A 71,198-nucleotide genomic window follows, 5' to 3' on the forward strand; every position below is an offset into this window, starting at 1 on the left:
ATGGATTGTCGGAGCATTACGGTTACGTAGTCAGGAGCCTCGCGGAGTGATACGTACTGCGCTTCAACATAATATTACTGTATTGTGTGTGGATAAGGACCCCAAAATGGCACCTGTTAAGAGACATGCTTACGAAGCGGATTTCAAACTCAAGGCTGTCAGTCACGCAGTAGAACATGAGAATAGAGCAGCTGCGAGAGATTTCAACATTAATGAATCAATGGTACGGAAGTAGAGGAAGCAAGAAGAAAGAGTTGAGTAAAGTTAGACTTATCTGACTGTTTTGTTTCGCTTAATGCGTTTTATAGTCCAGTGCGGCTCATGTATGAAACCAGACCTGTTCATCGACAGTGCGCCTTATGGTCCGAAAAATACGGTGTGCTAAATCTGATTGAACTATAATCCCTTGTCTTCTGCACAGGATGGTGAAGTCAATTCTGTGGATGTCCAGGTGAAGGATAATAGCAACAGCACATACACCTGCGCCTGCACCCCACGTAAGCCTGTGAAGCACACTGTGATGGTCTCCTGGGGAGACGTTAACATCCCTGAGAGTCCATTCAGGGTGAGTATGCACTCACTCTCACTTTCACTCTGGCATGCAAGGTTTGCCTTTTCTTCTCACTGAAAAGTCTCTTGAGTTTTGGTGTTTGTGCCCACAGATGAATATCGGAGCAGGCTGTCATCCAAACAAGGTGAAGGTCTCTGACCCTGGAGTGGCAAAGACGGGCCTCAAAGCCTTCCAGCCAACATACTTCACTGAAGGTGGGCTCGGCTGCAGATATTCCACTGGACATAGGAGAGCGTGACCTCAGCCAGCTGACAGCCCCTCTTACAACACTCTCAGGCCCAGAGGAGCCCTGCCTGCTGAAGATGCTGCGTAACGCTCACATTGGTGAGTGTCCGTCTGATAAGTGAGAAGTTTGCTAAACAATGAGACTCATCAGAATCCAAATACTTTATTAACCCCTAAGTAAAAGACAGAGGGGGAAAGTAATAAAAGTTAAAGTGTGGAGAAAGAAGCAGGAGCAGCTGAAACGGGCTGCATGCATACACAAGACTAAGCGTTGTTAACATCTGTTTTGTCTGTCTGTCTTAGGAATCTCGTTTGTTTCCAAGGAGATTGGTGAGCACCTTGTTAACGTCAAGAAGAACGGCCGTCATGTTCCCAGCAGCCCAATTGCTGTTATGATCAAGCAGTCAGGGATTGGTGATGTGAGCCGTGTGCGTGTGAGTGGACCGTGGCTGACCAAGGCCAGGACTTTTCAGCCTGCAGAGTTCATCATTGATGCAGGTATATGCTCAGTGAAAGCATAGATACTGTGATATTTTTCTTTTTAAACATTCAAATAGAACATTTGTCAGTCTCATCTTGTTATATTTGGCTTCATCTGCTTGAGCCTTTCCACTGAAGGACCCAGTTAAGTGGGCATTAACACTGAGGACCAGGAGGATGGCTGGTGACACGATGTGTTGCTTTTTGAGGTCTTTTAGCCTGTTTCACTTTGTCAGACAGGTTCTATTTAACTTGATTCACAAGTCTGCAATTAATCAGGCCTGAGTGTGTCTAGTAACACTGAACTGAGGTTTCCAAAATTGGTTAATCACAGTTAACTCATGATTTAACAAGAGGGGCAATTTGTTTTTACACAGGACCAGGGAGGTTTGGATAATCTTTCTCCCTAATCTATGAAATCATCATTTAAAAACTGCATTTTGTATTAACTTGTCTTATCTGTGTCTAATATTAAAATTAGTTTGATGATGTGAAACATGTAAGTGTAATAAATATGCAAAACACTAGGAAATCAGGAAGGGGGCAAACACCTTTTCACATCACTGTAGACGTGATTACAGAATACCTTTTACATCCTGGATTACAATAGGATATCCATCAACGGCAGATACTGGTCTCCATGACACACAGATACTGGAGTGGTCTGACCTGACCACACTCGCACTGCTTACCCACAAAGTGTCTAGAGAAACAGAAAAAAGCCAGAAAACAAACAAAAAACACAAAGCCAAAGAATGTCATCTACACACTAGCATGGACAATAAACGCAGACACAGTGCACCCAGTAATTTTTGAACTTCCAACCAAGTATCAAGAGCAGTACTGCCATTGTACCGGTACTGGCTGCTGTCTCATTGTTCAGAGAGCCCATCATTATGCAGAGAAAGGAATCTGTGTCTCTGGACCAAAATGACTGTACGTGTAGTGCTGTAGAAACAATACTGCCCAAAAACCTTGATGTTTCTATATGTGGAAACCTTCAAGTATGCATATCCTCCTGTAAGGGTAAAGTAATGGGACATTTGCACTTTTTGCATGTAAGCCTGTCGGTCTTAACTGGAAGTTGCACTTGAGCTGTCTTGGCATCTTTCCCTTGTTTGACTCACCAGTTTTGCCCTGAGCTGAACCGCTGCCTCCTTCTCTGTTGTGGTCCTCAGCGGTGACCAAGATGCTGTAACGTGCATCTGGCTGCAGTGACTCCAGCATCACCTGCTTCTCTCCACCAGGGACTAGCACCTGCAGACAACAAACAACACTATCATCCCAACACAGTCAGAACTCATTTAAAGTTTTGGGACTTATGGAATTTCTGGAATTCTGACACATGACAGCCGGCTGAAGGCCAGAAGAGGTGAAGATGTAATGACTATGACCCACTCACAGTGTGATCCTGGCTATCAGCTCCAGTCAATGCTGTGTAGGACACGCGATACTGGAGGACATGAGCATTGGGAGGTACCCAACTGATCACCATGCTGACGGCAGTCTCATCAGAAACCGTGAGGCTGGTTGGGCCTCCACCAGAGCCTGCAGCAACATCATAGAAGAGATAAAGTACCACAGCTAACGACACTTAACCCTCACTTTGTTCCTTTATAGGAGGAAATTATTTTGGCAGCAGAGCAAAGTGTTTTTTTATACAATAAATGTAAAGTATAACAGAGAATTTGATACTTTGATTTGATACTTTAACCTCACTACATTTATTTCATAGCTCAGAGTTCTAGTTATTCAAAGATGAGAATTTAGATGTGAAATTTAACCTTTAAGTGACTAGTACTTTGAGAACTGCCATCAATTACACAATGAAGTTCATTTACGTACAGGTTATTGTATTAGTAATGCTATATTGTACATAGAGACAGAATATGACATGAAGGGCTGCTCACCACAGAAAAGTAAAAGGTAACTGGGCCTATAGACTAACGGGAGAGAAACAAGCTTTCTGTGATTCTATTTGTGTTTTTGTGGTAATCTTGGATATCTTAGGTTGTCTCATTACTGTCATATATGTCCTATCATTAAAACACTGGCTTCTAACAACTAACAGTGTCTCGAAAATAATTTAATAAATAAACAAATAATATGGATGCATGACTCAAATGCATGACTTCTAACTTGTGTGTTTTTTAGGCTGAACACTGCTGCTAATGTGACTTAGGTAAATGGTTTCAGGCTCTCCCCTCCTGAGTTTGAGAAACGTTCAGGATCAGAAAATGTGTGACTCACAGGTGCTGTAGCGTATGGCCACAGCTTCACTCTGAGCTCCATCTCCATAGAGTGCAGACAGTGATATCTGATACTCCTTAAGACACAGGACAACAGTTTATTGAGATATTGTATTTTTTACTTCATAATATGTACTCCAACAATCCAATAGTTCTTCCCCACCTGTCTCAGGTCGCCTCCACTTAGTGAGGTAAGAAACATCATCATCAGCTGCAGCTTCCCAGCGCACCGTGATGTCACTGTCTGAGAAATTAGTTACCCTAAGGTCAGAAGGAGGAGGCACCTTCACTAGAAGAAAAGAATAATATGTATGAGAATTTTTTAAAAATGAGAAAGCTACATTTTGACATCTTTCATTATTAATAACGTTTACAGTACTGTGCAAAAGTCGTGAGCCACACGCTGAAGTATTTCTTTGGACATTATCTGGTTTTTCCACTCCTTTTTAGTCCAGTTCTTGTACCTGACCATTTTCTGAGTAATGTTTTTTGTTTGTTTGTTTTTGGTTTGTGTAAACACTTTCCACTGACCATTATTGGAGAATTAAAAAGCACCTAAGTCAAGGAATGTGTGTGCACATAACAGAAAACTTTAGTGTTTTTTTTTAATCTTGTGAATAAAATGTATACAAATGTGTGTGATTAATCACAATGTGTTAGTGTGTAATCACACTGAGACATGCATGCCTCTCTGCTAGCGTCAGATCTAAAGCCATTTCTGATTTGGAGGTGCAGGCTGCAGATTCTGTCCTGATTATCCAAGCTCTCGTCACTAAACATCCAGTCTTCACTTATCAAATATGTAAAATTCAAGGCTGGTCCTTAAAAGCTCCCAACAACCATAGCCACACAAGTCCCAGCGTTTCCCACAGCAGCAGCAGCTGTGAAAAGAAAGTGGAGAAAGGATGAATGAGCGTGTGCTTATCGGCTCTCCGCTCTCCCCCAAGCTGGCGTTGTTCTTGGTAGCCATGACAACGGAGATAGTCCCAGCTTTATAAATAAAGGCCCAAACACCCTAAAAAAGAAAAGAAAAAGCAAAAACACATCGGGATTCCCTGCGCAGACCAGGAATCCCCCTAGCAGACCGAAGCTACAGAGATGATTTTGATTGAGTGAGACTCGAACCATCGACTGTCTGTGCTTCAACCTGCCAGGAGCCGGCAAGTGCTCTGCGCCACCTGCCGGCCGTGGAATTTGTGCAAATTTGATATATTTGACTTCTCTGAATTTTGAAAATTTTTGAAAAGGAAAAATAATAATTTTAATGTGAGGCAAAACATGTATGGTGCTCGGTAAAGATGACACGCCGACTCACTTCTTCTTTTTTTGTTTTTGTTTTTTTGTTTGAGAAAGTTTGTTTTCATATTAAACCAGTGTCAGTGACGTCATTCTACTCGACTACCACAGGTAAGGAAAAGCCTGAATCTGTAGATCTTTTTCTTTTATTTTTGTTGTCTAAAACACACAAATCCCAAAACAGTCAGCTCACAAAGTTGCAGGTTGGTGGGAATTTGGCAGAAGAGCCAATGACTTAAAGCATTTAGGTGCATATATCTTGCCACAAGACATGTGCGCTAAGCTAGCTAAATTAGTTTCTGTTAGCGAATCAAGTTCAAGCTCCTCACATATCATCATCCAGGGTACAGTCATATGCTCATGAGGAGATCCCATGCAGGCAACATTAAGGCAGTGTAACAAGTTAAATATGCACTAATTTTAAGCTATTTCCTAATATCTAACCATTATGATAAATGTTTGCCTGCAACTGACACAGCCAACACAAATGTCATTGAAAAAAACAAAACCCTGTGATAACATGTTTTTGTTTTTCTAGAATAGAAGAACCAGATTTTAAAAAGCCAGTAGGAATAAATCTTTGTTGTTACTGCATGATTAGAATGAAGTAACAACAAGTCTGGCTGGAATAAGAAGTGGTAATCTGTGTACTGTGCTAATGATCTGCATAATTCACCTTAGATGGTCATCTGTTTGGATGGCGACACAGCTAATTTCATCAGGCTGCTAATGAAACATCTAAAATGATAGATGGTTAACTACACAACAGAAGCAACAGCATTACAATCACTTGATTTAATTAAAAATTTTCCCCAAAACTTTTGATCCAAATTAACAAAGTACTGCAACCATCTGAACCTTCTAGGTGTTACATGTTACAGTGTTGCACTCTGGCCAGCTCTAAAAATGGAAAACTCTTTGTGTGGTTTACTCGGTTCTGTAAATGAGGCTCCTTTCATTTGTGAGACTGTTGTTCTTCTCTTCCCTTTTGTCCACCCTTACAAGGTGAAGGTGCTGCACACCCATGATCCCAGCAAGATGCGTGCAAGTGGATCCGGCCTTAAAACCACTGGAGTGCCCACCTCTCTGCCAGTGAAGTTCAACATTGATGCCAAAGATGCAGGTGAGGGACTGCTGGCAGTGCAGATCACTGTGAGTGCATGAGCGTGGACCACACAATAATGTAACCAAAGTGTTGATATTTAGGTAACAGTTTTTGTTTTCTCCTGAAGGACCCAGACGGGAAGCCCAAGAAGCAAATATCTGTGACAACCATGATGGGACCTACCTGGTGTCTTATGTGCCAGACATAACTGACAGATACACCACACTCATTAAGTACGGAGGAGACGAGATCCCTTATTGACCCTACTGAATCAGGGCTCTGCCCACCCGAGATGCCAGCAAGTGCACTGTCACTGAATGTTGTCCAGTGGCCAGGTAGGACTCGCTGCCTTGGTTGCTTATACACTTTTAGTTTTCTTTGAAAACGGCCCTTTAAGTCACTTGATCCATGACTTGAGTAAGCACTGTCCTGTTGAGTTTGTGGGCTCAGATGACAGTTATTGTAGAAACGATGTGAAATCATGTTTTAGTTTTTTGTAAATTATAGTCAAACATACAATGAACTTCTCTTTGGTTAACAGAGCAATGCGATAATAAAAGTAGACAAAGCACATCGAGTTGCCACAAATATCTTAGTATATCACACAGTTTACATAGTCGAAAAGGAGTATAAAGAAGTTTACACTCACAGTGGGGCAAAAAATGAGGTGACCAAATACTTATTTTCCACCATAATTTGCAAATCAATTCTTTAAAACTCAGACAAGTTAGAGGTAAACCTATGATGAAAATTACAGGCCTCTCTCATCTTTTTAAGTGGGAGAACTTGCACAATTGGTGGCTGACTAAATACTTTTTTGCCCCACTGTATTTGATCCTGTCTCCCTCAATACTATTTAATATCTAAATGCTTGATTCATCATATTATAACAAATGTGCTGTTGTAGCTACTCACAGTGAGTTTGATTCCATTTTTTCCATCTACCAAAGAGAAATAATATCTCTTAGTGGCAGGTGGATCACACACTGATTGTAACACTTTGCATATGAGTGCGTAGGATGAGCATTTTATAACAGCATGTGTTGTTTTTGTTCATGTAAGGAAATACATCAGTTTCCCTTGTATTTTAAATTTCAGTGAAGATCCTAAATTGGCCCCCACTCTTGACTTTGAGAAAGGCTGATCTGTGCTGTCCCCACATGAGCACAGTCAGATATAATACAGGCTTTCAGGAGCAGGAAGGCTAAAGGCTGTTTAATGTCTGATGTAACTGTGTCAGACATTTGCGTTCTCACGTGCATGGATAATATCTTGAAAACTTCAGAGCTGCAGTGCATGTGTAAAAGTGGCTAAAAAGCAGTGCATTAACATGTGTTTTGTCTCTTTGCGTAGCTGCTCAGTCCATCCAGACTCCTCTCCATATGCAACAGTGATGCCGGCTCTCTCCAAGTGATTCCTTCATCATCAACATCGGCATCCACAATCCACCAGCTCAACAGCAACATCTGTCAGCTGTGCATCCAACTCGAGGCCTTCGCCTGCTGTGCTCAGGCTCTGGGCCACGATTTCCGTCCCGTGTTAACGACCTCGCTGTATCCTGTGCTGGAGAAAGCTGGTGAGGAGACGCCGCTGGTCAGCCAGGCGGCACTGAGCTCCATGTGGGACATCAGTAAGGTTTGTGGATACGCTTCCCTCAAGGAACTGATCAATGAGAACTCTGACTACCTGCTTAATGACATATCACTCAACCTTCAGAGACTCAGCCAGCATCCACAGGTAGTTATGACGTGTTTTTGTTTTTAACCCAAAATGGACACAGAAATAACTGTTGGAGGGTTTACCCGATTTCCTCCTTGATCTGCTTAAGCCTGTGCTGCCCTGAGCTTGTACTGTATTTCATTATAATCCTGTCTTGTTGGCCAGGCTCCAACGGTGTTGACAGTTCTGTTGACTCACTCTGACTGCAGCCTGCTGGTCGGGGACATCATTCAGGATCTGGATGTCAGCTACGAGCGCACAGCTGCTCTTTTCTGCACGCGCTCATGAAGGCACTGGGTAAGATTTCAACAGTGATGTCAGCTTGAGTCTCACGTATACTGGGAGTCAAAGAGGACAAGGAAGAAAATGTGACTCATTGCATGCTCTGCCACATTTTTTTATGTTGCTTAACTTTGTTTTCTGCAGTGCCTTTCAAAGTTTCTATCAGGGAGTACACTTCAGGATGTATAATTTGCTCGTTATGAAATTATCAGTATCTTTGGAAACATTTAATACATCGTGATGGTTTAATTGCTGATTAATATTCATAATAATATTCATACAGAAGTTTTACAAACCCTCACAGTAAAAATGTATGAATTAAATGTTACTGATGGGCTCTTTTCAAAAACATCAGCGTCTGTGTCACACTGATTTTGATCAACTGACTTATTTTATTGTAACCAAACCTATGCTCATATTGTTGTCTTGTTTTTCCTTTAGTGAGGTGGTTTCTTTCCACTTGTAGCAGGACCAGTACATCTGCCAGCTCCAATCAAAGCTCCAGTGACCAGGAAGACCTCAGCATTCGCCAATTCCTGCTGAATTACCGCAAACAGAAAGAACTGGCAGAGGGCATTGGAATAGAGGATGATGACACTGAAGACCGAGGTAATAGGTCTGTCTAAGGGCCAGTGGAATATAAGCTATAGGTTGTAGTGGTGGTTATATTAGATTCAGAGTGTAGAGGAGATGGATCATTGTAATTAAGAGTCATAGAAATCTGAACCTCACTGCTAAACTGGCGGTCTAACTGTACATGTGCTGCCATTGCAGAAGTCCCTCCCACTGAGTGTGAGGATGTGGAAGATATTGGTCGTCCTGATGTGAAAGCAGAGCTTCCCTCCCACCTCAGCATCACTAAGGATGTTAAGGAGCGCTGCATTCATCTGCTGTCTGATCCCAGCCTCAGGCTCCGACTCAAGGTACTGTATCAGTAGTTTTATGTAGAGTCAACTGTAGGGATGAGTATTGATACGATTTTCACGATTTCGATTCCATTTTCGATTCTGTTTAATGATTCGATTCTTTATCGATTCTTTTTAAAAAAGGAGAACACTAAGGTCGAATAGCTTAGAACTTTGTTTTATATCTTCTCTTTGAACAAGATAGAAATTTAGGAGTAACATGGCCTTACAAACCCAACAGTGAGATCTTAAGAGATCCAGCCTATGGCTTTTCAATGGGGTGTCACAGGGTCCCCAGGAAAAAAAAATTGTAAATGTAAAATAATAAAATAAATATTCTTCTGTAGCAATAACAAAGTATAACATAAATTATTCTGTAGCAATTACACAAGAATATCCAGTAATGTCCCTGCCTACAATTAAACACATTCACTTACCGAAAATCGGGGGCATCTGCTGTGGCAAATGGGTGCAAGCCTTTTACCACAAACTTAGTCACTGCTCAGTGACATTCGTCTATCCTGGCCTGAAAGGAGACGCTACCGGTAGACTGCAGCGAGAACTGCCAGCATCTGAGCCAGCCAGACTCTGTCTGTCTCTCTCATCATGGTCACCTAAATGCACAGTAATGGCAGGTTTTGTAATAAGGCAGATCGCGCTAACATAATATGCACTGTTAGTTGATTATTTACCCACCGCATTAACGGGAGAGGACGTGCAAACGTTACCGCTGCTGCTGGGTTGAGATTCACGAGTCCGGAGCGGAATTAAAAACATGACATTCATTTAAGGTTATCGTGTGTTTTGTGAGCAAATGCTTTTGCATATTCGTAGTGTTTCCTCCCTTAAATTAAATATCTACTTTGCAAGTATGTCCAAAACACTAAATCATTGGTTAATGAGAGATATCACAATTTTTGGACGCAATCTATTATCCAAATCAGAGGGCGTCTCAAAGATGGTTTATCCAGCTTACTCATTATACATTACCCCAAAAAGTATTAAAAAGATTAACTCCATAATCTATCAATTCATTTGGTGCAATAAAACACATTACATTAAAAAAATCACAACTCGTCAAAGATTACACCAAAGGTGGTATAAAGACAATTGATTTTCAATCAATGGTTGGAGTATTTAAAATTATCTGGATAAAAGCCTTCCTCTTGAAACCTGACTCCATATGGTTCCATATCCCTAAAAATATTTTCAAAAAGGTGGGAGGGTTGGATTTTCTCCTGAAATGTGATTTTGATATATTGAAGTTGCCTGTGAAACTGTCAGAATATCATAAGCAGGTCTTGTCTTATTGGAAGATGGTTTTTGCCCATAACTTCACGCCACATTGCTCCACCTTGTGGAATAACAGGACCATTACAAGTAATAGGAAGTCATTGTTCATTAAAGAGTGGTATGAAAAAAACATCATCTTTATAACAGATTTACTTGATTACAAATTAGTTTACCTTCTTTACAGCTAAATCAGATTCCTTTAACTAATAAAAAGTGTAATAATAAAATCATAAACAATATATTTAAAAATGAATTATTTCACGATTTTAACAGTAACACAAAATTAAAAGGGAGTAACGTTAAAATAACGAACAAATATTCACACTTTTTAAAATGGCCTATCCCCCCCAAAGTCAAAGAAATGCAATTTAAAATAATTAATGAATATTGCCCAGCAGCTGAAATGCTTAAAAAAAGGTTTGGGTTTGAGGTGGAGTCATGTGGATTTTGTTTACAAAATGAAGAAAGTATTGATCATTTGTTTTTTTTCCTGCTCAGTAACGACTGACTTCTGGCAGGATTTGGTAGACTAGTTGAGTGTAAGAATAGATGGGATGACCCCACTGACTCTAACACAGGTTTTATACAATAATGGCGATCCGTCTAAGGAACTTGCCATGCTCCACAATATGGTAATAATTATGGGCAAATACCACATTCACAAGTGTAAATGGCAAAACCAAAGACCTTCCCTAAGTGCATTGAAGATTGAACTGAAGTCTTTTTTGTCATCTTTAGAATTAGTGAAGGATTCATGTAAAGATGCTGCTTTGATATGTGAAAATGGGACCCAGTTTCTATCCTTTTAATGAATATGTTTCGTTTGGTGTACCAAGTAAGCCGCATGTATGTTAAAGTGTTCACGGAAAGGATATTGTTAAATGTCATAAGAATGGCCTTCACACATATTTATATTGTTTTTTGTTTTTCTGTTAGTCTTCTCCTATTTCTTTTGTTTTCTTACTCAACGTTTCAAGATGTTGTTGCACCAATGTTGTCTCCCAATGAGAGATTGTAACAGTGTTGCCAACTCCTCAGTAAGGAAAATCGCTATTGGCTGTCCTAAAAGTCGCTAGAAGTCGCCAAATGACGTCATCGCCTAATTTGCATAATTAGTCATGCTAATGTAATTGTAACCTACGTTGTTGGGGAGAGAAATAACATCGTGGAAGAGACATAAAGTGAGTAAAAAACGTCCTAAATGCAGTTAGAATTTATTTAGAACTACAAATTAAATTTCTTTTAGCAATTATTGTTTTTTTAATGTCACAATTCCAACCCTGCTCCTTTATCCAGGCCTGGACCGGCAAAAGTGACCCGAAACTGGCACTCTGGTGGAGTTACTTTGTGTGTGAGAGTGCATGTTTATAAGTAGTTTTAAACCTTGTGATCCACAAAACAGCATAACAGTAAAGGAAGAACTGACTGCGTTACAGTCAGTGCGGGAGCAGCGGCTTCGCTCATGCGCGATTCATTTGCCGTATGGACGCACAGGTGTGAACGTCTCCTGCCCTGATAGCAGCGGGGGGAGGACTATCCTCCGCCTGGGAGCGCTTTGGCACGGGTGAGGTGCCCACCGCAGCACCGCTGCTTGTTGAGAGTAAGAGCCATACGCGTTTTCACGTCAAAAAGTCGTCATAAATAAGTCTCCAATAATACCAGAAAAAGTCGCCAGATTTGTCGCTAGTCGCTTTTTAGAAAAAAAGTCGCTAAGGGGGTCTGAAAACTCGCTAAATATAGCGACAAAGTCGCTAAGTTGGCAACACTGGATTGTAAATGTGTGCAAAATATAAATAAATTAAAAAAAACAAAACAAAACCAAATGACGGCTCACGGAGGGGGGGGCAAGATGGCGGAATAAGCGGCTGTACAATCTGCAGGTCTGATTAGGAAACGTGATTTTGATGTCCTGAAAAGTACTTTACCGACAAACAGTTACTCCAAAAGGAAGTAGAAGGCAAGCGAAACCCCCCTGGAAGTTACTTTGAAAGACCCTCAAAAAAACAAACAAACAAAAAAAAAAAAGACGGGTCACGTGACCCGCTGTCCACTTCCTTATCTGATCATGTGATTAACAGAGCTAGCGAACGGATCAGCCGGACAGACTATTCTTCACTATTTCAGCTAGAAGGTAATGGCAGCTTTATTAGTCCTTTTCTCAATATGAACGCGTTGAGACGGCTACCAAAGGCACCGTTAGTCCTTTTTACATGGCTGACAGCACGGAAATGGTTTTCTGTTGTTTTTGCAACACAGGGAAAAAGAAATTAGAAATCCTGGGTGAAATTAATAGTTTTTAAACCAAACAGTATACCTTGCTAGTATAGTTAATATTGCTTATTTTGCATGAGCTAGTTTAAATGTAAGATGACAGTGTTATTGTTGGCTATTGTGGCATAAAGTTATCTCTCTAATAGCCTTTGGTCATCTAATAATAAGTAAGTGGTGTTATTATGGGAAAACTAAAGCCCCTATGGAGAGAGGTTAAATTCAAAAACCTCACAAATGTATGTGATATAAACTATGGTAATAAGTTATGATTCACATCAGACAAAGGAATGCTCTAATTTACACAAAAATATACACCGATTTCAACAAAAAAGTCCCTCTTTACACACAATTTTTAATGTGTAACTTTACAAATGTGATCATTTTTACTTTCAAAAAGCTTCCTCTGAGTGTAAATGTCTACAGATATTTGACATGATGATGTCACATGTGTGAGGTTTCGAGACACTTTTTGCCTGTGGACTATGTTCTCTATGCTTATCTTCAGCTAGATTAACAAATGTACATCATGGTAAAAAAAAATTGTCTTAAAAATATTTTTCAGACTCACCGATTCTTCACGGATTTAATGGACGCTGCATTTATTTTTTTGAACCAAGCTCAATTTTTCCGATGTTTTGCATCCAAATAAACAGATTTGACCAATTAGATCGCTGCCTTTGGCAACAAGCACGCTCATAGCTCAAATCGGCCACCCCCAGCTGCCTCCTCTGGCGACTGGGGCAGATGTTGAGACCTGGCTGTCCTCACCCTGGGCGGCAACCCCCTCCTCTCCTGCTCACCCTGGCCTTACTGATAAAACTGTAGTTAGGAGGGGTCGTCTCGATGAGAACAGCTCCACTGTTACTTTGGTCCAACCAAGTTTCAGTTAAAAACATAAAATCAAGGCTGTGCTCAGTGATTAAATCATTAATTAAAAATGTTTTCCCAGCTAAAGATCTAACGTTTAATAAAGCCAACTTAAGTGTTTTAGAGGTATTATTTGCCCCCTCGTGTTTGGGAGCAGTCTGTGGCACACAAGGTATGTTTAATATATTTAAAGATCTTTTAGGGTGCAGCTCTCTGTGTTTTGACCAGGCCACATGTCTCCTTCTGCCACCTAAAAGTACAGAAATTTTAAAACCTTCTAGTAAACAGGGTCCCAGCTTCTACTGGGAAAAGTCACCACTGCCATAATCCTCGCAGCCCGGACCCTCCACACATCAGACTGCGGAGACAGAGCATGAAGGTGGTAAGGAGGAACTAAGGGGGGGGATTGCTCTGTTGAGGGCGGGGCTCGATGGCGAACCTTTGGTTGCTCTGGTGGGGGGTTTATGGGGGACAAAAAGGGATTGGGGCGGGGGGTAGATCTGAGCCCAGCATTGACCCGCTCCATCATCTCCTCAGTGAATTTCAGGTGTGGGGAGGAGGGAGAAAGGGAGGGGGAGGAGGGTGATGGCGTGTCAGGGGTTTGGGGAACTGGGGAAGGTCATGGTCCCTGGTCCTGGTCGTTGGTGTTGTTGAGAGAGTTGGAGGCAAATAGGGACCCCTCTTCTTGCCTCTGATGTCTCTCCTTTCTGAAGCTCTTCGGGGGTGGGGGCAGATGAGGCTCCTCTTCAAGGTTTCTGCTGGGCTTTGTCTGTTCTTGGAGTACTGTTTGTTCCTCTATATGACATAACTCCTGCTATAGGCTAATTGCTAACTACAACAACAATACGTCGTTCAAGTGGAACAGCGAAGCGCAAGTACGAAAGCCAAGGGGGTTGTCACATGATTCGGAAGGCATTGTGGGCTCAGCCAATCAGAGCCAGCGGATTTCATTACGCGGGCATTTTGCCGTAACACGGGCAGAAATATTGCCGTTAAGTGCCTTCGTAACTTGAATTTTTCGTTAAATGGGGTATTCGTAAGTCGGGGTTCCACTGTAATTTCCCACTGCACATCTGCTGATCTCTCACAGCACACCCAGTGGTTTTCAACATCTGATCTAGACAATAATCAATAATCAAGTGCACCCAAAGGAACTTTGTGTCAGGGGTGATACGCTCAGTACGGACAGTTGGCATTCCTAATGGAGTGGTTGCAAAAGTAATGCAGTTTCTTGTGATTGAGTCATGCAGTAATGAACCTGTAAGTGTTAGTTCTTTTGTCTGGTTAAGTAGCATGATGGTAAATGGACTGGTTCTTGTATAGCACTTTTCTACTCTGCGCACTCAAAACACTTCACACAACTTGTCTCAGTCACACAAGTTCTTTCTGTGCTTACTATCTACCATCCACACACATTCATACTCCAAGGATATTTGATGTGCAGACTGAAGCAGCCAGGCATTAAATCACCAACCCTCTGATTAGTAGATGAGCTGAACTACATCCACCCGTGATGTTATGCTGGTATATTGGTAAGATTATGTTTGGGCATTAGTTTAATAGCAGCGACCAACCTCCAAACCGTTTTCAGTCAGGTTGGTTCAAGCAAAAAGAATTCCATTTGGAGAACAGAGTTACCTGCCAAAGCATGAATCTGGTGCAGTGGTTGTAAAGCAGACAGTTTCACTTACAAAGGATATAACTTTCTTTACACTTTTTACTTAAATATGTGGAAGCTGCAACAATTTCTTTTCTCTCTGAAAAATCACTGAGCAGTAAACCCCATGAGAGAATCATGTTTGTTTTTTATAGGTGAATATTCTGTATTTGTTTCCAGCTTTGTCTCTTACATACAGAGATTTCTCTGGACTGTGTGTGTTTCAAAGACACTGACTTCCTCCAATGTTATTCTCAAAAATGTTATTTCAAGTTTCTTGAACGGTTGGTCCATGCGGTCTTTCACAACAGTCATGAGCCCTTCCCCATTTTTGTCCCAAGTCAGCCTCTCAGTGGTACACTTTTTACACCCAGTCATGTACTAAATAATCAGATTTATTTAGGATTTTCCACCTCTTTGTTTTTAAATTGCACCACTTTTACAAGCTTGTGTTGCCCTTGTTTCACTTTTCTGTTATCCCACCTAAAACCTATTCAGACTTCTAAAAAATGTCAATTACAGTCATATTATTACAGTCACAATATTTTTGCAGATTTAAATACAGACATATTTGCATAATTCTACAGTTTCAGTACCACCTTTACACTTTAAACATATAACTATAAATCAAGAATCCATTAATTTTTTTCATAAACTAATTTTAATGTTCTTTTTGAACAGGAACAATGTCAGTGGTGACGCTTGAAAAGTGTCGAGAGAACATTCGAAAACAGTTGGACAATGTAGTGGACTTCTGGCTCAAATACTCTCTTGACAGAGTACATGGGTACTGCCTTTACACTGGAATATGTTTGTACTGCTATATTGTCCAAATCCTTGTAATGAGTTCTTTTGCTTTCTATTTTAGAGGCTTCTTCACCTGTATTGGAAAGGATGGGAAGATCTATGATGAGCTGAAATATGTCTGGCTGCAGGGTAGACAGGTGAACCTCGACAGTGATTGTAATAATCTGCTGTGACATTAGGTTGTTCAGTGTGAAGATTTTGCTATATATGTGTCTCACAGGTGTGGATGTATTGTCGCTTGTACCGAACCATGGATCGCTTCCACAAGCCTGAAATCCTTGAAGCAGCAACAGTTGGTGAGTGTGAATGTAATGCTTGACTATACAGCTCATACTTCCGGTATGATGGCGCCTGTGGCGCCTGTGTTTGGCTTTGCCGCTGCCGGGTGCAGTTTGTCACCCTCTTTCGTCGTGCTGTTTTTCTCTGCTCTGCTGTTTTTTATTTGTATCAATGATGTACTGGCTGCCTTGGTTTATGATCATTTGACGCTGCTATCCATCCGATCTTCAATGATGGCTCAAGATGTCTCATCCTCCTCCTCCTTTGGCACTTTCCATCCTCCGCACTTTCCTCCGCACTCCTTTGGCACTTTCCATCCTCCGCCAGTGGCTGGATCCTCGGCCAGCATCCTCAGCGTTCCCCGCAGACCACGGAGAAGGAGAGGAAGAAGAGCAGGTATCCAGGTGAAGCTTAGGCTTTTCTGGCGGCGGGGGCTGACTGGAAAGCGATGTCGAGCGTGCTTTGTTACCTATGCTCAGAACAGCTCCATGGAGAGGAATTTGTGTTCCATGTCCCTGCTTGGATATGCAGGGCCCGGCTCTCCGAGACCGTGCTGCCTCAGAAGGGTTCATCCAGACTCTCCTGCTGACTGGCTTTTCATCCCCTCGGTGAGTGGAATCTACGAGCGTGAAGGCTCAAACCCCGAGTATTTACGTCCTTTAACTCGAGCCTCTGCCAAAAATGATGCTTTCACCCCGCTGAACATGGCGCTTTTTAATGCCCGATCATTGACTAATAAATCGTTCGTGCTTAACGATTTTATATCTTCTAAAAAACTGGACTTCTTATTTCTTACCGTGACCTGGCAGCGGGACTTGGACTATTCGTCTCTCATTGAAATGTGCCCGAACGGCTATTCCGTCATCAGCCAGCCTCGGGGATCTGGTCGTGGAGGAGGTCTCGCGGTGGCATTTCAGGGCCGTTTCAACTGCCGTTCAGTGAAAGTTGGACACTTTCTTTCCTTTGAATTACAGCTTATTAAAATCGGAAGTAAGGATCCTTTCTATTGTGCTGTGGTGTATCGTCCACCCGGCCCAAATAGCTTGTTTTTATCGGAGTTTAGCGACTTCCTGTCCTCTACTATGAGGTTGTCCAGACTGCTTTTAGTTGGGGATTTTAACATACATGTTGATGATGACTCCGACCTCTTTGCCAGAGGTTTTATCAACATTATGGATTCTTTTCATTTTACCCAGCATGTGTCCGGCCCCACACACAACAAAGGACACACACTGGACCTTGTTTTTACTTTGGGTTTGAATATTGATTCTATTTGTTCTGAGGACATCTTTATCTCTGATCATCACTGTATTCTTTTTAACATGTCTTTTCATGAGCCTTTGTCTCCTGTTCACCGGACAATTATCTTGCGCATCATAAATTCCTCCACAGCGGAGAATTTCTCGGATGCTTTTAATTTAACACTATCCCCGCAGAACGGCGTTGATTTCTTAACAGATCTATTTAATAACCATTGTTTTTCGATTTTAGATGAAATCTGTCCGGTTAAAATGAGACCCGTTTCTGTTTCCAAGTCCTTACCTTGGCTAAATGACAACATCCGCTCCATAAAACGTGATTGTCGTAAAGCTGAGCGCTTATGGAGGAAAACTCATTTAAATGTTCATCTCCTTTACTTAAAGGATCTTTTAGCCTCTTTTAACAATGCAATTAGAGATGCGAGGGCTGCTTATTTTTCTCATCTGGTTGCAAAGAGCAGAGGTAATCCTAAGGTATTATTTGACACTATTACTGATATTATTACTCCTGCTCCACCTGCTGCCATTATTTCTTCTAATGAAGACTGCGAAACATTTCTTTCTTTTTTTCTAGAAAAAATTAGTAATGTAAGGAAAAAATTGTCCCCATCAGCATCTGCATTGTCAGTTCCTACGCCAGCTCGGCCTGTCGTTTTAGAAAGCTTTTTACCCGTCTCACTATCAGAGCTGGAAAAAATAATTAATGCAACAAAAGCATCCTCCTGTTCACTCGACATTTTACCCGCATCGTTATTCAAAAATGTCTTCCACTCTATTGGTCCCTGTGTGCTCACCATAATTAACACCTCACTGGGATCTGGTAAAGTCCCTGCTTATTTTAAAACTGCTGCTATACACCCCCTGTTAAAAAAGCCTATGCTGGACCCATCTCTCACTAGCAATTACAGACCAATCTCAAAAATACCGTTAATTGCTAAGATATTAGAGAAGGTTGTGGCTAAGCAGCTTACAACAGTTTTAGACAAACATAATATCTTTGACAAATTTCAGTCTGGCTTTCGTAGAGCTCATTCTACTGAAACAGCCCTTCTTAGAGTTTCCAATGACATTCTGATGCAAAACGATGCAGGAAAGTGTTCTGTACTCCTAATGTTGGACCTTACGTCAGCCTTTGAAACCGTTGACCATTATATTTTGCTTGAAAGGCTGAAATACTGGGTTGGTGTATCTGGGTCTGCCTTAGAGTGGTTCTCCTCGCATCTCTATGAACTAGGGCTGCCACAAACGATTATTTTGATAGTCGACTAGTCACCGATTATGTTTGCGATTAGTCGACTAATCAGATCATCATCCATTGGACGTAAAACGTACAGCTTATTGCACCAGCAGCATCTGCTCTTATATAACTATCATTAGCTTACAGCTTTAAGTGTTTACAGTATGTGCTAACTAAAAATAAAGACAAGATGATAGTTTATTAAATTTTAATGAAATTTGTAGATTGTTTCGGTGAAGTTTAATAAACTCCTTGCTATCTAAAATATAACAGGACACTGGAGTATATTCTCGAGTATATCTCACACTTCTGATAATCAGCTGTCTTCTTGACGTTTATTCAGCTGTGTAAAAACTATAACTTTAATCTCAGCCAAACCGATTTACTCAGGAACAAATAAAATACTAAAAAAAAAAAGCCGAACAATAACATTTTGAGTTTATCTAAGTGACTTATATATATTTAACCTGAGTAGCGAAAGACGGCGGTGGGTTTGAAAACGATTTGTCGGGAGTCCGGTGTTCTCACGGCTCTAGCTATCGAGCTAGTGGGTAACAGACGTCTCCGAAAAGCGCTTTTGAAAATATGTGGTGTCTTGATAAACTGAGCAGATATTTGAGGTTTACACAGCTACATTCTCGCCTGAAAATATGTTAAACGTTTATTTTGTGACCCAGAAAGAATAATAAGAGTAATATTAAAACTAACTAGCTGCCGCCATTGTTGGAAACTGAGCTGGGCTGCGCTATGAATTCTGGGACACCGCTTCTTCTTCTTCTTCGGGGTTTAACGGCAGCTGGCATCCTTGTACATGCAGTGCTGCCATCTTCTGTTTCAGTCCGTTATTACACTCTTAAATCCTACTACTTATTCCCGCGTCTTTTGGGATCTTACAAAGCTTCAAACGATGCGTCGACTATTAAATCAGTCGTCGACGATTTTGATAGTCGATGTAATCGTGACTAGTCGACTAATCGTGGCAGCCCTACTATGAACGATACTTTTCTGTGGCGGTTTCTAAGTACAGGTCATCTTCCACGTCCCTGTCCTATGGTGTGCCACAAGGTTCTGTGCTGGGGCCCTTATTGTTTTTAATATATCTACTTCCTCTCCAGCATATCTTGAGCCCCTTTGAGGACATTTGCTACCACTGCTACGCAGACGACATCCAGCTATATATATCTTTTAAACCTGAGGATGTTTCTAAGCTGCAGATTCTGATTGTGTGCTTAGAAACCATCAAAGGTTGGATGGCTGACAACTTCCTCCAACTTAATGAAGAAAAGACTGAAGTCCTTCTATGTGCTCCAGACAGACATGTACCTAACATAATGAATGCTCTTGGTCCTCTTTCAACATTTGTGAAATCGTCTATCAGGAACCTAGGGGTAACCTTTGATTCTGCTCTTACCCTGGATGTCCACGTCAAATCTCTGGTTCGGTCCTGTTTCTATCATTTAAGAAACATTTCTAAATTGAGCCCCATAGTATCTCATACTGAACTGGAGATTGTTATTCATGCATTCATTTCATCACGATTGGACTACTGTAATTCACTGTTTACATGTCTAAACAAAAACTCCTTGGAGCGTCTGCAGATTGTCCAAAATGCCGCAGCAAGGCTTCTGACAAAAACATCGAAATACTCTCATGTAACACCATTGCTTATACAGCTGCACTGGCTCCCCATTGAATTCAGAGTCCACTTTAAGATTCTGGTTCTGACATTTAAGGCTCTTCAAGAACAAGCACCAGCGTACATCATTGAACTTTTACAGCCCTATGCCCCTAGTAGGTCCCTGAGGTCTTGTGATCAGGGCCTGCTTGTTATTCACTATACAAGACTGAAAACCAAGGGTGATAGAGCTTTTACTACTGTGGCCGCCAGACTGTGGAATTCTCTTCCTCAGAACTTAAGATCTGCAGACTCAGTGATTACTTTTAAAAAACAGCTAAAAACACATCTTTTTAAAATTGCATTTTGTTAACTTTTGACTGTTTTTGTTTTATACTTTGTGAAGCACTTTGTGATCTTTTATCTAGAAATGTGCTATATAAATAAAATTTTACTTACTTACTTACTTACTTACTTACTTACTTACAGCTCTGTATCATGAGCATTGTGTTTTTCTCAGAAGTGACAGCGTCCAGTCGCTCTTACCGAGAGCAGCACATAATAAAGGTTTCTTGCATCTTTTTTAATATGCATTTACTGTGTATTTATATCACAAACGATAAATGTTAATCATTGACTTGACTGACTTGAAAGGTCTCATATCTTAACAATCAATTTATTTCTGCTTTTATGAGTTTGTTTTTTTAACATTCTAGGCCAGCAGTCCCCAACCTTTTTTGCGCCACGGACCGGTTTATGCCCGACAATATTTTCACGGACCGGCCTTTAAGGTGTCACGGATAAATACAACAAAATAAAACTAGTACCGGTACAGAAAAAAAGATTTATTCATAACACACGTGAAAAGACCCAGGAAAACCGAGTTAACGATAAAAACGATAACAAAATAACGCTGAAAACCGATAAAAACCCTGAAAACCATACATTTCACACCTGAGCCTCTACTCTCGCGGCCCGGTACCAAACGACTCACGGACCGGTACCGGTCCAAGGCCCAGGGGTTGGGGACCGCTGTTATAGGCAACAAGGTATAAAGTATGACCTGTGATTAGTGGATGTTACTTCTAACACTGAAGCACCAAGGCCTCTGTTGAACAAAGGGGGGCGTGTCCAAACGAAGCCCATGTTGCAGCCCAAAGATAAGCAAGACCTCGTTTCTCTGAAATGATGCGACTGCCCTGTTATGTGATTGGAGCTGTTTTGTGAACTGGATCTGAGGATCATCACAAGCTTGCAGGGAGATTGTAAGCACATTAAAAAGGTGAAAAATATCGGCAGTTAGGGAGCATTCTGACATGATAGCTCCCAATAATAACAAATTATTATCTTCTCAAATCAGTTTAGCGATATCTATATAAAGGGTAGCACGGTGGTGTGGTGGTTAGTCCTGGTCCTGAGTTCGACTTCACCACCTTGCTGGGCCCTTTCTGTGCAGAGATTGCACACTGGGCACCCACTCACCAGCTCTGTAACCTTTAAGGGAGATAAACTTGGCTTTTGGAGGCAGAAACTCTTTCCCCAGCCCAAAGACTTTTTCCATCTTGAACAAACTTATTTCCCTTTTGTTGGGCTTACCCCCACCAGAGCTGCTTCCAAGCTCGCACTTCATACTACTCCTCTTCAATCCTTTTGTTGGTGGAGTGGTGGCCTGAGGATCAGGACCCTGTAACTGCTGCACTCCCCATTCCTTTATCCAGGAAGAAGTGGGGCTCCTGTTTCGGGCACTCAGCCTGTACCTGCCGACGTTGGCACCAGCCAGAGCCTGCAGCTCCATCCGCTTTCCTTGCTACACACATCCTTTAGGTCACTTGCTGGGCCTCCCGGGGAGTTCCATCTCTGTAAAATCTTAGGTTGAGGTGACTGCTGCTGAGCCAGCCAACTCTGAAACTGAGTTTTACATCGCTAAAGGGGCGATCGTGGCTCAAGAGTTGGCAGTTCGTCTTGTAATCGGAAGGTTGCCGGTTTGAGCCCCAGCTCGGACAGTCTCGGTCATTGTGTCCTTGGGCAAGACACTTCACCTACCGCCTACTGGTAATGGCCAGAGGGGCCGATGGTGTGATATGGCTGCCTCGCTTCTGTCAGTCTGCCCCAGGGCAGCTGTGGCTACAACTGTAGCTTGCCTCCACCAGTGTGTGAATGTGAGAGTGAATGAATAGTGGAATTGTAAAGTTCTTTGAGGGTCTCGAAAAGCGCTATATAAATGCAATCCATTATTATTATTATTAAAGCATCTCAATCAGAAATTGAATTTTAGAGGCTGTTGCACCACCTAGGACCTCACCAAAGATCGTGTGTCTGATAAGGACTGAGCATCTGCTCATGGCTACTAACATCCTTTGTACTTGGACTGGCCAGCTTCATGCCTGCAGTGTGGTCTGAGCTAGGAGCTTCTGGAGTCCCAGTTGCCAGGAGAGACTACTAGGGTTGGGTATCGTTTAGGTTTTATCCGATACCAGTACCAAACCGGTACTTTTGAAACGGTGCCGGTGCTTAAACGGTGCTCGAACCGGTGCTTAAATAATGGAGAACACAAAATTGGTCCAAAAACCTCTCATGTTCAGCTGTTTTTTTTGTAAAAAGATAACAATGTTAGCCTTTTCTGCAGCTATAGGGCATTTATGGTATCACTCTTGGCTGGAAGCAGTGCTTAATCAATGGAAAAAACACCAACTTTGTCCAAAAACCTCTCATGTTTAGCTGTTTTCCACTTTTTGTTTGGTCGTTTTAGCCTTTTTTTGGCCAGGGTGAAGGGAGTATCTGCCATCAAACAAGAAGACAGATGCATGTAACTACAATGGTGTTTGCTAGTTCACCTTACATGCATTAATTTAATAACGTGGTTAGCCTACTCAACGTAAATTACACACGAACAACATTAAGCTACTCACGCAGAGAAGAACGGCTGCTGCTGCCATCATCATCCGTCATCATTTCTGCTACACTGGCAGGGCTAGGGGCTAGGACTCTCCTCTTCGGGTTTTTGGGGGATGTTGCTAACTCCGGGTCCGATAACAGGCAACCCACCCGCAGTAGATGTGCATGGTGTGAGGTCTCGCAACAAGTTATCAAATACGGCGCATTTCTCAGCTTTTAACAAAATGCTATATGTCGCCAGGTGTTTCATCAGATTCGAGGAGTTACCTCCTTTGCACAGTATCACCTTAAAGCACTTGTTGCAGGCTGCTGAGTTTGCATCTTTTGCTGTGAAGTACAGCCATAATTTTGACCACTTCCCCTTGGGCATTTTTAATCTGTAGCTCTGCTCTAAAAGAACCTACGTATCAGGGCCCGCCTACTATCCTCGGAAAGGTAAAATGATTGGCTAGGTGCCATAATGGCACCGGATACCGGTACCCATCCCTAGAGACTACACAGCCTGCGGTGCCACAGTCTTCAGCCTCAATTGAGGGCCTTCCACAGACCCAGCATCCAGTGTTGGCTGAGCATCCTGTGTTGCCCTAGGCTCTAGAGTCAGCTATGGGTCCTGCACAGCCTCACCCAGCCTTCAAAGTACTTTGTGAGCCTTGCACAGCCTAAGCTTTATGATATCCTGCATATCCTGAGAATCCTGAACTTCCTGCATCTTCTTAGAGTCCTGAGATTTTAGTGAACCCCAAGTCTAGGCCAGCCAAACATTCTACGCTGCCACGGATCCCCAACACTTCAAAGTCTCGAGTGCATGAGGGTCTCAGTCTTCACAGGGAGTCACTTGCTGGGCCTCCTGAGGAGATCCATCTCCTCCATCATCACTAGCCCCCAGACAAATAACTAGCGGTATCCTGTCGCCTACGCCTCTCCCAGCCTTTAGAGAGTTTCCTTCATTACTGGCCTCCAGAGGGTTTCCATGGCCTTTGTTGTTGACATTCAGCAAAGCCACCTGCGGTATACCATGGCCTTTGTCACTGGCCTCCAGCAAAGGCACCAGAGGTACTCTGTACTCTCTGTCGCCACCAGCCTCCAAAAGGTTTTCTTCACCTCAGGTGCTGCTGACCTCCAGCCAAACCTCCTGAGGTGCTCCTCCATTGTCACTGGCTGCCTCCTTGGACACCAGAGTGATTTCATCACTGGTCTCTTGGACATTCAATTCAGTTCAGTTCAATTCAATTTTATTTATAAAGCGCAAAATCACCGCAACAACAACGCCTCAAGATGTTTAATATTGTAAGGTGAGGACCCTACAATAGTACAGAGAAACCCCTTATGAGCAAGCAATTAGGCAGAAGTGGGAAAGGAAAAACTCCCTTTTGGGAGCAGAACCGGGCTCAGGAAGGGGCAGTCTTCTGCTGTAACCGGTTGGGGGTGAAGGGAGGAAAACAAGACATAAGACATGCTGTGGAAGAGAGCCAAAGATTAATAATAACTCGTAATTAAATGCAGAGGGGGTGTATAAACAAATGGTGAATAAAAAGGAGTGAGAGAAGGAGAAATTCCCAGTGCATCATGACAAGCCCCCTGCAGCCCAAGTCTATTGCAGAATAAGTAAGGGAGGATTCAGGGTCACCTGATCCAGCCCTAACTATAAGCTTTGTCAAAAAGGAACGCTTTAAGCCTAATCTTAAAAGTAGTGAGGGTATCTGTCTCCCAAATCCAAGCTTGGAGCCTGTTCAACAGATGAGGGGCCTGAAAGCTGAAGGCTCTGCCTCCCATTGTACTTTTTAATATCCTGGGAACCACAAGCAGCCTAGCAGTGTGAGAGCGAAGTGCTCTATTTGGGGTGATATGATACCATGAGGGTGTAAGTCTGTCTGAGTGATTTCCTTTCTTTTATCTTTTGCTGCTTGTTCTGGGATAAAGCTTTCATTTCTTTATACAAGTTAGTGATGTTGCCACAGTAGAGAATTTCAAAGGAAAAAACTGTCTATAAATTGTCAAATTAGTCCAGAATAATGTTCCTCAACGTAAAATGGCAAAAAATATCTCATTATCTATAGTTCATTATCAACAAAAAAGTCAGCTAATGTTGAGAAATCTCTGTTCCCGAGTTGAATGTCTGTGATATTTGGACGCTCAGGTGGCACTGCAGTAAAACTAGGCATGATTCTGTCACGGAAATCACTACATAGGATTGGGAACCCTTCCTGACTAAAGTTAAAGATTAAAGTTTAAAGCTCTATAACACAAAGAGGAAGCTACCTTCTTCTCTTGGCCAAAGATTATTTGAAATGGACTGAGGAAACGTGGAAAACTGTTCATTTCAGATCCGTTGAAATTCTTTTTGGAAAACACATCCCCTGACCTGATGAAGTGAGAGACCATCTGGCTTGTTATTGTCACTATTTGCAGGCTAAGGACTCGAATGCTGACTCAGGAGACAAGCTGTTTAATGAGTTGTAAAAATCCATAAAAGTAAATACAAAGTCTAAAGCGCAAAGCAACACAAAATACACAGGGACACAGAGAGATTCACAAAGGACTAGAAAACTGAGTAAACAGAGCTACAACCCAGATCTAATTCACTAAAATACAGAACCCAAGAGGAGTCAAAATAGAAACTAGAATTAAAGAATATAAAACAAGCTAAACACACTTTATGAAATTCTACAAGAAAATCCACAGATCCCGGGATCATGACAGTGTAGTGTAGCAGATGTATGATGATGCCACTGTTTAGGACTTTGTGAAAGGACAAAATTAAACTGATTCAGCACACTAGCATGAGCATAAATGCACTACAGGTATGTTGGTAAATAAAGGTATGTTGCACATATAGTGCGTGACAGGCAGAAATTTCTCTGTGACTCTACTGATCGTGTGCTTAGAGCTTGTTCCTGTGATGCCATGATTGTCAAGCCATTGGTAGTATATTGATATCAGCCAATTCTTCTGCCAGTGGTACATGCCTTCTAGGGGCTGTCTTTACATGATGGTTTCTCTTTTTGCTCCTCTTCTTTCTTGGATTTCAGCTGTCTGAGATATTCACTAAGCACATGGTCAGTTGGGGGTCTTTGTGATATACTCTTGGATCTTTGTTGTTACAGTCTGAATAGCAGGCTCAGGGTGCTGGACTTAAAAACCTTCCATGCATGGAAAGGAGTTTTCTTGTCTTGATGTCAGTGTCTTCTGTCTCTTCCCTTGGCCAGCTGATGATCCCAACAGGGTATCTGATGACCGTTACTGCGTAGTTGTTGATAACCCGGATCTTGTTCTTCCTGTTCTTCCTGTTCAGCTGACTCCTCAGAACACCTTACTCTCTGCATGTATTTGGTGGTTGTGGCTTTCCTAGCGGCTTCTTCATGGGTCCCATTTGCCTGTGGGATTCCAAGGTAGCTATCTTCGATGTCTGCAGTGTTGCCTTCTGGTAGTACAATCCCCCCAGTTCTTTGTTACCATCCAACTACACATTTCCAATCCTAATAACATTGTGATGTCATTGCTGTAGATCACATGTGTCAAAGTCAAGGCCTGCGGGCCACATCCGGCCCGGCGTACATTTATATCCGGCCCGCGAGATAATTTTATATAGATTTATTATTATTGTTATGCATGGCCCGGCGATATGAGGCGCTAATAATATACAAACAACAGATCCCATAATGCAGCGCTGCAGCCTCCTTGCTGAACGCTAGGCTAACTGGGAACATTCCCGCGTCAATCAAGTCAAACTTCTGTTATTGCGAAGCTAGCCGCTCACAATGGTGGAGAGAAAAGTTGATTCTGAAAGCAGAGCCTTTCAGCGCCAGTGGGTGACTGAATATAGGTTAAACAGACATTGCTGGTAAACCCGTGTGTCTTATTAGTGGAGCTAATGTGGCTGTAATTAAGGAATTTAATTTAAGACGGCACTACGAGACAAAACATCAGGATTAGCTGAAAAACCTAAATGCATAAACTACAGAAGGTAGAAGAGCTAAAGAAGAATCTAACATTTCAGCAGACGTTTTTCACCAGAGCAAAATCACAAAGTGAAGCTGTTGTGAAAGCAAGTTTTATTGTAGCAGAGGAGAAAGCCAAATCAGCCCGGTGTCATGCCAAAGTAGGTATCCCCGACAGAATTTGTTTCCCCTGCGTTGGGAGCAAACGCTGGGCTCTCCAAATCACGGACAAACAGTATCCCACATTCTTGATTTTTAGTTCACAAACACTTCTTGTAATGATTAACTACTCCTGACATTTTGGAGATGTTAGCTCTTTATACAGTAAAGTTACAGTGGGATACAAATAATATCAAGCTAACCCTGCCGTAATTTGTTCCCCCTGTCTATCACGGACAAACAGTATCCAACAGTTGTTTATGTTTTTAAACCCATTTTGCACAGAGAGGCATTTTTTAAAAAAATGTATTGATAGAAATGTTGAATATTATTACACAGGAAAAAAACAACTACATGTAAAATAACATTTTTCTTGTAAAACAAAGGGGGGGCCCAGCAAAAAAAGTTTGGGAACCACTGGTCTAACCGATGGTGATGTGCTGCCACCTGCTGCCAGCTTCAGGTGGCACATAGCCCCATTGATGGCTGATCTGGTGACTAACACCTCCGGTGGCTGAATGGTCCGCGACTCATATCGCTGATTTTCTGCACAATTTCACTCTTGTTGTTTTTGAAGTCTGAGAATAGATGTTCTGAAATCTTAATGAATGATTCTTTTATATTTTCTCTATCAGTGAACAGCTTCCTGTGGGTTCATACCAATGTTCTGTTGTTCTGTCTGAATCATAGGAGGAGCATTCCTGAGAAAGTTTGCTCGTGTGTCCAGTAGCAGCGGTCAGTGGAAATGTGCCTTCTGCCTGACGAGAGATGGTAAAGCGCTCAAAGTTCAGAGAACCATATTCAGTGAGTGTTTCTACATCATGGCTATGGATGAACTGAGCAGGCTAACTGGTGACAAGGATATGCAGGTATATGTAACTGTTAGTGTAATCTTCTTTAGTTATACCATATGTTTGCCACCTCTCTTTGTTGTCTTATCTTAAGCCTATTGGCATTTCTGTCTGAGTTCCTAGTTATTATTGATCAGTGCAGTGGAAAGAAGTCTTCCAAAAATTCTATACGGAAAACAACATTTATTTAATTACACTAGTATTTGGCATTTTTTTCATGGGTGCCTTTACTTGTGTTAAAGAAATACAGTAAAGGTTCAAGTAAAAAGTCAAAAAGATCAGGCTCTGAAACATAAGAACCTAAAAAGTAGCTCTTTGAAGGACAATTCTGCTACAAGCTACTATGCAAAGTGAACTCAACCCATGTTGTTGTGATAATAAAACACTATTAGTACATGACAATACAAATGTTATTCAAATCTAAATACAACTTCTAATAAATGTAGTTAGTTTTAATCAGTGGAAGAGAATTTTCCTAAACAACTGTTCTGTTGCCTACATTATAGAGGGTGACATTAACTCCACACACTGATTACCCAAATTTCCTTCTGGGTCAACCTTCGGGATCAATAAAGTTTTATTGAATTGAACTGAATTGAATCTAAACAGGAAAACCAGTGCAGTCAGGGCTTAAAGTGGGATTCAGAGGAATCTCAAAATCAATTGTAGTAGCTCAGTGTAGGAAAAAGAATCACAACTCACCTTGAGGCGACTTATGTTGTGATTTGGCGCTATATAAATAAAATTGAATTGAATTGAATTGAATTTTGTTTTTGAGCTCCAGTAGTTTCTTTGTGTGATCAGCTGACCTGATGCTCTTTGTCAGAATTTTACAGAATTGAATTCAGCAGACTGTAAGCAGATGTTTCACGAGCTATCTTTGATCTTTATACCTGACCATATACAGCTGCTGTAAAGGTGGAATTTATTGAATTAATTAAGGGGAAATAAACCGACTTTCCGGCAGTATAAGATTTAATGCCAACAAACATTGTTACAACAAAGAAATAATCTGCCAAACACTAATTTTTTTGTGATTGTTAAGTTTAGTTTTCTTCTGACATTCATTCTGATCATACAATTGGCATAAAAAACATGCCCACCTCAGAAGCAGGGTGTTTGAGTTTGGGTTATAGCTGTGTTACCATTTCTACAACATTATCTCTCACCCCTCTTATGTGTTTCAGCTGGAAGCTGAGCAGATGATGGAACAGCTAATTTACTGGGTTCAGGTAGACCCTTCAGGCCTGGGCCGGCCCCAACTTCCCGGGGAGGTTCCCATCAACAGTTTGTCAGTTCCCATGATGCTCATGTGCCTGGTGCAACAGTTAACCGAAGGCCGTGGGCAGGAAGTTGCTCAGAAGTACAAAGAACTGGGAAACTGGTGTGTAGAGCAGATCCTACAGCACATCCAGGTTTGGACACAGACAACACTCTGCTGCTTTTTCTGTCACAGTTGTATATTTTATCAAGTACCTTCTATTCATAAATACAGTTATTTTTCCTTCTCATCTTCTGCATCTTTTAATGCAGAGAGCTGGCACAGCTATCTTAGAGAACGTGTCAGTGGATGGATCTGAACTGCCGGGTTGCCACGGCCGACTGCAGAATCCAGGTAAATGCTCCACAGCCTGCTGACCCAGATGGCTATGAGCAAAGTCCGTCCCTGTGGAAGCAGATATTACACTCTTGTCCTCTCCTTAGTTGCTCACTTCATCATTTTCCATGTTTTTTTGTCCTTCCCACTAATAACTGGTGCTGACTCAGGCCATGCCTTGGAAGCAGGCTGGTTCTTGATGCTGTACGGTGCACAGTCCGGGGACAAGGAAATACACAGAACTGCCATCAGAAACTTTGTGGAGCTCCCTTATCAGTATGGCTGGGACAAAGAACACGGTGGCCTCTTCTACTTCCTGGATGTGGATGGTCACTGCCCCACACAGGTTAACCTGTCATCTCTACACATGATTATGTTTTTATTAGACACAAAATTCTGTTTCAATTTGCATTCAATAGTAGTTTGCATTTATCATTTTATGATCAGCCATGTTGCTTTTGTGTCTGAGCAGCTAGAGTGGAGCATGAAGCTGTGGTGGCCACACTGTGAGGCTCTCGTCGCGTTCCTCATGGCCTACAGTCACACCAGGAAGCCTGAGCTGCTGGAGATATTCTCAGAAGTTTACCAGTACACTTTTAGCCACGTGAGTTGATACGGCACTGGCCACACGGCATAGCAAGAGTACTGTGTGCTTTTGTCATTAAATATTTTGAGTATTTAAAATTTTTGAGAAATAAGTAATTTCCTATTGATATGAAATATCAACGACTACCTGATGTTACAGAGATTAGTTTAAAGACTGGAAGCAGGCAGGAAACAGCAGCTTCCTCTTTTTACCTTTAAGTCTCTACGATTTTTTTGTTGAGTAAAGTTTTAATGGAACAAAACCTAAAAACACACAAAAAGCCATATAGTCCAAACGAAACAGTAAACAGTCTGGGTGGTTGGGCTGACCTAAATGGTGGAGTTGTAGCAGTTCAGGCCATGGAACAAGGCAGTTAAGAGTTATTTTTTTCTGGCTCAGGGTGAGCATGAAGAAAATTCTTTTTTACTCACCCTTGAGGTGGTTGCAAAGACCTGGGGTTTGGTTGATCTCAGCAGGGCTGCAGGCTTAGATGAAGATCAGGGTCAGGCGGAGGCCCTACACAGGCTTGAAAGCAGCCTCTGGTAGTAGTGAGGAGTGCCGCCAATTGGAGACCCGCTTCCTTCTCACAAAGGGGCAGAAGTGGTACAAGTGTTGGCAGGCTCCTCTTCTGCTTCAGCTCACAATTCTGACACCATGGAGGTAAGTGAGATGCAGACTGGCTGTGGTGGTAAAGAGGAGATTTGCTGCTGCATTTAAGTAGCAGCCGGGCCGGAGAGGAGTAGCTGCAAGAAGTAACAATCGCTGAACCAATGTGAGCAAATAAACCTGAAAGTGAGATTCCTGAGCCGTGTCGGGTCCTTTAGTGTTACAGTCAGCAAATGGATATGTCTTTATAGTCTTTGACAAGAAGAAGTCTTCTGCTTAGATCAAGGCCATACCTCAGAGGAGTCCAGTAAGGTCAAATAGTTTGAAGGGTCATCCAAAAAAGAGCGAGGTACGTATGTGAAGACCAGGGAGCACTGGAGCAGAACTCTACAGCACTGACCCAACTCTCCCACGAACAGTTTCAGAGACAGGAGGTGCCATTATGGAACACCACTGTAGTGGAAGTAATGAAATGAATTCAGGGAATAAGCAAAGGATTCTAAATCATTACCAATCGAGGTACTATGACAATCAGCAGTGTTGGGAAGGTTACTTTTAAAATGTATTCCACTACAGATTACAGAATACATGCCCCAAAATGTATTTTGTAATGTATTCCGTTACGTTACTCAATGAGAGTAACGTATTCTGAATACTTTGGATTACTAATACATTATCAATTTTTTTACAACTACATGAATGTCCTATTGCTGTGTGATTTATTACTTTTACTGAAGGTTACTCTCCATACCAATACCAACTAGATTTTTAAATCTTAATATAAAATGAGTAACAGTAGGGTGGACATTAGGTAAGGCTGCACTTTTTGCAGCGATCTCGTATAGAAAACTATTCCACATGTATATAAAACAGGTCCGCGGCTCCGAACCGTAAAGGCGTAAAACCATAAAGGGACCTCTGGCTAATACGTTAGGTTCTCTGTCAGGCTCGTAGCCGAAATCTAGCTTTACTTTACTTTGTTGTCTGGGTCAACTTTGCTAGCAAGAGACAGAGAGAGGCGTTGAAAGGCTGCTCCAACTGAACTTATTGTTTCGGAGAAAAACACGAACACAGTGTACAGTCGAGTCTTAATAGCTTACTTACAACTGGGCTCGTCAGGCACTCTTTTTGACTGCAGTGGTTATTATTATATTTACATGCTTCCATCTCCTGTTTCTGCTCGGTGACAACTCGTACTTTTCCACTCTCTTTTTTTCTCCCTCCCTCGCTCTCAGGAACATAACGGGTATGTCAGTCCATTCTCCCTGCAGCACGGACTACACTGCCCATGAGGCTACATTCTTTAGGTCTATGTCTGTAACACTCTGCCTATTGCCCTCTTATTAAATAATTTTTGAGAATTTTTTTCAAAAATATTTCTTCACGTCATTTTGCGGGCCGCAAGTAGAGGTGTCATGGGCCGCAAGATTGAGACACAGGCATTAGAGCCTCTTAATGCGTGTTTTGTTTGGGTTTCCACCGGCGTGGAATTACCCCCCAAAAATAGAGAGAGCATAGTCTAATATATGAAACAGAAAAAGAGCCGTGTAATCCATTTATTTCAACAAAGTAACTGTATTCTGAATACCACCCTTATAAACGGTAACTGTAACGGAATACAGTTACTCATATTTTGTATTTTAAATACATAACAGCGGTACATGTATTCCGTTACTCCCCGACACTGACAATCGGGCAGCAGCTGAACGCTGGATTCTGTCCGTAAGTAAGGCAGGTGATGAAATGAGGAAGAGTAGGCATGAAGAATGGAGAAACTGGAGCCCAACACCCCCAACCACAGCCTAGCTGGGCGGAGCTTAACCTACTTGAAACAGAGAGTGTTAGAAAATGCAGAAAACAAGATTGACAGGCTATGACGAGGTTATGTTGATGTTGTAGATGGAGAGATATGTATAAATGAAGATTACGAGTTCTATTAAAAATAATTTACATTTATAATATTTCAGTTTGCATTTTTTTTTGTCTATTTCTAAATTGCAGGCTTTAGGATTATTGTGTTTTTTCATTTGACTCCAGTTACTGAAATCCTCACAAATGCCAGGAGTTACACAGGGTCAGATTCACCAGCAGGAAAAGAAAATGTGATTGGACATGAGCAGAAACTCGTCTCACTGTGATAACCATTTCATTTTACTTTAAAGGCTATATGTGTACTCCTGTTTATTTAAAATGACTATCCTGTTTTTCACAAAGTATCAAATTAGCTCATCTTTCGACACTGTAGTTTCACCACAGCAGACACAAGTCACATTATTATGGAGTCTAGTATGAGTGCAGTCTGATTCTCTGCACACTGAACTTCTCTTTTCCTTTGTCCTTAAAAAACTGTCCCTCACATCTTTCTCTGACTTTGATGGAAAATTTCATGAAGGAAATATGAAGGGGAATTTATAAAGGACAGTCATGTTTGGAGTTTCATTATTAGATTAGACCAGATTACAATTAATAATTGACCTCGGATCGCCTTGTTATGGAAGGTTTATTAGGAAATATTTGTTTGCATTCAGCATATTCTGATCCAACAAATATTATTCCAGGGTTATTAAGGTCTCCAGCTGCTCAAAGTTTTATTTTTAAAATCCATTTTAATTTGACTCCAAGATATTGTTTTCCCTGCTTTCAGTCTTTATGCAATACTAAACTAACCATATCCCAGCTTAAATAGTGCTGAACTATGACTTTTCAAGTGTAAAAGGCTAATTTAAGGCTCTTTGACCATTGTTGATTACTTCAAAGAGAGACCTTTAAAGAATGTAACGCTGGGTGATCGTGCGTGTTTCTGTTTCCAGTTTCCTGATGCTGAGAATGGTGAGTGGTTTGGCTATTTGACACAAGAAGGGAAAGTAGCACTGGATTTTAAAGGCGGTCCCTTTAAAGGTAAGAGCATAGTTAAGATGTAGCAACAGCAGGAAGTTCTGAAATGAGGGAAATAAATGACAGGAGAATGTAGAGTAGCTTATAAAATGGGCTTTGTATGTTTTAGTTACCTGCACAACACTCCTTGATCTGCACTCAAATTTCAGTGAAGATGTTGAGTGCTGCGTATTTTAGGCCCCAGGTTTTAGGCCCCAGGTTGTAAAAAATGAGGGAGAATGTATAAAGTGGAACACATATTTCTGTAATGTTTAATAATTTGACACGGATGTAATGATGGTGCTGGGCATGTCTATTAATTCTGACTGTCTCTGGGTAAGCTGTGAGACAATAACAGTTATGTGATGGAAGCCAAATTAATTTTTATCAGCATCTGCTTGCAGCCATTACCGCATGGCATGACAAACACGAGGAAAAAACTGAATTTTGTCCCTAGTAGTTATGGGATCCATTGTTTCTGCTGTGAAATGAGTGCCATTTCTACAGGGTGGGATACACCGTGGATACACCGTGATAACATGGGAATGGTTGGTGATATTAAAGTCCTCTTTGTGGCACATTAGTATATGTGAGGGGGCAAACTCCTCAAGATGGGTGGTGACCATTTAGAAGTCGGCCATCTTGGATATAACCTTTGTTTTTTCAATAGGAAGAGGGCCATGTGACACATCAAACTTATTGGTAATGTCACAAGAAAAACAATGGTGTGCTTGGTTTCAACGTAACTTTATTCTTTCATGAGTTATTTACAAGTTTCTGACCACTTATAAAATGTGTTCAATGTGCTGCCCATTGTGTTGGATTGTCAATGCAACCCTCTTCTCCCACTCTTCACACACTGATACCAACACCACAGGAGAAATGCCAGCACAGGCATCCAGTATCCGTAGTTTCAGGTGCTGCACATCTCATATCTTCACACCATAGACAATTGCCTTCAGATGACCCCAAAGATAAAAGTCTAAGGGGGTCAGATCGGGAGACCTTGGGGGCCATTCAACTGGCCCACGACGACCAATCCACTTTCCAGGAAACTGTTCATCTAGGTATGCTCGGACCTGGCACCCATAATGTGGTGGTGCACCATCTTGCTGGAAAAACTCAGGGAATGTGCCAGCTTCAGTGCATAAAGAGGGAAACACATCATCATGTAGCAATTTCAAATATCCAGTGGCCTTGAGGTTTCCATTGATGAAGAATGGACCCACTATCGTTGTACCCCATATACCACACCAAACCATCACTTTTGTTGTTCCAACAGTCTTGGAGGGATCCATCCAATGTGGGTTAGTGTCAGACCAATAGCGGTGGTTTTGTTTGTTAACTTCACCATTCACATAAAAGTTTGCCTCATCACTGAACAAAATCTTCTGCGTGAACTGAGGGTCCTGTTCCAATTTTTGTTTTGCCCATTCTGCAAATTCTGTGCGCCGATCTGGGTCATCCTCGTTGAGATGCTGCAGTAGCTGGAGTTTGTAAGGGTGCCATTTGTGAGTAGCTAATATCCGCCGAAGGGATATTCGACTAATGCCACTCTCCAGTGACATGCGGCCAGTGCTACGCTGTGGGCTCTTGCTGAATGAAGCTAGGAAAGCCACTGATGTTTCTTCATTAGTGACAGTTTTCTTACATCTACATTTTGGCAAATCCAACACTGAACCAGTTTCACGAAACTTAGCAAGCAGTTTGCTAACTGTAGCATGGGAGATGGGTGGTCTCGTAGGGTGTCTTGCATTGAAATCTGCTGCAATGACCCGGCTACTGCGTTCACCAGATATCAACACAATTTCGAGCCGCTCCTCACGTGTTAACCTCTTCGACATGTCAATGGCTGTGAACAAAGAGAAACTTGTAAATAACTCATGAAAGAATAAAGTTACGTTGAAACCAAGCACACCATTGTTTTGTGTCACATGGCCCTCTTCCTATTGAAAAAACAAAAGTTGTATCCAAGATGGCCAACTTCTAAATGGCCACCATGGTCACCACCCATCTTGAGGAGTTTGCCCCCTCACATATACTAATGTGCCACAAACAGGACTTTAATATCACCAACCATTCCCATTTTATTACGATGTATCCATATAAATGGCCCACCCTGTACAATGATTTGATTCCAAAGGCAGCACAGTGGAATAGTGGTTCACACTGTTGCCTCACAGCAACAAGGTCCTGAGTTTAATTCCACCATCAGGCCAGGGTCTTTCTGTGTGGCCTTTGCATGTTCTCCCCATGTTTGCGTGGGTTCTCTCCAGGTACTCTGACTTCCTCCCACGGTCCAAAAACATGCAGTTAGTGCGACAGACTAGCAACCTGTCCAGGGTGTAACCCGCCTCTCGCACTGCAAACCTGAATTGGATAAGCAGAAGAGAATGGATGGTTTGGTTCCAATGATCTCTTTAGAGGAAAGGACCACTATAAATGAACACAAGGTTGTTCTGAATCATCACCTTGATGCTGCGCTTCTCCATTGCTCCCTGTGAAAGCCATTGCATACAAATTGCATTATTTTCATACTTATCAAACCATTCAGACCTTAGACCTCAACCCAGCTGAATGCTTTGAGAGATACTGGACTAAGATGTTTGGTCTCCACAAATCATCAGATGAAATACCTTGAAAGATTAGTACTAATTCCTCCAACAGAATTCTAGAAACTTGGAAAATTAATGCCAAGCAGCACTGAAGCTGGCCTAGTAGCACATGGAAACCAAACCAAACAAGTTTTTTTTCATTTGTCATCTATCAGCATGAAAGAGCCTTTCTTCTGTGTTTTAGCTGCATCAATTGTTTTAAAATCCCAACAATCATTTTATTGTGAAATACTTTTCTGTTTTAACATAATGGTAAAGTAGCTGTTTCATCTGTTCCTCAGGGTTCTTCCACGTGCCTCGTTGCCTGTACATGTGTGAGCGCATTCTGGATGACTTGCTGGAAAACAAGGACTGAAGATTCTGACATGAATGCGCTGATAAAGGGATTGAACTTGTGCATTACTTCGAATCACGAATAATCAAATTATAAAGCAAAATTGTCTGATTCTTTGTGCATTCATCCAGGTTTCAGTTAAAATCTTACCTTTGTAGGGGTTTCTAAAATACCCAATGCTAAGGGTGGGAATAAAAAAAGAACACATTAACCTTGAGATATATATTTCCAATCAATCAATCATTCATGTTTCATTGAAGACCTTCAGCTTTAATTCAATGTTTGAAAGTAAATAAATGGTTCATTTGACTGAATCTGGGTAGAGTAGTGACCCAGTTCCAATGGCGGCTCGCGCAGGTGATCTGTAATGCTTCAGATCATAAGCGGTTCCTTCCCATCATTCTGGTACAAGTTAATTTTGCTTTCTTCGATCCAACAATGTTTTTTTCAGTAGCTGTACAGCAGCTATCACCAGTGATGTCACAGTCACAGCAGTGCAGCAACAATACATCACAGGCTCAAGTGGCGTCAGTAACTTTGTCCTTATTTGCATCAGGAACACTTCAGCTGAATAATTTTGATGAAGATAATTTTTCACCACAGTTGAAGTTTTGCAAAAATGTGGATAAGATTTGTATTTAACTCCCCTGTGCAAAACCTGTGCTTCACACTTGATATTTACACCTCATAATTTACTGAATTTCCCACAAAGCACTCCACAGATGTACAACAGCTGGTAGTACATCCATCCATCCATCCAATTTTCTTCCTCTCATCCAATCCCAGCGGTCACAGGAGAGGGAGGGTAAGCCTAGGACAGGTCACTAATCTTTCACAGGGCTAAGACATATAGACAGATATGTTTTTATGCTCATATTTTTACAGAAAATATGGATTTTAAACTGGAACCTTCAGGCCTTTTAAAATGTTATTTTACTACTGTTCTATGTGATCTATACACTTCCATGTCAGGAAATAAATTGTATACGGAAATAATAAAGCTGCTGATGCAGATGCTTTCACTCAGCTGAGTTATCATTATTATTACTAGTTGAAATGGAATGGAAACAAATGACAGATGATGAGCCAATGTTCCTAGAAAGCGGATATGTTTCTAATTAACAAATAATTATTAGAATTTAACCTTTGTCTGTCTATCTGTTAGCAGTCTAGTGTCCACTGTTCATTTTTCGATTTTGTGTGAAGGTAGATACCAATAACAGGTGGGGCTGGTTTGACTCAGGTCAAGGTCAACCAAATGTGAAAATCTGTAAAAATGTTGTTCTTCATAATTTTTATGGATTGTTTTCCAACAACAACAATATACTAGGCTTTGGGGCACATGAGTACCTAGGTTGGCATTTGACCTTGATCTTCATCATTAGTTCCCAAGGTCAAAGTTGATCTTAAAAAACAAAATGTAAAGAAACAGGTCAATTAGGATAAGCGTTAGTTTCCATTAGATCATCTCCAAACTTTAAAGCAAAATGTTAGTCACTGGGGGTCACAAGCTTTTTACTTTGAGCTCTTTAGAACAGCATTTTTAAAAATTGTTATATAACTTCACGATGACACAAAAACATGAATATAGTTCACTAGATTTCCATATTAACAATGCTGACTGACATCAGCAAAAACAGCTGAATATTTTACTCATAAAGATCCGACATTGATTTAGGAGTTTCTTTCCTTTTCTTTTTTTTTTTTTAAGCAGTGAAGTTCAAGCTTGATCTGGTTGTCCTGCATCATAACTTTGATTTTCTACTCTATGTTGCTGGAGCACCCTGTGTTCCTCCCTTTTTAGATTTCCTTGTCTACTTTTCCCACTACTTGTGTCAGTGTATTTATAAATGTGTCATGGGGTGATATGGTTTACCAAAATGAACACTGCAAAATGAATTAACACCAATCCCAAAACCCACTGACAACATTGGGTGTCATGTTTAAAGGAGACAGAGCCCATCTCCACCATGTGTCATGTTCAGAAATGTGCATCTTCATGACAGGTTATCTAAATATCAGACACACTTAATATATAAGAAAATATATAAATAAATATGCGTATCACAAAACGGAACCGGAAGTGGCCAAGCGGAAGTTGGTAAAAAGGGACAGTTCAAAAGCCACAAAGGCTAACAATATTTAACTCGTCTTGTGTTGCGTGAAAAATAAATAATTGTAAATAATAAGAATAATGAACCCTGCTAAAACACGACAGAACACCACTATATTCAACCTAAAGTCAGAGTCTGCGATTAAAACAAACAAACACAATCAACACAAACTTAAAAACGGCTTGCTACGTTGAACACAACCTCGTAACAAACCGGAAATAATGTGACAGAAGGGCTGAAATGATGGAAACGAGATTCCAACTTATTACATCTATTGATGAAAGGCACCAGGGCGAAAAATGTGCAGTCAAAACATTTTTTAATGGCAATTAAACGAGAGTATTCGGGGGTTAATAGCGGCGATTACACATTTGGACCAAGGCTAGCTTTCAAGCGCTGAGGCTACGATGGTGTTTGGACGTTACCAGTAACTTATAGCTATCGTGTAAACGGAGCTCACACCAATAATTATGTATTTAATTTAGTCATTTTTCGTTACGGCAGCTAAAAATTACATTCCAGCGTTCGTCTTTTCACCAGAGGACAGATGGATACGATTTACAGGTACTGCGGTTTGATGGCTCAATGCCTCCCAGTCCCTTATTGATGATTTGTTCTTTTAAACATAACGGGAGTCATGACAACACTAATGATGGATCCGAATAAGAAATCATAGGCTGGCTCAGTTTGCTGTTAGATGGGATTAGATACTAAATATATTAATACTAAGTATAAATATTCTAATCATTATTATTATTAATTGCAATGAGCTAATCTTACAAAATATGAGATCGATCTCTCTCATTCATATAGTCCCACATTAAAGTTTTAAAGTTCTTATTAACTTGTTTGAAACAGTATTTAAATATTTGTACCTTTGTGTACTGCACACCTTGTCAGTTGTAATGTACCCTTGATGGTAACCAGGAATAAGGCACAAGTACCCTGTACTTACATGCAGTTTCGTGTACCGAGTCAGGTTTTTGCAGAAAACTATAAAATAATTACATTGTTAGACCGCAAGTATCCTGTATTTCCGTGTAACACGTTTTGTACAGGAAACAATAATAAAATAACATACAATAACTTGTTACCTGCAAATGACACCTAAGTACTGGGTACTTGCGCCTTATTCGCGGGTCATGTTATAAAGTGTTACCCCTTGATTATTAAAAGAAATATAATTGATCTCCCATTGCAGTAAAACAGCTCTTCCCAGTTATTAGGAGTAAAGCAAAAATTAAGAATTTTGGGAAAACAGTAAAAATAGTACGATAATGACGTACCTCATTTTATTTTTCCAATAGAAAAAAAAAAATACAGCATCAGATACTCTGTTAAGATACTCTGTTGCCTCTAATTATGCTGGTGGAATAACTCCTTTGTAAAAGAGTGGGGATGAATTTCTTCTTAAATGCATGTGACACCTACGTATGCTCCCGAGTGCCTGCTTAAAGCCTTCCATCTACTCTGAGCAACAAGAGCGAGTAATACAACTAATATTGGCTTAGAAATGCAGGCAACTATCACTAATTCAACAAAGGAAATCAGATAAGTGGACTCTCTGCCACTCTGGTAAAGGTTTAGATCTGTACTGTTTGGAGGTGTTAGAGTTCAACATAATAAAGTCATGACTGTATAAAATTCATATATTTATATTTGTGTTAATTCTGTTCTTCCTTCCGTTCTCTCAGTGGCCGAGGTGTCTTCTACCAGGCAATGCCTGCAATTGGAGCTGATGGAAAGAACATCATGAAACTGATTCCTGTCCAAATGGTGAACAGACAGTTTTTCCAACCACAGACAAGTAACACTAAAAGGGACCCAATTTCCCAGGAAGCTGTTACCATAAATATCAACTCAGCACCTGTGAACATGGTCACAGATACAGCTTTGAGTTCTTCTGTCTCTCAGCAAATAATCAGGAAGCAGGTTTCAGTTATGAATGTCTTGTCCAACCGTGTACATTCAGTCAACAACCATTCGCTGCAGCAGCAGACTGGTAATTTAATGGGTGAAGTTCCGTCAGTGGCAACTTTTAAAGAAAAATCTGGAATGCCAGTAAAACTTTTTAATCCGCTCCCAGTTACTGTGAAATCTCCAGCACTCCCGAGAGGACAGTATCTTCAGATTCCCCCCAATGCACAAGTCCAGACCGTTCCAGCGTGCAGACTCCCTGCAGCTATCCAGAAACAGATTTTTACTTCTTCTGCCAGCTCCTCCTCGGGGTCAGCATTACCCAGTGTAGTGTATGTTACTCCTGTCACCACTATAAACCAAGGCGGGACTCTGCCAACGGACACCGCTCCACACTCAGTCCGAATGTTTTCCAATGCATCAACACTGACTTCTTATGGATTTCACCCAAAGCAAAGAACACAACAGTTAAAACTGATTCCAAAGGTTTCACAAAGGCCCGACAGCCCCACACGCTGGGTGATAGAAGAAGTGGATTGTTCATCAGGTCCAAATATAAAACCTCTTAACTGTCCGTCTGTAACTTCAGAGATTCTTCAAGCAATTGCACAGAGAGAAAATTCTTCCACACAGCTCAGCACCTTCAGAAAAACAGCCTCTCAGCTGAGTCAGGACAATGGTGCACAAGGGCAAGAAAATGCTTTGGTCATGTGCAATGGCAAGGTGTTCTTTGTAGCTAAACGGTGCACCCCGCTATCTAAGACCACAACAACAACTAAAGCGTCTGAACTCAGCAAAAGCATTCTTCCACCATCTTCTTCTTTACAACAGTTTCTTCAGTCAGCTGTAACAAGTCGAGATGTTAGAACGCAAAGGGAGTCAGATGAGGTGATTGATCTATGTGACGATGATGAGTCACCTCAACAAGCAGTTAACATGCCTGCGGTCTCTCATCTGGATGAAGACAATGTCATATTTGTATCATATATTCCACCCAAGTCAGAGTCCTGCTCACCACGCTGCACAACTTCAAACATGGCTTTGAGAGGAGCAAAAGCCGGCCAGGACACGTCAGATAGAAATGAAACGTGTGTTTGTGGCTCAGACGTGCTTCACAGCACCTCTGCCCAGCAGCTGCAAGACGTAGAGCTTGATGCAAAAACAGAAAGTCCAACAGAGGCCAGCAGCAGCTGTGAAACCGAGAGCGACAGTCAGATAACTGAGGTAAGGCTAGTTCCGATGCTTCTGGGACTTGTTAGTGTTTTAATAAAAATGCTTTTAAGGTGTGATTGTAGACTAGATAATATAACATTTCACGTAGGTCTGCAGCTAATCATTACAGATCTGTGGTTTGGTCTATGTTTTTTGAAGGATAATTCAAGTTTATTTGTTTGTAATTGTTTTTTGTATTGTTTTCTGTCTGGTGAGTATTTCTGATCACACCAGTGTTCGTTTGGAAGTTCAACCTCTTAACCTTGTCGGTTTTCTTGTGTGATGTACAAAATGAGTATTTATTTTCTGAAGCGTGGATGATAGAAAAACGTGGATTTATTTTCCTTTTTTTTTTTTTTTTGTCTCTGTACAGCACCGTAGTCAGTTTTCATTAACATGTGATTAAAGTGCAGACTTTCAGCTTTCAGTATTACATTAACTGTTGTTTACACTGGAACGTGCCACCTATTAAGCTTCACAGCATTTGGCTGAATCTGAGCAGAGTGTACAGCCCTGTGCAGCTCAGATTCATCCCATTATGTCTCTGAGCAGGCACATGATCAGCAAATACTATGACCTGGTAGCACTGGCAACCATACTTTAGCTTTAGCATTGCCTCCACCATGTTTGACAGGTGGCATCTGCCTAGGCAGGTTCTTTTCAGATGTTTTCTAAATATAATCTGGACTTTCTCTTCTTAAAAGTAACCAGTGGCACCTTGTTGTAAACCCTCTGAAGACCTTGACAATGACATCCCAACCTCTTTAAGAGAAATTTTGACTTTAGAGTACAAGCCACATTTTTAACCATGCATTAAATGCATTGCTTTATTTTTTACACTCCAAGCACTTTATCTACCTCACATTCATGGGTAGTTTAGAATCAACAATTAACCTGACATGCATGTCTGTGGACGGTGGGAGGAAGGAACATGCACACAGCACACAAAGGCCCCAGCATAAACCAGGAACCTCAGGTCATCTCTTCCTGTGAGGTGACATTGCTAGCCAACACAGTGTTGCATGTTGTGAGTGGGTTTTTTCTCAGCCATGGAAAGAATTCGTTTTAGTTGTCTTCTGTAGTCTTTCAGACCTTTGGTGTACATTGCTTCTTTTAAGAATGTACCAGATTGTTGATTTGACCACTAGAGTTTTAGCCATCTCTTTAATAATGATGGCCTCCTTCACTTGCAGTGACCTCTCTTTGGACCGCCTAGTAAAAGTTCCCATAAACAGCTACTAAATGTACTTGGATCATTTGCTTAATGTGTGATAATGGTATTTTTATTTTACATTTCCCTATTTGCAGGGCTCTACAAATCCTGAGTCAGTGGCACCAAAGCCTCGCAAAGTGTCTGACCACCTGCTGAGGCAGATATTCGGGATAACAGCTGAACTTAAACTTTGCCTTCAGAGGGTTGATGAACCATCAGTTGAGTCTGTCCCTGCAAATTCGCTGCACATAGACTCCATTAAGTCAGTGGAGGATAATGAGGAACCAGTGGTAGATGTTTTTCGATATGAAGGTAGCGGTTCACAAGAAACCAATATGAACAGTGGTCATACTGATATCCCGAGAGTAGAAGTACAAACTGGAAAGGAATTACCACCATCACCTGACACAGGTGTTGGAGCTCTCAGATGTTCTCATGTCAAACTGGACCAGAAACCTCCTCCTTTTCCTTGGAAACAGAAGTTCTTTTCAGGTCAAAGTTCACACAACAGAGCATCATGTGACTGTAAAAGTAAGCAAGAGACAGATTGTTTGGAACCAGGTGGTGAGGATGTCCCTACCACAAATGAAGGCAGTATCTCACAATCACAGTATGCAGATGCTCATCTTCAGACTCAGACTTGGTTGGATCTCAGCAGAAACACAAGGAGAATAGGACGGACCAGGAAACGCACTGTGTGTCCATGTTGCATGCCCACTACTCTGGATCCTGCAGTCAAGTCCAGGGCAAGGCTAGAGGAGCTAGACAAGTGGGACTTTACAGCAGAGCAGGTGAGTAAAAAAGGGGGAAGAGCAAAGGTTCCTCGAAAAGATGGAATGATGAGCTGTGGAAAAGTCACAAACAAGCAGAACTGTGTCGCCCATGTGGGCTATAGTAACATTTTGTCAACAACGTCCACAGACTGTGATGAACTAAAAAGACAGGAACGGATCAAAAGACTCAAAGATTACCTGACAGAGAAAGAGGCAGCGTTGCAACTAATGAAGAGAAAAGTGAGCTGATTGAAAATGTCCAGTATTTCTAGCACACACGTGTCCTTATAAAGTTCATCGATTAATGGACTCAAAAATGGCACCTCCTCATGCACATTCACTTTCTGAGACTCAAAGTGAGTTTATGTTCCATGGAGCCCACCACACATATACATCAATGCTGGGTTTTTACTTGTCCAATAGGCTATAATGTGATATCATTACACACACAGAGTATTTACAAACATGAAACTTTACCCTTTAAATCCTGAACCATGAAATACCTTCAGGAAAAAAAATATTAATTTGCTTTTAGCAGTTTTCATTTGTATCATATTTGCTACATTTTGCATTTTGTTTGCTTTTTTGAGAGGCAGAGGATCACATTTATGTGGAAATTTTAAAAACTCACAAAAATGTATGTATATCCTCCTGAGAACCAGCATATTCATTTATGCCCTCTTTAATGGACATTTGTTTTTGCTCTATATCTTTTGACTTATTTGGGCTACCCTAATAAGTCATACCGACCTTTCCATTGATATCACACCGGTTTGGGTGGCTCTTTTAGCTCCAGAAATGCAGGACATTACAAAAAAGATACTTGGTTCCTCGGTTCTCAGGAGGTGTTGCAGGGTTAATGGAATTAAGTCTTAATTGAAAGTTGCTTTTTTGTTTGTTTGTTCGCTTTGTTTGTTTTGATTGTCTGTTTTCCAATTTAAAAATGAAAATAAGCTTATAAAAAAAAAAAAAAAGTTGCTTAACTGGCAGGTGCTAGGGCCACTAAGGTGGACGTCTTCCATCTTGGTGGCCTAAGGATCTCCTCTTTGCTTTCTGTTGACTCCATCAGGCAGTTTCCTCCAGCTCCCACTGGAGCAATTCACAGACAAAATTGAAGCCGTATTAAGAAGAACTAGTATTTCCAAATCTGAAGATATGGTGTTCTGCTGGATGAGTTGTTACTCTAAGTCACAGGTGTCGAACTCCAGGCCTCGAGGGCCGGCGTCCTGCAGGTTTTAGATGTGTCCTTGATCCAACACAGCTGATTTAAATGGCTTAATGACCTCCTCAACATGTCTTGGAAGTTTTCCAGAAGCCTGGTAATGAACTAATCATTTGATTCAGGTGTGTTGACCCAGGGTGTTATCTAAAACCTGCAGGACACCGGTGCTGGAGGCCTGGAGTTCTACACCCCTGCCCTAAGTGGTATCAAGTATCTCAGGGAAATTTTTCCCTGAGAGAGGGGAGCAGGAGACTGATAGACAAACTAGGACAGGATCTGCAGTGATGTGTACTAGTTTGTTTATCAGTTGATCTGTGTCTGTACCCTCACCCATGGTCACAAGCTATGGATAGAGAGCAAAAGAAACAGACACCAGGATAAGAGAGAGACACCAGATGTCAGAGTCAAAGCCAGCTGCTTCACTCTTGTCATGTGGTCACCTGCACGGTGAATGGTAAATGGACTGGTTCTTATATAGCATACTCAAACAACTTGTCTTATTCACCCATTCATTCCTCTGCTTACCCACTGAGCTAAAGTGGCACCCAGTTTATGTCTTTTCCAACACACTTACAGCTTACATGTTTCTTGCTGGTCAGGTTTCTTGTTTTTTTCTGACAACCATTAAACTGAAAACAAACTCTGTTTCCAAAAACTGTTATGGAAGTTCAAAACAGGTCATAAACTATAACTTTTTATTAATAAGATTATTTTAAAGTTTACATCGAATGCTAAAACTGAGAAATTATCTTTATTTTTTAAAAAGGTAACCAAAGAGATAACTGATCTAGTTCTTATAATTCTTTTTCTTCTTTGTTTTTAATGGCTGCTCTATTCTTCATTTACAGAGCTCCGTGACGATTGTTAGTACGCACAGATAAAAAGCTAGCAACCTATAATGGTGTAGTAATTTACATATCTCATTAATGCATTAATGAGTCTATGTTATTCATTATTGATGAATGATGTGCAGAAAGGTTTCATGTAATGGTTTCCAGACGTATCGCAGATTGAATCAGCAGTTTTACTAAATTCCTGGTTTTTCCATCAGTTCCTGCCAGTAAGTGTCTCTTTACATACAAGCTGACACAGAAGTTATCACCTCATTTCCTAATTGCTAAAAGGAAATAATGTAAAATGTCTGTGTAGGTCCTCAGGCACCAAGTTCATAGTAATCTTGAAAAAGGAGATAACTGGACTCCATTAGGTTTGTGAAGATGTTTCACCTCTGAGGCTTCTTCAGGTCATGTGATGGGGGCAGTATTTCCAACCTAAAATGAAGGTGAAATAAAGGGGTTGTTTAAAAAAGTGGTTATGCAACACAATGGGAAACTGTTGCTGTCATTAATTAAACATTTTAAATGAATATTTATTTTCTTACAAAACTTTCAATATTTGAATCGTTGTCTTTCTGCTGTTTATAGTTACACAAAGGTTTTGATTGAATACTGTATTATTTAATTTACATTTTTAAACTGAATCACAATATTTTTGTAAACAGGGTTATATGTTTTATAGTTAAGTTTGCTATGGTTTACCTTGTGCTGTGTAGAACAATACAATAGCATGTATCTGCTCAGTGATGCACTTTTTCATTTGTAAACCTTAATTCTTCACTTTTGAATAATAGATTAAATCACTCTGTTCCAGTTCAGCTTGTAAGCTGCATCCTAAACATTACTTATAATGTTTTCATTTGTTTTCCAAACACAGCCTAACATGTACTGAATCATGACAGACAGTGTAAGCTTTGTCTTTACAAAGTGGATATTTACAAATGGTATGAAACATAGTTGTTCTGAATTGGACGCAGTGAAGCAGACATCTCTGACTTCTGTTGGAAACATGTGACCATCAGTTTTAGGTTTCTTCATGTTTTTGATTAAAATATGTATTCATGATTTATTTAATTCCATTTCCACTAAATGAACATTTATTTAAAACTTGCCTTCTTGCTGTTTTCTTTAATTCATTCATTAATTACAGTTCAATTGTGTGTGGATCACAGTGTGTACAGTGATTTCTTTTTGCAAATGAACACAGTGTCATAATTCATTGTCTGCTTTTTATTACCATTAAATGCACTGTAATTGAAGGAAGGATGTACATGCATTTAAACTCTGCAACCATCAGTATATTCCTGATTACAGGAGGACAGACTGTTTTCACTCTTATACATTTTACACATCTCAGTAGGTTAATCAAAAGGGGGTTGCCCTAATTTCAATTAATGATGTACATTAAAGTCATGTGTGGCATGGTGTGAGTAAAGACGGTCAGCTGCAGGTAGAGGGGTGGAGCAGCGGGTTCAGCCTTTGGAAACTCTGGCCAGTATGCTTCTGGAGCCACTATGCATCAGGATCAGACAGCGGTGCATCACCAGCAGCTTGACTGGCTGCAGGACCAGGCCGAGTGCTTGTGCTGGTCACACTTTCCTTGCCAGCTCGGCTGTCAATCCCCCCAGTCCCAGTTGTTATGCCTTCGTGGAGGACATGGCTGAAGCGTGCCAGTGGCCTGCTGAGGAGCGGTCCTTATGGTTGCTCCCATTGCTGTCTTGGGAGGCCCAGATGGTGGCCCTCAACTTTGCAATGGTGAGGTTTGTCGTGTTTAGTTTTTCCCGAAGGGAGTACAGAAGTACTTTTTTTTCAACCTGTCATTGAAATAAAAAGATTTCATTTGCTTCTGCAGTTGAAATTACAAGTTACAGCCTTGGATCTCTCTGTTAAATTAGCCGTCTGTCTTCACACAAAAGGATGAGCCTGAAACGGGGCCCACAGTTTTATACCCCAACAATAACAAATTTTATTATGACTATCTTCTTCTGGCAGCATTGTGGCAGTCCCGTTGTCTCCCTTCGAGTCTCCTCTCCGCTCAGGTTCGACCTCATATCTGCTCCTTTTCCTGGAATGACAGAGACAGAAAAACACCTCCCTGCCTTGATAATTAATTCTGATTCTATTTATTATTTAATTTCTGGACATTTTGTTCGGAGTTCCTTGGTCCACAAAATAGCCTGACTTTTATGTGGTGTGATGTGTATACAGTCTCAATATTTCAATTCAGTCATAGCACTGAATGAAGTTTCTGACCTTCAAAAACATGCAGCACCAGCCCATAATGAGCACATGTGATGTGTATATGAAAATCATAAAAAACCGAGAACCACCTGTCAGTGCAGCTAAGAGAATCAATGAGTCGGTCAAAACCAGCAGTGGCAAGTCAGCCAGTCCCAACTCTAGGGAGGCAGCTCTGGGTCTGTGTCATTGCAGGTCCCAGTGGCTATGGACAATGCACTCCACTCACTGCGAGCCACACAAGCATTGGGGCTGGAGTGCTGGAGATGTGAACAACTAGGACACGTCAGTCGAGAGTCCCGTGTATGGAGGCGGGACAGATAATGTGGACTCGGGCTGCACGCTGGCTCTGGTCCACCATACCCTTCGTTCAACCCAGGATATTGTTGGAGGCAGAGTAGGTGACGGTTTGGTGTGTGCCCAGGGACATACACAGGCTCTGCCTGCTCCAGTAATTCACTCCATCTGAGATTTCCCACTAAAGCAGTCTTGTGATGACGCTTTACGCTCAGCCTTTGACCAAGGGATGGAAACTGATGATCAAATGGTGTGCTCAGACGTAGCGCTGACCTACCCTCTTTCTGTGATGGTTAGAGACAGATTGTATTGAATGAGTCATGACATACCCAGTTGTTGGTGCCAAAAAGCAGCTGGAAAATAATTTTCCAGGCAGCTCATTGTAACCCCATGGCAGGGCGTATGGGATATACCAAAACTCTGAGAAGAATAATGGTCTGGTTATTGACTGGACATTCAAGGGGATGTATGCCGATGATGTGCATTGTTGGGTCTGTGTTTCCACATGCCCCGCTAGTTTAGAGACTTATTCCTCATGAAGAACAGAAAACAAGACAGAACATCTTCAACCGGTCTTTTCACTCGTTAACGAGGGAAGTTTGGGTCAGAACCAGCTCTTGGAGCTCACGCTCCTCACCTGTCTGTAGCCCAAATCCTTCAAAGAGCAGCTTCCCTCGTCGCCTTTTTATTGACAAACTGTTACAATACACATCACAGCAAAAGCACCTCCCTCCGTAAATTGAATTGTACTTGTTATTAATCTCTGTCTCTCTTCCACAGCATGTCTTTATCCTGTTTTCCTTCTCTCACCCCAACCGGTTGCAGCAGATGGCCCCGCCCCTCCCTGAGCCTGGTTCTGCTGGAGGTTTCTTCCTGTTAGAAGGGAGTTTTTCCTTCCCACTGTCACCAAAGTGCTTGCTCATAGGGGGTCATATGATTGTTGGTTTTTTCTCTGTATCTATTATTGTACGATCTACTGTACAATATAAAGCGCCTTGAGGCGACTGTTGTTGTGATTTGGCGCTATATAAATAAAATTGAATTGAATTGAATGGGTGAGTGTGAGATCATTTCACATTTGCCATTTCTTTATTTATTTTTCTTTTCTTTTTATGTGTGTGCAAACATTTCTGTGTTTTTGATTTCTTGGTATTTGGTATCTTTGGAAGAGTTTATCTCTGTATGTGTGCAAATGTATGTGGATTCATTTAATCCTGCAATCCTGAGATTTAAGGTTGGATCGAGCTCAACGCAGGCACACCGAATGGGCCACGCATGATCAGGAAACATGTGGAAACATTTCCGTGTTTGGATTGCTTGGAATTTTGTTCCGGTGGTTTCTTTAGCCGTTTCTATCTCTGTATGTGTGGAAGTCTTTGTGCATTCCTGTGTTCCTGCTTTGAGATCTAAGGTTGGCTGAATTGGTTGATCTCTGTGGACAATCACATTTGTGCACAAACATTTCTGTGCTTGGATTTTTAGGAATTTTGGATTGGTAATCAGTTTACCAATCCAGATGTGTACAGAAGTATTTGGATTCATGTGTACATGTGTGGAGATCTGAGGCTGGTTTCTAGGGTGGACCTCTGCACATAATCATATGTGTGTGCAAACATTTCTGTGTTTGGATTGATTGAAAATTGGGTCTGTTGGTTTCTTTGTTAGCAGTTATCTCTGGTTGTGTGCAAATGTGTGCATGCGTTATTTCATTATTTAATTAATTAATTAAATTCATTTTGCACTCGTGGCTCTCCTTAGCCTGGTTTCCCCTTTTGGCAATAACCTCTTTGGCTTTGGAGAAAACCCTTTCACGTGGTACTGAAGAGGCAGAAGTGCACAAGTACCCCACAGTAGGCTTATGTTAGGCTAAAATATATGCACCTCCACCCACGGATCCGTTCCACTTTATGTATGTCCAGAAATCACACCAACACTCTCTTCCTGAACTAGGGAGGCTTCAGACGTCATCACCGACGTCACTCACCCATAAAGGCGCAAGCCATACAGTCATTGGTGCAAGCCAACACACGATTCGTGAAATACTTCCTGGACTTCTCAACACACCCTCCGATACCTTCCCTTTTTTTTTTCCAGCACATATCATTTTTATGTCAAGTACGCATTTTTAACGCAGCATTTTTTTATTATTAATATTATTGTTATTATTATCATTATTGTTTTTTTTTTTTTTTTTACAGTTTCACGTAAAATCGCTGTTAGGCTAAATGAATGTTTTATTCTGAAATTCGGCCCGGAAGTCCGTTCGCCTGTGGCAAAGTGAAAATCATCGGGGTCTTGGGAGAAAGGGCTGCTTTGCTAAGGTATGTGTTACTGCGTTTGACTTGCATGTTACTAGTATGTTATGTGTGTGTTTAACGTGAACGGCGATCTTCGGCACTGTGAAAATCCGCCTCCGCGTTTTGAGGTTTGAGTTGGTTTCTTGTCCCTCTCGAACGTGAGCTGAGGTACGACACCCAGGTGTTGACGAGCTTTTTGGAAACAAATGTGCTAATTAGCGGTCTAAGACTTGTCCTTGGTTACAAAGCCTTTCCTGCTGTTCTCTAACAAAATGGTGTCTGTGTAACAGGAACACCGGGCTCGGTCTCTTTCACGGGCGAGTTTTATCTCGATGTGCGGAACTGGGTGGTGCGTTTCAGCGAACGTCATGTTAGATTTTTCACACCGAGACCTTTTTTTTATAAACATGGCTGTTCAAGTCCTTTGCCAGGAAGTATACATCTGGTATCATCAGCATGGGCCAGAGAGAAACTGTGGGTATGCTGGGAAAGGAAGTCCAATAACGCTTAGATGTCGGTAAGACGTTAGCCAAGCAAGTATTCACATCATTTATATGTGTAAGCAGTTTCACATAAGTAGTAATGCCAAAGTTTCACTTTTAAGCTTTGAAAGTTCAAAAGTAGTTTTGTAACATTTTAGTTTAAGAAAAAGTGTTAAAGTACTCAATGCAGAAGAATTTCCCATGTTAACGTTACAGTGGGGGAATAATTATTTGCTCTTCTGCTGAATTTGTTTGTTCACGTACCAAAAAAAGAACAGTCTCAAATTTTTATGGTAGTTTCATTGATATTCTCTCTCTATTAAAATGAAACACACGCACATTACATAAAAGTTGGAATTTATTTGCAGGTCATTAAGTCAGATGAGTATTTGAGCCCCTGTAACAAAGCCAGAATACCATCAAATGAATCAATTAGATACTTCTGTTCTCAACTTGTTTTGTGCATTAAGCACACATAACAAGATTCCACAGAATCAGTTTCTTTCCTTCCTACATCTCCACCACCGTGGGAAACACCAAAGGACCTCGTGGATAAGATTGTAGACTGGTACAAGGCTGGACTGGGCTATGAGACCATGAGCAAGAAGCTTGTCAATCACCTGAAGGAAGCTGGAGCCACAGTTAACAAAAACATACCTGGTAATCCACTATGCAATAACGGATTGAAACACCCACAAGGTCCCCGTAATCAAGAACATGTATAGGCTTGTCTGAACTTTGACAGTGAACATCTTAATGATTCACAGGAGGCCTGAGGAAAACTGCTGAAGTTACATGAAACCAAAATCAAGCTCTTTGGGGAACACCATCCCCATACTCGAGCACAGAGATGGACACACTGTACTTCTACTGTACTGCACACATTGTGATTGGTACATGGTGAAAATTATATAGGGTAATTTACTGGTTCACTCTGGGCTGTTTTATTGGGACTGACAAAGAGCCACAGATGAGCAGCTGGCATATTCTTATTCTTATTCTTTGACCTAAGCATTCGTGTTGCATCTCAATTACATCAAGGGGACGCTGGGACGCGTTGCTATGATAATGACCATCCACATCAGATGGTACTAGATTTTAATGGACAAGCAGTCAATCCAAGTAGGTACTAATGGAAAAGGGCTTTGGTTGAGGTTTGTGCTCTTGGAGTGCTTATTGTTTATTGCATGTGGCTGCCTAGACACTGTGGATGATTCTTCTGATATGACCCAAAACATGCTGCCAAGGCAACAAAGGAGTGGCTAAAGAAGCATATTAAGGTCCCCGGCTGTCCTGAAGCCTGAGAAAGAAACCTTTAGAGTTTCTATAAAGAAGAGTTGTCCAGAATCCCTCCTGGGATGTGTGCAACCCTGATGGCCAACTATAGGAAACATCTGTCAGCTATGCTTACCAACAAGGGTTTCTCCACCAACAACAAAGTCATGTTTTGTTAATTCCCCGATTGTGTACTGCTGGAAGCTGAGGTGGAGCTTTTTCTTCAGTCTGTGGCTGTTTTCATCATCTGATTCTTCTATTTTTGTATGTGTCACTTTATTAAACGATTGCTTATTGATTAAATGATTTGTGTACACAGATCATGGATCTCCTCAGCAGTTTGGAAATCTACATCCCTGCGGAGGCTGAGGTGAAAAACATCCCTTTGTCGACCTTGCCAAAGTCTGTACTCAGAAGAATGGGCCTCCCTCTACTGAATGCCTCCAGGAATCTTGCAGACTCTCCAGAAGGCATATGGATTTCTCCAGCAGTTATACGGAAGAAAGGCCAGAGACACACAGGAAGTGCAATAGATAACATGACCTCAGTGCTGGGCAAAGAGTTGCGCGCTTCAAGGGGTCCTTTTCGAATGTCTTTTGTTTCCTCGAACCGTGCAGCTCATGAGGTGCTGAAGGGCACCGTTCCCAAGGCACCTCTATGTCAAACCTCTCAATTCCCTTCGGACTCTGCCCCGCGAACTGGTCGAGATGCTGTCGTCATCTACCGTGGGCAAGTTTACTTGTCCATCCGAATGCCTAGTCGTAGTCATAGTCAGCGTGGGAAACAGATGACTTCTCAGCCTGTCACTCCTTCAACGTCCCACTTGTCTTCAAAGAAAAGGAAAAAGGTAACACAACTTTCTTTCTGCTAAAACGACCAGTTTACAAAAAGTCTAGCAGAGGTCGTATTTACACAGAGCAGTCTGTTGCTGTTCCAGAAGGGAGAATGATTCAATTCAATTCAACACAGTTATATATCATTGAAAAGAATCATAATGAATATATTTATGTTACTATTAACCTAAAACACACAAATGCTCTCCATTCTTTTCTCTTTTCACATGGTTTAGCCTGATCACTCGGGGTAAACTCTTGATTATTGGTCTCAGCCTTTATCTGAAACCAACCTGACATCATGTAACAGAAACACCGGTCCAGCGCATGCAGAAATTATATTGCTGCACGCCGCAGGAATATAACAGCAGAGGGACATGATATATTTAAATCCACAAACTCGGTATTAAACAGAAAATGTAAGAAGTAGAAATGATTAAGTTAGCTTTGGAGAGACAAAGTGTGACATGGACACAGTGGACTGGTATCTCTGTTACATGCCTTGCTGTGATATCGAGTTGCTGAAAGGGGTTGATTTCAGCCAGGAACCGACATCTGGTGAGAATTTTATGTTCAATACACAGAGACAGACAACAATTCACACCTGTGGGAATTTACATTTAACCTGACCCCACTAACTACATGTCTTTGGACTGTGGGAGGAAGCCGGGGTACCCGGGGAGAACATGCAAACTCCACACAGGAAGGACCCGGCCAGGGGGTGAAATCCAACTAGGCACCATCTTGCTGTGAGGCAGCAATGCTAATCTTACTTAGCACTTAGTTCCTCCTACACCAAGTGGCACATCGGGCAGCTAATGATCTCTATCGACGTTGGTCAGCAGCAACTGCTACATCTTCGTCTCAGGCGATGTCGACGGTTTTCAGATCATCCATAAACGTTCGACGCCATGTGATTAGCACTGCTTTGACAGTGCTAATCACCACCAATAATAATTGTTATTATTATTAATTTACAGAATATAAAGTTCAAGCTTATCTCTAGTATCAAGATGCAAATAGACATGCATGTATTAGGAGGCCCCTACAAATGTAAAGCTACATCCTGCTGCCTGTAATCAACCTATTTGACAAACAATTGAGCCTTAGGGTTCACCAAAAGTATATTTCATGATATGCTTTTGGTGGGTTTTTTGGAATTCATGAGATTCCACAAAAAACTGAACTAAATGACAGAATAGCATCTCCCAGAAGCCTCTGGATTATGTTTATGTTCATTTGTATTTTAGTCCTAGAATGCTACTTTAAACGCTAATTCTGTGACTTTTTTTGTACATCCTTTAGACGATGCTAAGTGACAACAAGCCCAAGAAAAAGCACAACATATGTAAAGTAATGCATACAGAAAACAAGAAGGATGACGCACACAGGACAAGAGATGTTCACTTTCTGCCGAAACCCACTGAGAGTGAGTGTGAAGTGGGCAGCCAGTGTCCTGCAGATTCTAGAGGAGAGCCGCTCTCAGAGGCCCCCCTGAAGACAGCTTGCTTTCAGCCTCACAGGGAGCCAGAGGAGGATCTGGCTGCCGAGGAAGCAGACGGCCCCCGTGAGAACAATGACAGAGGTGGTAGTCTACAGATGGACATCAGGGAAGTTGACCAAAGTAGCAGGGGCAGGGTGGAGCCCCTGGGTGCAGCTGCCGCCTCCACATCACTGCAGATGGACTGTGACTTTAACGAGTTGGCACAGGAGGAGAAGATCGCTCAAATGAGAGCCAAACTTAGACAGAGCGAAGCTGCTCTAAACCTGCTTTCTTAAAGTGACCTCACATTTGTTAGCCTTTTTGTACTGAATGTTTAGAATAGACTTTTATACATTTGTCTTCCGTGAACACATGCACATTAATAAAAGTGGTATCGATGGGCTTATGTGTTTGGTGATCCTTTTTGTTTTATTTAGGCGTCCAAAAACAGAGATGTTGTACTAGTGTGGTGTTCTCTTCTCATTAGGTGCAGTTTATAGCAACGTCTTCAATGTTTGGATGTTTTTGATGTGTTAGTTCATTTCCTTTTGATAAAACCTCAAACCATAACAGCGTATGGTTTGATTATTTCAAGCTGTAGTTTGGTCCCATTTACAAAGTGAACCAAATGGTTCTTTGTTAAAATACTTCTTTTTTCCAGAATATATGATGCGTTTTTTCCTGGTTCAGTAACTAAGACTGTTTTTGTCTTTCTTTCTTATTCTTTTTTTTTTTTTTTTTTTTTTGTAATCAAGCATACCAAATCTACACTTTTGTTTTTGTTTAGTATGATAGTTTCCCTTATCACCTTGAAACACCTCCACAGGTCATGAGTTGGTCTTATGTCTGTTGGAATTGCTCCAAACCATAAACAATAAATATGACTAATCTTTGTGCATATGTTTCATAATGTGACTTTTAATACTAAGACCTGTGAAAAATCATTATTGCTGTTATTATTATTATTATTGTTATTATTTGGTGACCTAGTGCTGAAATGGTTGTGGCGTGACTGTTGTCCTTTCTACTCTGCTTTCTCACTCAAATTATTTTTCATATGCAGGTCTTACACTCTGAGCCTGACATTTCTTCTGTCAGTGTGGAACAAGAAAGTCAGGACTTTGAATTGTGACATAGTGACTGTGCTCACACTCACCTCTCTGCTTTGGTCCCTGAATGATTCAAAAATGTTTAGCATGGACTCATCTAGTGTTAAAGGTTTTCATTTCTGTGTTTGAAATTCATTTCTATAGATGTATATCTGATTGGAAAATATGTTTGCATTAAAAGCATTCTGTATGGGCTTTGACTTTTTGTTTTAAAGAAGCATCTCGCCACACCAAAGGGTCACAGTTTATACTGTAACCAGGGTTGGAATCAGAAGAGTTCAGAATATTGTAACTGAAGGAAAAAATTGTAAGTTTAAAAAAAAAAAGTGAGGTTTGTTGTATTAGTGTGAGTTATTGGATTATCCCAGAAAGTTGATTCTGTTCATCTGGACGTTCTCATTAGGAGAAATGTTTCCTCATCAGCTGACTGCAGGTTTCCAACCATATAAACAGGACATTTGCACACTGACTGAAACTAACACCACTGATTAACAGTGGACCGTGAGGTCAGTTTCATGATCATTAATATGGAAATTGATCAAAGCCCACTGATCAATGTCCATGAGTACCATTCACAGAGAGTTGTGGAATGGCTGCAATCACAGCATTGTAAGATGGTGACAGATGTACCCTTAGGCCCCCTCCTCCATTCAGAGATTGTTTTTCCTTTTCGCGCTCAAACCAGCGTTCCTCCCTGTCCAGGATGTGTACATCCTCATCATTGAAAGAGTGTCCACTGGCCTGTAGGTGTAAATAGACTGCAGAGTCCTGGCCTGACGAGGTACAGTCAGGTCCATAAATATTGGGACATCGACACAATTCTAACATTTTTGGCTCTATACACCACCACAATGGATTGCAAATGAAACAAACAAGACGTGCTTAAACTGCAGACTGTCAACTTTTATTTGAGGGTATTTACATCCAAATCAGGTGAACGGTGTAGGAATTACAACAGATTGCAAATGTGCCTCCCACTTTTTAAGGGACCAAAAGTAATGGGACAGAATAAAAACCATAAATCAAACATTCATTTTTTAATACTTGGTTGCAAATCCTTTGCAGTCAATCACAGCCTGAAGTCTGGAACACGTAGACATCACCAGACGCCGGGTTTCAACCCTGGTGATGCTCTGCCAGGCCTCTACTGCAACAGTCTTCAGTTCCTGCTTGTTCTTGGGGCATTTGCCCTTCAGTCTTGTCTTCAGCAAGTGAAATGCATGCTCAATCGGATTCAGGTCAGGTGATTGACTTGGCCATTGCAAAACAGTCCACTTCAACCAGTCCCTTCAAAGACTCTTTGGTTGCTTTTGCAGTATGCTTTGGGTCGTTGTCCATCTGCACTGTGAAGCGCCGTCCAATGAGTTTTGAAGCATTTGTCTGAATATGAGCAGATAATATTGCCCGAAACACTTCAGAATTCATCGTGCTGCTTTTTGTCAGCAGTCACATCATCAATAAATACAAGAGAACCAGTTCCACTGGCAGCCATACATGCCCACGCCATGACACTTCCACCACAATGCTTCACTGTTGAGGTGGTATGCTTAGGATCATGAGCAGTTCCTTTCCTTCTCCACAATCTTCTAGTTGATCTTGGTCTCGTCTGTCCATAGGATGTTGTTCCAGAACTGTGATGGCTTTTTTAGATGTCGTTTGGCAAACTCTAATCTGGCCTGCCTGTTTTGGGGGCTCACCAAAGGTTTACATCTTGTGGTGAACCCTCTATATTCACACTGGTGGAGTCTTCTCTTGATTGTTGACGTTGACACACATGCACCTACCTCTTGGAGAGTGTTCTTGATCTGGCCAACTGTTGTGAAGGGTGTTTTCTTCACCAGGGAAAGGATTCTTCGGTCATCCACAACAGTTGTTTTCCGTGGTCTTCCGGGTCTTTTGGTGTTGCTGAGCTCACCGGTGCGTTCCTTCTTTTTGAGAATGTTCCACGCCTAATGTTTTTGTATCTCTCTGATGGGTTTGCTTTGTTTTTTCAGCCTAATGATGGCTTGCTTCACTGATAGTGACAGCTCTTTGGATCTCATCCTGGCAGTTGACAGCAACAGGTTCCAAATGCAAACAGCACACTTGAAATGAACTCTGGACCTTTTATTTGTTCATTTTAATTAGGGTAATGAGGAAATAACACACACCTGGCCATGGAACAGCTGAGAAGCCAATTGTCCCATTACTTTTGGTCCCTTAAGAAGTGGGAGGCACATATACAAACTGTCGTAATTCCTACACCGTTCACCGGATTTGGATGTAAATACCCTCAAATAAAAGCTGACAGTCTGCAGTTTAAGCACGTCTTGTTTGTTTCATTTGCAATCCATTGTGGTGGTGTATAGAGCCAAAAATGTTAGAATTGTGTCGATGTCCCAATATTTATGGACCTGACTGTAGCTCTTCTGTGTTGTGCCTCCCTCTTAGCCAGAGGTTGTTTGGTTTCTCTGATGTATAAATCCTGGCAATCCTCCTGGCACTTAACAGCGTACACTATATTACTACATATTATATCATTTAGTACTGAGGTTGGGATTGTTTCAATGCTCATGCTTCAATACTGTATGCACACAATACCCATAGTCCACCAATACACTGCTCATAACTAGATGAGCATAGACACATACACAGAAACTATCGTGAGTACAAACCTCAGTGCAGACATCTGCACATACAGTCATGTCGGAGGAGGATGTAAAGTTTTCAGTTATGTTTGGGAAGGAAATAGATGACCTAAGTTTTAGATGGTGTTTTTTCAGCTTCAGTAATGTCAGCTGAGGCAGATGTGCCTGCTGCATCAGAAGAAGCTCCCAAATGCTTCAGTAATGGTCCTGATAGGTTTATACATTAGATTATTATTTGTAAATATGGGCTTGAAGAAATTACAGAGGTATATTGCACATATCAGGTCTATACATGAACCACACAAAAAATGCAATTTTTTAAACTTTTTCAAATGAGCTTGTTCTAATGAAAAATACATAAATTAAATAATAAATTAATTACTTTCCAGCCAATGCTTGCCAAGTGAAAATTTCTTTGCCCAGACCTCCCTCACCCCAGCCACCTCCTCCAGCTTGTCAGGCCAGCCGAGAGATATAATCTCTCCAGTGTGTCCTGGGTCTGCCCCAGGGTCTCCTCCCGGTGGGACATGCCCACTTTCTATGCCTATATTCAATTTAATTTGTTCAAAATGAAAATCCAACTGTAAGTTGCAAAACAACAACAAACACAAAAAACTGGTAAGCAGCTAACAACCACAACTACCCATACTGTCAAAGGGGTTATTTGGTTAATAATTATGTTTACAATGCATCTTGGGTTGAGTAACAAGTTGATAAATAAACAAGCATGTCCTCAGAAAAAATGATTTAGACTCATCAATGATGAACCGTTATCTAAATCTATTGTGTGTAGCCAGCAGGTCAAGTTAAGAACACTGATGTAAGAAATTCAACTGTCAAATTTATTCAGGTTTATTCATTCAGGTTCAGGTTTATTAATTTATATAGCACATTTACAAACAACAGGGTTGATCAAAGTGCAAAACAATCAGCAAAAAAACCAGCAAGAGATTAAAAGTTAACAAACAAACACACCAACAAACATCAAAGGTGACAGACATAAAACAGGCCTGATGATAGTTAAAACTAATTTGATCCAAAAGCCAAAGTAAACAAAATGAGTTTTAAGACGCGATTTAAAAGAATGTATAGACTCAGAAGTACGAATAGAAGCGGGGAGACTATTCCAGAGTTTAGGTGCTGCAATTGCAAAGGCCCGATCACCTCTGGACTTCAGCCGGGATCTAGGTTGTTCTAAGAGCATCTGGCAAGATGATCTTAGTGCCCTCCTGGGGTTATACAAGCGGAGGAGTTCAGTCAGGAACTGGGTGCCAAATTGTTTAAAATTTTAAAAGTAAGCAAAAGAATTTTAAAATCTATACGGTGTTTGACAGGGAGCCAGTGCATATTAGCTAGAACTGGGGTGATATGATCATACTTTCTAGTACCTGTCAGAAAGCGTGCAGCAGCATTTTGAACTAACTGCAAGCGGTAGAGGGAGGATTGTTGGAGTTGTTGTACGTGCTTCGGGGTTTGTACGGCTTCGGAGTTTGTACGTGTTTTGGAGTTTGTACGTGCTTTGTCTCTAGGGGCCACCGTAAATATACTTTTATTTATTCACTCCACATAAAATGTAATAAATAAATCATATAATACAAAAACCAGCTATTTACATTTCAACTTTTAACTATTTAAATTTTCAGCTTTTTCCTTTTAAACTAATTTAAAGTGAAACAACACAAAACACTGCAAACCACAACACAATTACATATAAATTAAAATATGAAGACAAAAAGAAGATGCACATTCTCTGTCATATGGGCCTGCATGAATAAACTTCATCCACAACTGAAAATAGTTGTGGATGATTACTATACCTTTCTAATGTGACTTTGTTGTCCCTGACGCTCTTTCTCTCTCTTTCCCTCCTGCTCAGTTCCTGTGCTACTGCGAGTGTAACTACCACCCCTCCCCCCTCTTCCCAGCGGGAAAAAAAGTGCAAGAGAGAGAGAGAGAGGGTGAGAGAAAGAAAGAAAAAAAAACCCATGGCTCGCGTTGTTCACTTCAAAGATTTGGCTCTAAGAGCCGTTTTGTTCGCGACCGACACATCACTAGTAAATAAGCCCAGCCACTAACCATAAGGCAGTGCGCCTAAAAGAGCTGTGAGAGATTGTACAAATGTATAACGTTGCTCTATGTCTATACATTTGCAGGTAAGCAGATACAATATAGGAAAATAACTTGAGATGTATCTAAAGATAAGTCCACAGGATTGATGAGAATGTGGGAAAGTTGGCCGTTGATCCCCACTATGTGTCATTAGTATATTAGTATATAAGTATATAAGTTAGTATATATATATATATATATATATATATATATATATATATATATATATGTGTATATACTATATATATTAGTATATAAGTATATAAGTTATTAGTATATAGTTATTGGTAGCGATGTGAATTAGCCGTGAAGCTAATGATTAGCAGCTAGAGCTAATTCATTAGTTTGTGTGGAAACCTCATGGCGCTTTTGTGGATCTATACCTGTACCAGGCTATAATCACAGCAGATGAAGACTGGTGAATCACACTTTTTTTGTTTATTTTTATTTCATTGATGTACTGTAAGAAGTATTAGACTAACCAGCAGTGCGCCTAGAAGAGCTGTGAGAGATTGTACAAATTTGTAACATTGCTCTATGTCTATACATTTGCAGTAAAGGCGAACTCACAAAGCTACACTGGTTTTGATTCATCTTAATCCAAGTGTGCAACACCTGATATCCACTTACGAGGACATTATACTGCTACTGTTTTATCGAAATATTAAACGAATATCCTCATATGTGGCTCTCATTTTTCTTAGAAACAAAAATTAGGTAAAAAAAAAAATCTGGTAAATCTTTGTTTTTAACATTCATCAGGACCCAATCAGCCCAAATATCAAAGAGAAATTAAAAATGCATGTCGTGGAAGAGTTCGGGTCTTAGGAGGTTAAGATGGAGAAAGACACCGACTCAAACTGCTGAAAAACAATCTGAACTTGAGAAGCAGGAACTTGGCCAGCCAATGTCGGCAAATATGGAGCCCTTAGGGCTAAGATTTTATCAGTGAAATACTTTAGGAAGTTATCACAGAGTGCGGGGGAAGCATCTCTATGAGTAGTGACATCAGGGTTAATCATAGAGTTAAAGATTTTAAAAAGGACTCGAGGCTTGTGACTGTTTTTTGTAATTATACCTGACAGGAAGGCAGACTTGGCAGCTTTAACAGTCTTTTGATATTTTGATAAACAATTTTGAAGGATGTCAAAAGAGACCTGAAGTTTGTCCTTTTTCCATTTTCTCTCAGCGCGACGGCATACGCGTCTGAGAGCGCAGGTAGTTTCGTTCAACCAGGGTTGATGTAACAGTTTAGTGCGCTTAGTCCTTAGAGGAGCCACGGTATCGAGAATAGAGGAGCAATGAGTTAAACAGATCTGTAAGCTCATCAACCGAAAGATCCTCATTACTGTTAGCATCATAAAGGACAGAGTTGGTAAAAGCAGTGGAGAAATGAGCAGTGGTCTGGGAATTAATCGTGCGCAGTTGGCGCAACGGACCCACACCGCTCAGCTCCACATTACACACTGAAACGTTGAACATGACCGGAAAATGATCTGAAATTCCAGAGTCCTTGATATCCGTAATGGAAATATCTAAGCCATTCGACAATACCAGATCAAGCAAATGTCCTTTTACATGGGTTGGTTCTCTCGGTCACCTCGTAAGAAAAGGCTCCCTAGTAAGTCAGCAAATTCAACGTTAAAATCCTTATTGAATTTCGGAGGACGATACATCACAGCACAAAGAATCGAGGGGATGGAGTTCAGTTCCAATAGCTGCACCTCAAAGCTGGGGTACAAGACAGGAGGCAGTTGCCGACATCGAAAATTGTTTCTAAAAACCGAGGCTAGCCCTCCGCCTCTGCCAGAAATTCGGGGGGAGCTAATAAAAGCATAGTCAGGAGGGAGAAGTTCCGAGAAGGAGAAGAACTCACCGGGACGAAGCCAGGCTTCCGTCAGGAAAAAGTAATCCAACTCCGATGAGAGAAAAAAGTCGTTTAAGACAAAAGTTTTATTTGCCAGTGATCTTGTGTTTAGCAGGGCCATCCGGAGGGGGTCACATTTTTGCTGGCTTGAACATATCTCAGTTGACAAAGGTTGTTGTGGTTCACACCACCTCTGGAAGACCGTACACAACTCCGAACAGGTGGAGGCTCAGCCGGCAGGTCCACGGGAGCATGAGGTCCAACAGGGTGAATCCAGCGATGACAGAACAATCTGTGGCTTGAGTGATCCCAGTGAGCACGGGAAGGTGGTAGGGTGTCCATGAAAGCACTGTGAGTGGCCACATTATGAGAATTTAGAAAAGCCTTGATGCGAACACGGAGACCACCTCATTTACCTCCTAGATCGCTTCTTGTGTGGAGGAGAAAAAGGTAAGCGGCGTAGGCAGTCAGAAAAGTCCGGCGAAAGCGGGGGAAGATTTTTCTGAATTCCACTAAAGATCAGGTGTTTGGTGATGCAGAGGCCTAAGATTCAGAAGAGTTTGACGATCATCTGTGAAAAGTGTGTAAACATCAGGACAACACAAAAAAGAACAAATAACAAACAGCATACAGAAGTCAAAGAGACGGCCCGCTGTGAACAGTGGCGTCATCTTGGTGAGTTATTCAGATAGTCAATAAATACATAGCATCATCCTGTCCTATTTTTTCTTTCAATTTGCTTGAACCCTTTTAGGCACCACTTATGCAGTGTTGGGGTAATTAAAATTCCGTGTTAACATGTAGAGTTATGATGTCACTGTTCTGATCTTGCCCGACTCGCTGGTTCTTCCCAACCTGCAGAATCACTGCCAAGTCTCCAGATCCTTAGGATTTAAAATCTACTTATGTGAACTGCACAGAGATTTATCTGGTGCTGACAGGGTTATTCAACAATATACCAATATGTGAACTCATCTAACAAGGGCTTAAATGTCACAGGTCTTCATGTATATGTAAAAGTCATACAACCACAGTGTGTGCCTACATAGGCTGAGTCCTGCGAAGACCATGAAGGCTGGAAGTGTGTGGCTGTTAAATGGGATGGTCTAGCCTACAACACGCTGCTAAGGCTACCTAGCAACCATGACACTGTATGCTAGATATGCCACCGTTTGAGAGAAATTAAGGTGGGAATCTTTATTTTATCCAATTTGTCTTACTGAGATTTTTCATTGGTATGTGAAATGTATTTGGCTGAGAAACCATGTCACTGTAAAAACATGATTCCACTGGTGAATTTGTCATGGTTTGACATCAGGGGTGGAAAGCCTCTGTTCCCATCAGTTCTCCCTCAAAGACACCACAGATGATGTGCAGAAGTGGGTTTCTCAGTATCTCAGGTAAGTTGCAGGATTAAAACCCATGTTTAACTTATAAATACATCCACATACTTTGTATTTTGCAAACAGCACAAGCAGTATTTTCACATTTACCGTTTTTTATATTATTAGTACTAAATAAGACAAGAGCCAAAGTTGGTACACTGCCAAATGTTTGGCTCATGCGAATAAACCAATGACTGAACCGTCTTCTCATTAAAACAAACGTTAAATGTTGAGCTGAGTGAAAACCTGGCAGTATTCACAGCATGTCCACATACTCGTGGATACATTATTGGTATTAAATATCCATAGAACCGTCAGTTTTTAGTCAGAGTACATTTTAAAGTACTAGTTCAAATCAAGTGGAACGTGAGCCACATTAAGTACTGACTAACATCACTAATGTCACCAATTTTGCTGGCATGAAGCCAAATGGTTTAATGTTCTTAGTGATGGCTCAAAAATCAACCACAAACAGGGACGCCCCATATCAGTGCGCGCGTCGCTATAAGACAAATTATGTGACCCATACAGCTGCCGTGTCATACACACGGACGTGGATGCAGTCGTTGTTTGTACAGCGATCAGGGCTCAAATTGTGTTTGAACTCCTTTGCATCGGAGCTGTTTGTGAGGTTATCACCCAGCACACAATGATCTCCACCCTTCACACACACCAGCACTCCCACTGTCACGAGCGCTTATATTTCCCAAACACTTTCACTTTGATTTCACGCGTTTCATTTATACGTCTTTGCAAAACCTATTTTTGAAGTCTGCATTTGACACACTGTATTAATCAGTCATATGAATTTGTTATAATCAAATTAATATGCACCTCTCATTCATTCAGTTAGCACTTATATAAACAGGACCGCTCATCAGTCAGGATAAATGAGCGATGTTCAGGATGCTTGCAATAATTTTACATCCAGCAGATGTCGCTATTAAGCAGCACATCCACACAGTCGACAGAAGGGAAACGTTGGGAAACATCACTATTAGAACCTAAACATTTACTCCTCGCTCCATGATGGGTAATTCATTTTTTTGAAAAAAAAAAAAAAAAAATCTCCACCACCACGGCTGCGCTATGAATCCTGGGATCGGGTGGACCACGAAGGATTCATCCAACCTGTCCTTCACACCTGGGAAAAGGAGGCCACATTTGGAGGACTGGGACTGGCCTTCGTTGCCTCGCTGTGATGTAATCGGCCTTCAGGGATGCGGCCCCTGAACTGGGACACTGTATATGCCAGGAACCGGCACTGGTACAGAGGCTAGGGGGCCTAAACGAGAAAACCAACAGGATTAGGTTGTCTAGTCCTTGTTAGAATTGTCTCAACACATTTATTTTTATTTATAATATAAATGGAATGCAGTATGACATCACTGCCGAATGAATTCTTTGATCTCAATAAGGGGAATCAAACTTAGAAAATACAAAATATGTATGCACATATTTTACTTTACAAAAATGGCATGAACAGGAAGAGAGTTATGTTTACAGCTCAGTTTCCACTCCTTGGTGTGTTGCAGTTGATTTCACCCTGAGCATGTTTCATCATGTTTGTCATTCTAACAGCCGTCCTCTCAGGACAACAGAACCAAGTCATCTGCTACATTTTCAAGCAGAAATGGTTCTGTGAGGATAGGAGGGAGGCAACCGCCCTGACGCAGTCCTCCCCTCCTGCTGCCTTTTATAAGACCGCAGGTCTCCCAAAGCTGGTCTACACAGAAAGGATGTGCTCCTTGTGCTGTCTCCGTGCCAGACCACAGACACTCCAGGTAGGGCTTCGCCTCACTTCTTTTAGGTGGGACAGAAAAGAAACATACTGTATGTAGGTGGTGTTTTAAACATTGTTGCTTGTCATTATTTTCTTTTGTTTTTATTTATTTTTTTATTTTTACAAAGAAAAAAAGTTGATCTTTCTAAACTAAATGTTGAAGTCTGCAGAAGCACTACATTCCAGGCATCCATTATTAGCTAGTTATTAATTTCCTGAGTCTTAGTTAAAAAAACTGTGTGCATAACATAATTTAAGTAGTAAAATAAGTGAGAAGTAAAAGTAAATGGGGAGCTATCTTTCCAAGGCCACTGGTCATATTTCCTAACGCTCCCTTAACATTAGAGACAATAGTATAACCTGTCATTTAATTCTGCAGTCTACTCTCAACAATATCAGAAGATATGTGTTGGTTACTGAAGGTTATCTATCTGTACTGTACAGAATGTCTACGCTGACGTTGTGATTATATCAGAGATCATAGTGTTCCCACTTATTTGTTTTGTTGTCTTTGTTTAGTTAAATTAATCCAGTGGCCAGATTCAAACTGACAGTTTGGGTAGTGTGATTGGAAGGATGTTTGTTGTTTCAGTTCAACTATGGCCTAAAACAGCCCAAATGTTTCACTATTAATAAAATATTTAAGGATATCACTTTATTGTACAACAAAAATACCATTAATACACCATTCTGTTGTAAAAGATCATAAATAAATGTACAGCTGTAAGTATTTGGACAATTTTTTGTAGTTTTGCCTGTGTACACTGCCACAGTGGATTTAAAATGAAATAATCAAGATGTGGCTGAAGTACTGCTGCTTTAATTCAACAGGTTTAACCCATTAATGCATTTTCATACATACTGCCCATTTTCAGAGAGTCAAAAGTAACAGGGCAAACTAACATCATTTAGACTATAATGATAGTTCTTAATACTTGAATTAAAATCATTTGCAGTCAATGACTGCTTCAGGTCTCAAGCCCGTGGACATCAGCAGATGCATTTTTCCTTTGAGACGAACTGCTGGACCTTTACTGCAGCTGCCATCAGTTGCTGCTTGTGTGTGGGTCTGTTTGCCTCTTCATTAACTGAAAAGCCAGCAGCCATCCATGCCAGTGGCACAAAGATGCCTCCACTACGATTGTGTGCTGTCCCTCTTTGTTGCCAATATTTAATTTAGAAAGATGTTTGTGCTATGCTGGCTGTATTTAAATTCATGAAACCATGTCTTGTTTACAGACTTGGGTGATGGTTTGTCTTGAGTTTGAGTTCTTGCCTTGACCAGTGTGAAGTCGTTCTGCAGTCACCTGCTTAAGATGTCTTCTGTGGTTTTTTGGGGCATTTTGGTGTTACTAAGCTGCACAGTGCGTTCTTGCTTGAAGAGGTTCAAAAGTCACTCATGCAATGTCAACAGATTGCTGAATATCCATCATTATACTTTCAGTCTAACGATGTCTTCCTTTATTTGCATTGAGATTTCTTTGGACCTAATATTGAAACTTGCGCTGGATGGTTATTCAAAGGCAACATTCAGAATCAATTCCAGATCTTTTATCTGCTTAATTTGTCAGAAACTATTGACGGAACAGGCCTCGCCTTCATGTCAGTCAGTTTCATTTACTTTTTTAACATTTGGAGTGTCAAAAACAGAGGAATATGTATAAAAATGGCAGCATTTCCTAAACACCTTTCTCGTATTCTGGTTTTCTTCTTGTCTTCAGGTGCTGTGTGTGCAGATCTGCATGTTTTACTCCAGCATTTGTCTGGTAAGCTGGCCACTGTGCGCAGAGACAGCTAAAGTCCGATGTGGCTCTGACCTGCTCAGTGACCTCATGTTTGTCTGTGGGGACCGTGGAATCTATTTACGTGAGTCTGCCTCAAGTACAAGCTGTGGCTTTACTGTGAGTTTGATGCATCAAGCAGCAGGATGGGCCCACATTATTCAACTTACTTTAGTCATTAGTCAAACTGAGGAGTAGCAGCTTAACTTTTTTTTTTTAAACTAAAAGCCCCAGGTGTAAATCTGTAACGATGCACGGACACAAGTGCGCCAATGTGCTTAGTTTCCTTTTTTGAAGTTTTTTCACCTGTTTGTTCATTCATGTTTTGAAAGCTGCTAAGATGAGATACTAAATTAAACAACAAATTACCAATATTTTGAATGGTGCCACTATAACTACAGATTTATTATATGTATTAAAGGTTTGATAATAGCTAAACACACTGTTATTCTCCCTATAATGAGGATTTAAAACTAAATCCGATTAAACTTTAATTACTTCCACTGCACAGTACTCGTACCAATGCAGTTACCCACTGGACTTTTCACCTGGTTACCTTTGCTCTCTTCTAACCAAGGCAACCCTCTGCATCTGCTATCAGGCTGGTGGCAGTGCATCAAAATAGCAGCATACTCACCAGGACACTGTGCTTCTGTGTGATAGTCTTATTGTTAAAACAGTGTTATCTGAGAGCAATAAAAAGGTACAGAGAGGGAGCAGAAGCAGCTGCAGATATGCTCTTTCAGAAGCACTGTGTTCTTTGGCCTATATCGTGATTGTGCTAGATACTTTTGCATGTTTCATGTTTTGTTTATGCCAAAAACAGCGCGATAAATGTTCACAATGCCAGTACTAAACATGACTACATCTTGAAAGTAATGTTTACCATATTCACCAAGCTAGAGACAGTCAAAGGTCTCTTGAAGAAAAGAAACATTAGAAGTAACACTGAAAGAGGTTTTAAATCAGCCGTGTGAAGATAAATAGTATCAATTATTATTTGAAATCATCTGTAGATTTCATGTCTGTGCTCCAGAGGATAAATCCTGGTGATTTTAAATGCACTTCTTAAATGGCATCAGTAAAACACCAGGAAGGAATTAATCAGAGCATAAGTCATTTAAACTTCTAGGATGTTGATGTGGTCAGTCAGGTAGCAGAGGGTTTTTTATTGGTTTCAGCTGCTTTGGTGTTAATGAAATTAACAAAAGGTGCTCAAAGGTGCAGCAATAAGACAAGTCCCCAAACACGAATGGTTTCAGGCCACTGACATTTTTCCTCCTCATCTTTTCTGACTGTTATGCCTTTGGCTAGGTCATTGTCACCACTGGTAGCGTGAGGTAATACCTGGCACCAACAGAGGTTGCACTGTTGGATCCAGGTAACGTGGTCTCTTGCATCAAACCAGAAGGTTTGATGTGTCTCTCCCAGAACAGTGTAAAGCACACAGAAGAAATTCTATGAGATGGGCATTTACTCTAGCAGAGCTGGACAGGGGTACAGAATGGTCTTTAAACCATTTGCAGGACTGGTATCAGCTCCTTCGTGCAAGCAGGAATAGAAAGAGCACTGTCAGCTCTACAAAGAGCAGGCCAACAGGCCACTGGTAAGTGACAAAACAGAGACAGATTTAATGGGCCTGAGAGCCACCATCCTCTAGTGGGCCCTGTGCTCACAGCTGGGTACCCCTGGGGTTGGCCATAGAATACCAGAATTGTATTTTTCACAGATGAGAGCAGATTCACCCTGTGCACATGTGACAGATGTGAAAGGGTCTGGAGAAGCTGTGGAGAATGCTGCCTGCATCATCGTTCCACATGACTGGTTTAGTAGTGGGTCAGTGATGGTCTGGGAAAGCATGGGAGGGCCACACAGACCTCTACAGCTTAGACAACAACACTCTTGACTGTCAGCTCTTATGCTGGTGCAGTGGGACCTAGCTTCCCCGTGTGGTGAGAGTATACATATAGTTGCTAGAGGATGAAGCACCTGACCTAATTCTGATAGTACCAATTTGAGTTGCTACAATGAAATTTTGGCTAAATGAACTAGCCCGCCATATATTTTTCACTTTGGTTTTTGGGATGTCTTTGAATTCAGTGCATCTTTTTGTTCCCAACACATTATGGCCTGTATCTGTATAGCACTTGGCTTAGTCCCTAAGGACCCCAAAGCGCTTTACGCCCCTACGATCGCCCCTACGATCGCCCATTAATATCAGTATAGATGATTAACATGACTTTTGTCCTGTTGAGAATGTGTCCTGATGTGTTTTCGGAGTTGGGTAGTGCATTATGTTAAAATAAAATAATAAATGGACTCGTTCTTATATAGAAAAGTGTTTATCCATTTAACACACACACAGACAATTAAACCCAAATGAACACATCAGGAACAAGTCGGGGTTCAGCATCTTGCCCAGGGATACTTTGGCACACAGACTGCAGCAGCCAGGGATCAAACCACCAACCTAATGATTAGCAGACACGCTCTACCTCCTGCGCCGCAGCCACGACAGTTCAACAATGACTAAACTGTCCGAGCACATTTATTTTCTGCAGAGGAGGAAGTTGTTATGGCCACATAAGGAGACACAGTAAATTTTAAGCACCACTGTACTCTGTAAAGGAGATTTTGTTTTACTGTAAAGCTATTGATAGTTAAAGGAAAGAGAAGAACGTAGTGTGTGACACGTCTCTCTTCTGCAGGTAAAGGCTTGTGGTCTGGTTATGGCGCTCGGTCCAGAGGGAAGGGGATAGTGGATCTGTGTTGCCTGTCATCAGGTTGTGAACTTCATCACCTTGAGATGTACTGTGCTAAACCAAGGAGCCAGCAGACCACATATTCTCCATCCACAACAGTACATGCCACTACACAGCCAAATTTGGTAAGATCTCTGTTGTTTAAATAAGTTTATATACCTTGTATCCATCCATTGTCTTCACCTTATCCAGTTCAGAAGAACAGGGAGAAGGTGGGAGCTTATCTCATGGCTAAACATGAGGATACACCCCAAAGGCCAGACACAGAGAGAGAACCTATCATGTGTCCTTCACACGTACAGTCGGTTTAGAACGACCACTTAGCCTAACCCCCATGTGTGTTCAGACTGTGGGAGGAAGCCAGAACGCAGTGGATTTGATCCAGGACCTTCTTGCTGTGAAGTGATAGTGCTGACTCTGCACCACTGTGCTGTTTAAGTTCACACTTGGCCTTGAGATTATCAGAGGATTGATTATACTGGATCAAAGAGAAAAAAGCTGGGCCTTACCCCTAACTGGCTCATTGTATAAAATACAGTCAAGCGTGTGTCCTCAGTCCTTGCTGACCTTTACCAAAGTAGGTCACATTAGATCCCAAAGAACATTTGTAAACCAACTGTGGACTTAGTCTTCTCTCAGTGATCTGTGGTAGTACTGCAAGCATGTGATCCACAACTATTTCCATTTTTGATTAAATATCTAAAGATGGTGAAAAAATATGTTTATTTCAGAGCTGTGAAAAACACTTTCCTTCTTTTTCAAATAAGTGTGTTTTGTATAAGAATGCAGGAATATGTCCATATACCTACTGAATGTTGGACAGACTCAATATTACCATTTAATAAATATATCAACACTTAGCCAGAAAATCAGGATTGGGAGTTGTATTTGTTTTATTGTGTGGTTTTCCTCTAACACACCTGTCACTATTAAAGACATGCCTAACAAGTAAATCCAGACATGGTTTCAACTGGCCACAGACAAAAAAGTTTCATTTTATTGAATCCAAAA

The 71,198-nt window shown here is 41.2% G+C and overlaps 5 protein-coding genes and 1 pseudogene across 13 annotated transcripts in view; all 6 read left to right on the forward strand.

Moving 5' to 3' along the window:
• The window catches only part of LOC146364420 (filamin-A-like), a 2,816-nt gene extending 1,528 nt beyond the window's left edge, over positions 1-1,288 (forward strand). For both annotated transcript variants that reach the window (XM_084918225.1, XM_084918226.1), the window contains 3 exons: positions 422-565; positions 663-895; positions 1,100-1,288. In XM_084918225.1, the coding sequence (XP_084774351.1) occupies positions 422-565; positions 663-809 (291 nt within the window). In that variant the 3' untranslated portion in view covers positions 810-895; positions 1,100-1,288. The remainder of the gene's footprint in view (positions 1-421; positions 566-662; positions 896-1,099) is intronic.
• A 6,532-nt stretch (positions 1,289-7,820) lies between these two features.
• Positions 7,821-12,910, forward strand: LOC146364421 (TELO2-interacting protein 1 homolog). The gene is made up of 4 exons (XM_084916626.1): positions 7,821-7,942; positions 8,369-8,536; positions 8,702-8,850; positions 12,902-12,910. The coding sequence occupies exons 1-4, from the start codon at positions 7,930-7,932 to the stop codon at positions 12,908-12,910; spliced, it is 339 nt and encodes a 112-aa protein (XP_084772752.1). The 5' UTR covers positions 7,821-7,929.
• Positions 11,154-37,598, forward strand: renbp (renin binding protein). 6 transcript variants are annotated; one of them, XM_084916517.1, is made up of 11 exons: positions 11,154-11,306; positions 15,602-15,707; positions 15,789-15,864; positions 15,948-16,023; positions 27,800-27,978; positions 29,148-29,375; positions 29,494-29,575; positions 29,728-29,903; positions 30,030-30,161; positions 33,560-33,647; positions 36,520-37,598. In XM_084916517.1, exons 2-11 carry the CDS (start codon positions 15,607-15,609, stop codon positions 36,591-36,593), a joined length of 1,212 nt encoding a protein of 403 aa, XP_084772643.1. In that variant the 5' UTR covers positions 11,154-11,306; positions 15,602-15,606; the 3' UTR covers positions 36,594-37,598. The 6 variants fall into 6 exon arrangements, with proteins under 6 accessions (XP_084772643.1, XP_084772641.1, XP_084772644.1 ...); XM_084916515.1 differs by lacking the exon at positions 11,154-11,306 and adding an exon at positions 11,334-11,725; XM_084916518.1 differs by lacking the exon at positions 11,154-11,306 and adding an exon at positions 11,334-11,689.
• Positions 37,599-38,746: 1,148 nt separating this feature from the next.
• On the forward strand, positions 38,747-47,025 carry lrif1 (ligand dependent nuclear receptor interacting factor 1). The gene is made up of 3 exons (XM_084916513.1): positions 38,747-39,250; positions 40,381-41,827; positions 43,124-47,025. The coding sequence occupies exons 1-3, from the start codon at positions 39,234-39,236 to the stop codon at positions 44,048-44,050; spliced, it is 2,391 nt and encodes a 796-aa protein (XP_084772639.1). The 5' UTR covers positions 38,747-39,233; the 3' UTR covers positions 44,051-47,025.
• A 3,552-nt stretch (positions 47,026-50,577) lies between these two features.
• Positions 50,578-56,073, forward strand: LOC146364424 (uncharacterized). 2 transcript variants are annotated; one of them, XM_084917977.1, is made up of 3 exons: positions 50,578-50,715; positions 52,768-53,295; positions 54,587-56,073. In XM_084917977.1, the coding sequence occupies exons 2-3, from the start codon at positions 52,771-52,773 to the stop codon at positions 55,058-55,060; spliced, it is 999 nt and encodes a 332-aa protein (XP_084774103.1). In that variant the 5' UTR covers positions 50,578-50,715; positions 52,768-52,770; the 3' UTR covers positions 55,061-56,073. The 2 variants fall into 2 exon arrangements, with proteins under 2 accessions (XP_084774103.1, XP_084774102.1); XM_084917976.1 differs by lacking the exon at positions 50,578-50,715 and adding an exon at positions 50,744-51,208.
• Positions 56,074-65,345: 9,272 nt separating this feature from the next.
• The window catches only part of LOC146364425 (uncharacterized), a 21,587-nt pseudogene continuing 15,734 nt past the window's right edge, over positions 65,346-71,198 (forward strand). Inside the window, exons 1-3 of the transcript XR_014798872.1 lie at positions 65,346-65,645; positions 67,366-67,510; positions 70,134-70,312. The product of XR_014798872.1 is annotated as an uncharacterized LOC146364425 (transcript). The remainder of the gene's footprint in view (positions 65,646-67,365; positions 67,511-70,133; positions 70,313-71,198) is intronic.

The sequence above is a fragment of the Perissodus microlepis genome, chromosome 20 (assembly GCF_051167445.1).
Source record: "Perissodus microlepis isolate ML-2025 ecotype Zambia chromosome 20, ASM5116744v1, whole genome shotgun sequence".
NCBI classification, from domain to species: Eukaryota; Metazoa; Chordata; class Actinopteri; order Cichliformes; family Cichlidae; genus Perissodus; species Perissodus microlepis.

Coding starts and splice junctions, on each gene's coding strand:
- LOC146364421 (XM_084916626.1), top strand. Junction 8,537..8,701: donor TGATGACACTGAAGACCGAG/GTAATAGGTCTG, acceptor CTGCCATTGCAG/AAGTCCCTCCCACTGAGTGT.
- renbp (XM_084916517.1), top strand. CDS start 15,607: ATGTCAGTGGTGACGCTTGAAAAGTGTCGAGAGAACATTCGAAAACAG. Junction 27,979..29,147: donor CTGGTGACAAGGATATGCAG/GTATATGTAACT, acceptor TATGTGTTTCAG/CTGGAAGCTGAGCAGATGAT. Junction 29,904..30,029: donor ATGGTCACTGCCCCACACAG/GTTAACCTGTCA, acceptor GTGTCTGAGCAG/CTAGAGTGGAGCATGAAGCT.
- lrif1 (XM_084916513.1), top strand. Junction 41,828..43,123: donor GCGACAGTCAGATAACTGAG/GTAAGGCTAGTT, acceptor CCCTATTTGCAG/GGCTCTACAAATCCTGAGTC.
- LOC146364424 (XM_084917976.1), top strand. Junction 53,296..54,586: donor CTTCAAAGAAAAGGAAAAAG/GTAACACAACTT, acceptor TACATCCTTTAG/ACGATGCTAAGTGACAACAA.